Source organism: Poecile atricapillus, chromosome 23 (genome assembly GCF_030490865.1).
Source record: "Poecile atricapillus isolate bPoeAtr1 chromosome 23, bPoeAtr1.hap1, whole genome shotgun sequence".
In the NCBI taxonomy this organism is placed as follows: domain Eukaryota; kingdom Metazoa; phylum Chordata; class Aves; order Passeriformes; family Paridae; genus Poecile; species Poecile atricapillus.
Window position 1 is genome coordinate 2792059 of NC_081271.1, and position 56359 is coordinate 2848417.

The 56359-nt window shown below is 54.8% G+C and overlaps 4 protein-coding genes and 2 long non-coding RNA genes across 15 annotated transcripts; 3 read left to right on the plus strand and 3 right to left on the minus strand.

The window, feature by feature from the left end:
- Nucleotides 1-4359: 4359 nt before the first annotated feature.
- On the minus strand, nt 4360-5333 carry LOC131587834 (uncharacterized). Its single transcript, XR_009279442.1, has 3 exons — nt 5292-5333; nt 4761-5171; nt 4360-4492 (listed from the first exon to the last, which is right to left on the minus strand). It is a non-coding gene; the product is annotated as an uncharacterized LOC131587834 (long non-coding RNA).
- Nucleotides 5334-5668: 335 nt separating this feature from the next.
- Nucleotides 5669-8040, minus strand: TOMM6 (translocase of outer mitochondrial membrane 6). 4 transcript variants are annotated; one of them, XR_009279439.1, is made up of 5 exons: nt 7886-8040; nt 6884-6985; nt 6391-6463; nt 6175-6264; nt 5669-6112 (listed from the first exon to the last, which is right to left on the minus strand). XR_009279439.1 is itself a non-coding variant. In XM_058856109.1 (3 exons), the coding sequence occupies exons 1-2, from the start codon at nt 7999-8001 to the stop codon at nt 6889-6891; spliced, it is 213 nt and encodes a 70-aa protein (XP_058712092.1). In that variant the 5' UTR covers nt 8002-8040; the 3' UTR covers nt 6296-6510; nt 6884-6888. The 4 variants fall into 4 exon arrangements, 2 of the variants coding, with proteins under 2 accessions (XP_058712092.1, XP_058712090.1); XR_009279440.1 differs by lacking the exon at nt 6175-6264 and having other exon boundaries at nt 5669-6037; XM_058856109.1 differs by lacking the exons at nt 5669-6112; nt 6175-6264 and having other exon boundaries at nt 6296-6510.
- On the plus strand, nt 5954-6292 carry LOC131587833 (uncharacterized). The gene is made up of 3 exons (XR_009279441.1): nt 5954-6015; nt 6078-6118; nt 6243-6292. It is a non-coding gene; the product is annotated as an uncharacterized LOC131587833 (long non-coding RNA).
- Nucleotides 8041-20914: 12874 nt separating the features above from the next.
- On the plus strand, nt 20915-28827 carry LOC131587799 (basic salivary proline-rich protein 2-like). Of its 6 annotated transcripts, none has more exons than XM_058856053.1 (14): nt 20924-21065; nt 23837-23944; nt 24154-24249; nt 24280-24357; nt 25383-25535; nt 25669-25745; nt 25870-26000; nt 26092-26231; nt 26315-26413; nt 26652-26774; nt 26941-27147; nt 27283-27441; nt 27946-28053; nt 28325-28801. In XM_058856053.1, exons 1-14 carry the CDS (start codon nt 21054-21056, stop codon nt 28505-28507), a joined length of 1674 nt encoding a protein of 557 aa, XP_058712036.1. In that variant the 5' UTR covers nt 20924-21053; the 3' UTR covers nt 28508-28801. The 6 variants fall into 6 exon arrangements, with proteins under 6 accessions (XP_058712034.1, XP_058712036.1, XP_058712037.1 ...); XM_058856054.1 differs by having other exon boundaries at nt 24154-24248; nt 24294-24357; XM_058856052.1 differs by having other exon boundaries at nt 24154-24263; nt 24294-24357; nt 28325-28800.
- A 180-nt stretch (nt 28828-29007) lies between these two features.
- PRICKLE4 (prickle planar cell polarity protein 4) lies at nt 29008-37042 on the minus strand. Its single transcript, XM_058856057.1, has 9 exons — nt 36948-37042; nt 36536-36668; nt 32325-32477; nt 32084-32185; nt 31463-31600; nt 31171-31371; nt 30775-30961; nt 30410-30685; nt 29008-29933 (listed from the first exon to the last, which is right to left on the minus strand). The coding sequence occupies exons 3-9, from the start codon at nt 32472-32474 to the stop codon at nt 29479-29481; spliced, it is 1509 nt and encodes a 502-aa protein (XP_058712040.1). The 5' UTR covers nt 32475-32477; nt 36536-36668; nt 36948-37042; the 3' UTR covers nt 29008-29478.
- A 3216-nt stretch (nt 37043-40258) lies between these two features.
- Nucleotides 40259-50098, plus strand: FRS3 (fibroblast growth factor receptor substrate 3). Of its 2 annotated transcripts, none has more exons than XM_058856065.1 (7): nt 40259-40500; nt 43559-43685; nt 43867-43955; nt 44837-45023; nt 47597-47758; nt 48232-48383; nt 49211-50098. In XM_058856065.1, exons 3-7 carry the CDS (start codon nt 43890-43892, stop codon nt 50096-50098), a joined length of 1455 nt encoding a protein of 484 aa, XP_058712048.1. In that variant the 5' UTR covers nt 40259-40500; nt 43559-43685; nt 43867-43889. The 2 variants fall into 2 exon arrangements, with proteins under 2 accessions (XP_058712048.1, XP_058712049.1); XM_058856066.1 differs by having other exon boundaries at nt 49309-50056.
- Nucleotides 50099-56359: the final 6261 nt, after the last annotated feature.

Consider the following 56359-nt stretch of genomic DNA (forward strand, 5'->3'; position numbering starts at 1 on the left):
AGGCAGGAATGGGATCAGGGCAGGAATGGGATGGGAGCAGGATGGGATAGACCAGGAACAAGATTGGGGCAGGATGGGAGGGATCAGGGCAGTGATGGGATCAGGGCAGGGATGGGATGGAAGCAGGACTGGGATCAGAGCAGGAATGGGATCAGGGCAGGAATGGGATCAGGGCAGGAATGGGATGGGAGCCGGAATGGGATCAAGGCAGGATGTTTGGAAAACCACCTGGAGCTGGGCAGTTCTGATTTTGGGCACAATCTTGGGTTCCAAGTGTCTTTTTGGCTCCAAAAACCCAAAACAATGAAGTTTGATGCTGCTCATTCATCCCCTATCAAAGAGGAATGAGCACAAGCAGGAAACAGGAGAATCCCCATGGATCAACACCCTTCAATCCCTAAAAGTCCTGAGCCAGCTCCAAGAGGAACAGGTACAGTACCCTTGAGTGGTGAATCCCAATCCCTGGGAAGCTCCCAGAGCTGTTCCTGCTGGGAAAATGTTTCAGTTCTTCTCAATTCCTCCCTCTGCTGCCCCTGGGACACCAATTTCTGTGCCCTGGCTGAAACTGCCACTGGGGCTGCGCCACATTCCAGGATTTTCTGGGAACTGAACTCAGCTGGCAGCTAAATTCCCTCAAAAATGGGATTTTCATGGAGTTCTGCTGTGGAGAAAATTTGGTTTAACCCCCCCCAAAATTAGTTTTATCCCTCAAAAATGGGTTTTAACACCCATAAAAGTGGGTTTTAACACACAAAAATGTGTTTAACCTACATAAAGGGGTTTTAACACCCAAAAAAATGGGGTTTAACACCCAAAAAACCCCTCAGGAATGTCCCTGAGTGCTGTGGCAGCAGAAGGTGGAATTTTTGGAAAGTTTGGAATACAAAATCCCCTTTCTTTAATATTTTTTGGTACAAACGTGGCTGTTTTTCCTCAGGGGAACAGGGTTTGGGGTGAAAAATCAGTGAAAAATGTCATTTCTTGAGGCTGGCACTGGGATGGTGCCACCCTTGGATGTCTCAATTCCTGCAGGGCCACCCTGAAGGGAGGAATGTGAAATCCCAAATTCCACGTGGAGCTGGAAAAGCTACAAAAACAAAAAGTCTGTATCTGAAATCAGCCTGATTTTGTAATTTTTGGGGAAAACAGAGCCTTAGTTGGATTATTTCCAGGCACTTCTCAGCCTACAGTTGCACCTCAGGTGTGGTTTTTTGTCATTTTGGGGCTTGGCTGTTCACATTTCACCTTTTAATTTGAATATTAGATCTGCTGTTTGTTAATCTGGGTTATTTTTATTAAAATAATTGAAAATATTAGGGTTTTTTTTTTTAAAAAAAAAAGAAGTTTTCAGGCAGGGAAATTCTCCAAGTGTTTCTCCTCCTCCCTTTTTGCTCCTTTTGTCTCATCAGATAAACACAAGCTGCCAATCTTTGGGAAAAGCTCCCAAATCCCACTTTTTCCTGGGAAATTAGAACCTCCTGTCCTTGGGCAAAGTGAGCACAGCAAGCAAAAAACTTGGATTATGTCAAAGAAAAATTCCCATTTTCTGCCCAAGATGCTGCTTTTTGAGCCTAAAAGAAATGTCATTTTGAACAAATATCATTTTGGGGGTCATGTTCTGTTATTTTATATTTTTTTTTGGAGATCTGGCAGTTTGCAGCAGTGCTGATAAAAAAAAGTTTTGCTTCTCTAAACGTAGCAGGATCTGGAAGGATTCCTTAGGAATGGCTTGGGGAAGGAATATTTGAAGAAATCAAATTAATCTCAATAAAATGGGAGATCCAAGGGATAGGAAAATGAGCTCAGCCAGGGAAAAGTTGATATTCCTGAAAAAATTGGAAATATTTGTGCTTCATGGATTAATTCAGGAGCAAAACTGGCTCTGGGGAAGAGAGAAAACAAAAATGAGAATGTAAAAATTAAAATTAAAGGTGTCAGAGCCACATCTCCAAGTGACTTGAGCTGAAATTCGCCCTGATAGGGAAGGAATTTATTAAATTTACCTTTCCCAGCACCATGAGGTTCCTGGGATATTCAACTTTTCCTTGGAAGCGACAGCATTTGGCATTTTTGGTGCTGTTTGGTTTCAATTTGGCTGCTGCAGGGTTGGGATGAGCAGAGCCCGAGGTCCCCTCTGTGTTTTGGGGTGTTCTGGATTTTTCTGGATTTTCCTAGGGGTTTTTAATTGGATTTTTCAGCAGTTTTAAATCAGATTTTTCTAGTTTGTTGGTTGGTTTTTTTTCCCCCAGCAATATTCAATCAGATTTTTCTGGGTTTTTCCAGCAGTTCTAAATCAGATTTTTCTAGATTTGTGTTTTTTGTTGTTTTGGGTTTTTTTTTCCCCAGGAATATTAGATCAGATTTTTCTGGATTTTTCAGCAGTTTAAAATCAGATTTTTCTGGATTTTTCAGCAGTTTAAAATCTGATTTTTCAGGATTTTCCAGCCATTTTAAGTCAGAACAGCCTCGAGTTTCTGCTCCAAGCTCATTCCTGATGTCACTGCCAGTGCCAGGCCTGGAGCATCCTCAAGGACAGCAGCAAGTGCCAAGAGAATCCAATCAATTAATTAATTAGGGGCTGTAAATGAAGGGCCTTGAGGGGCCTGAGGCTGATCCTTATGGGTCCCTTCCAGCTCGGGATATTCCCAAATTCCTGACTGTTCCTGGCTATTCCTGACTGTTCCTGACTATTCCTGACTATTCCTGACTGTTCCTGACTGTTCCTGACTATTCCTGACTATTCCTGACTATTCCTGGCTGTTCCTGACTGTTCCTGACTATTCCTGACTATTCCTGGCTATTCCTGGCTATTCCTGGCTATTCCTGACTGTTCCTGACTGTTCCTGACTATTCCTGACTGTTCCTGGCTATTCCTGACTGTTCCTGGCTATTCCTGACTGTTCCTGGCTATTCCTGACTGTTCCTGACTATTCCTGACTGTTCCTGACTATTCCTGACTGTTCCTGACTATTCCTGACTGTTCCTGGCTATTCCTGACTGTTCCTGGCTATTCCTGACTGTTCCTGACTATTCCTGACTGTTCCTGACTATTCCTGACTATTCCTGACTATTCCTGACTGTTCCTGACTGTTCCTGGCTATTCCTGACTGTTCCTGGCTATTCCTGACCCTGACTGTTCCTGACTATTCCTGACTATTCCTGGCTATTCCTGGCTATTCCTGACTGTTCCTGGCTATTCCTGACCCTGACTATTCCTGGCTATTCCTGACTGTTCCTGGCTATTCCTGACCCTGACTATTCCTGGCTATTCCTGACTGTTCCTGACTGTTCCTGGCTATTCCTGACCCTGACTATTCCTGGCTATTCCTGACTGTTCCTGACTATTCCTGACTGTTCCTGACTATTCCTGACTATTCCTGGCTATTCCTGACTGTTCCTGGCTATTCCTGACTGTTCCTGACTATTCCTGACTGTTCCTGACTATTCCTGACTATTCCTGACTATTCCTGACTGTTCCTGACTGTTCCTGGCTATTCCTGGCTATTCCTGGCTATTCCTGACTGTTCCTGACTATTCCTGACTGTTCCTGACTATTCCTGACTATTCCTGACTATTCCTGGCTATTCCTGACTGTTCCTGACTGTTCCTGCCTGTTCCTGGCTCCTCAGCAGTTTGGTTTGTTCCGGATCACGCCCGGATCCGCGGCAGTGAGAGCGGAGCCGAGTCTGGAGTGTCGGGATCCGTTCAGGAGAGGGATGAATTCCCGTTTTCCCAGGATGATCCCGGCTCAGGGCGCGCTCACACGGCTTTGGGCAGAGCGGGCTGGGGTGGGGAGCCCAGGGAGGGGCTCCAGGGCTCCTCCAGGGCTCCTCCAGGGCTCCTCCAGAGCTCCTCCAGGGCTCCTCCAGGGCTCCTCAAGAGCTCCTCCAGAGCTCCTCCAGAGCTCCTCCAGAGCTCCTCCAGGGCTGCTCCAGAGCTCCTCCAGAGCTCCTCCAGGGCTGCTCCAGGGCTCCTCCAGGGCTCCTCAAGAGCTCCTCCAGGGCTCCTCCAGGGCTCCTCCAGGGCTCCTCCAGGGCTCCTCCAGAGCTGCTCCAGGGCTCCTCCAGAGCTCCTCCAGGGCTCCTCCAGGGCTCCTCCAGGGCTCCTCCAGGGCTCCTCCAGGGCTCCTCCAGAGCTCCTCCAGGGCTCCTCCAGAGCTCCTCCAGGGCTCCTCCAGGGCTCCTCCAGAGCTCCTCCAGGGCTCCTCCAGGGCTGCTCCAGGGCTCCTCCAGGGCTGCTCCAGGGCTGCTCCAGGGCTCCTCCAGGGCTGCTCCAGGGCTCCTCCAGGGCTCCTCCAGGGCTCCCCCAGGGCTCCTCCAGAGCTGCTCCAGAGCTCCTCCAGGGCTCCGGCCCCAGCCCCGAGCAGCCCCGCAGTGTCCCAAGCTCTGAGCCCCGGGAAACGGCCAAAGAATGTCAAACCACGGGGCGGCTGCTGCTGCTGCACCGCGGAGCTGGGGTGTAACCTGTGAGTAACTCACAGCAGCTGTGTAACCTGTGAGTAACAACCTGTAACTCACAGCCACTGTGTAACCTGTGAGTAACAGCCACTATGTAACCTGTAACAGCCGCTGTGTAACCTGTAACTCACAGCAGCCACTGTGTAACCTGTGAGTAACTCACAGCCGCTGTGTAACCTGTAACTCACAGCCACTGTGTAACCTGTGACTCAGCCGCTGTGTAACCTGTGAGTTACAGCAGCCACTGTGTAACCTGTGAGTGACTCACAGCCGCTGTGTAACCTGTAACAGCCGCTGTGTAACCTGTAACAGCCACTGTGTAACCTGTGAGTAACTCACAGCAGCCACTGCGTAACCTGTAACAGCCACTGTGTAACCTGTGAGTAACTCACAGCAGCCACTGCATAACCTGTAACAGCCACTGTGTAACCTGTGAGTAACTCACAGCAGCCACTGCGTAACCTGTAACAGCCACTGTGTAACCTGTAACTCAGCAGCCGCTGTGTAACCTGTGAGTGACTCACAGCCGCTGTGTAACCTGTAACAGCCGCTGTGTAACCTGTAACTCACAGCAGCCATTGTGTAACTTGTGAGTAACTCACAGCAGCCACTGTGCAACCTGTGAGTAACTCACAACCTGTAACTCACAGCTGCCACTGTGTAACTTGTAACAGCCACTGTGCAGCTTGCAACTCACAGCAGCCACTGTGTAACCTGTGAGTAATTCACAGCAGCCACTGTGCAGCTTGCAACTCACAGCAGCCACTGTGTACCCTGTGAGTAATTCACAGCAGCTGCTGTGCAGCTTGCAACTCACAGCAGCCACTGTGTAACTTGTGAGTAACTCACAGCCACTGTGCAACCTGTGAGTAACTCCCGAGCTGTGAGTACCCAGGGCACCCAAAGCTATGCAACACCCAAAGGCTCCTCCTCCCACCACAGCCATCATTCCTTCACCTGTCCCAGCTCTCCACAGACTTTTCCCAGGAAACTCCGAGCTTGGGGTTTCATCCCAGTCTGGATTTTCCCTGGATGATGGATCCCAGGGCCGGCTCCCTCTGGCTCTCGGGTGTGAAATAGAAATCATGTTTTTATTTTATTTTTTTTTTTTTTTTGGTAAATCTTTACTCTTTTTACACCTTGTTTTTGTAAGCTGAAGTTTCTTATTAAAAAAAAAATAAAAACAAAGAGAAAAAATAAAGAAATCCCAGTGGGTTGTTATTCCATAAATTTTAATAAACATCTGGGGGTGGGGGGTACAGCAGGAAATTCCGTGCACATCCTCGAGGAAACAATTCCTGAAGGGATGAATCAACGGGAAACCAAATCCTCCGTCAGTATTGAACCTTTTGTCCTGCTCCAGGCAGGACAGGTGGGATCAGAGCAGCTCCAGGTGGGATCAGAGCAGCTCCAGGGGGATCAGAGCAGCTCCAGGTGGGATCAGAGCAGCTCCAGGGGGATCAGAGCAGCTCCAGGTGGGATCAGAGCAGCTCCAGGTGGGATCAGAACAGCTCCAGGTGGGATCAGAGCAGCTCCAGGGGGATCAGAGCAGCTCCAGGTGGGATCAGAGCAGCTCCAGGGGGATCAGAGCAGCTCCAGATGGGATCAGAGCAGCTCCAGGGGGATCAGAGCAGCTCCGGGTGGGATCAGAGCAGCTCCGGGTGGGATCAGAGCAGCTCCGGGTGGGATCAGAGCAGCTCCAGGGGGATCAGAGCACTCTGGGTGGGATCAGAGCAGTTCTGGGTGGGATCAGAGCAGTTCTGGGTGGGATCAGAGCAGCTCCAGGTGGGATCAGAGCAGCTCCAGGGGGATCAGAGCAGTTCTGGGTGGGATCAGAGCAGCTCCAGGTGGGATCAGAGCAGTTCTGGGTGGGATCAGAGCAGCTCCAGGTGGGATCAGAGCAGCTCCAGGTGGGATCAGAGCAGCTCCAGGTGGGATCAGAGCAGCCCCACGGCTCCAGTCCTGGTGGGAGGGTGAGCTCTGCTCCCAGCAGCTCCAGCTCCTTCCTGGGATAGGGATTCAGCAGGGTCAGGGGAGCTGGTTCTGCTTTAATCTGTGTAAAGAGGGGCTTCTGTGGGGTGTGGGGCCCCTGGGGTGTGCTCAGCCCCGATTTGTGTCACCTCACGTGGTGACAGCGCTGTCCTGCGGGCTCAGGGTGAGTCTGAGGCCTCAGAGGGCAGCGACACCACCCAAGGGAGGGCTGGATTTGGGAGATTTAGGATGGATATTGGGAAAGGTTCCTCCTCCAGAGGGGTTTGGGGCACATTCCCAGAGCTGCAAGAGTGTTTGGACACCTCTCCAGGGATGCCCAGGGTGGGATTTTGGGGTCTGTGCATGGCCAGGAGCTGGATTTGATCCCTGTGGGTCTCCTCCAGCTCAGGATATTCCGTGATCCCACCCCCCCGGAGCGCTCCCCGAGGACTGACCGCTGCTACGGGACGGGCTGCGGGGCCATCAGGTCGATGTCCGTCAGGTTCCGGGCGACCCAGACCCCCGCGGCGAACAGCCCCAGGTTCACCAGCAGGTTCCTGGAACAGGAAAATCCCTCAACCACTGAGGCTGGAAATGACTTCAGCCCATCCAAGCTGTGCCCCGTGCCCACCCTGAGCCCTGAGTGCCACCTCCAGCTGCCACCTCCAGGGACGGGGACTCCAAACCTCCCTGGGCACTTCCAAGGCCTGGCCGCCCTTTCCATGAGGAAATTCCTGCTGCTGTCCAAGCTGAGCCTCCCCTGGCCCAGCCTGAGGCCGTTCCCTCTCCTCCTGTCCCTGTTCCCTGCGATAACATCCCAAATCCCCCCCGGCTGTCCCCTCCTGGCAGGGACTTGTGCAGAGCCAGGAATTCCCCCTGAGCCTCCTTTTCTCCAGCCTGAGCCTTCCCAGCTCCCTCAGGATTCTCCAAACCCTTCCCAGCTCCCTCAGGATTCTCCAAACCCTTCCCAGCTCCCTCAGGATTCTCCAAACCCTTCCTACATCACTCAGGATTCTCCAAACCCTTCCCAGCTCCCTCAGGATTCTCCAAACCCTTCCCAGCTCCCTCAGGATTCTCCAAACCCTTCCCAGCTCCCTCAGGATTCTCCAAACCCTTCCCCAGTTCCCTCAGGATTCTCCAAACCCTTCCCAGCTCCCTCAGGATTCTCCAAACCCTTCCCAGCTCCCTCAGGATTCTCCAAACCCTTCCCAGCTCCCTTCCCTTCCCTGGACACGCTCCAGACCCAAAATGTCCTCCCTAGACTGAGAAGCCAGAACTGGACACAGGGACCGAGGTCGCTCCCAGCTCTGAGGGACAATCCCTGCCCTGCCCCGGACACAGCCGGGGACAGACACCGGGCCCCGGATCCCGATCCCAGCTCCGACCGCCATTCCGGTCCCGGCCTCGATCCCGACCCTCATCCCGATCCCGATCCTAATCCCGGTGGCGGTCCGGACCTGCGGAAGTCGTTGCGGTCGGTGGCGAAGCGGAAGGCGCTCCGCAGCCAGGCGCCGATGCCCCGCGGTGGAACCGCGGCCGCTCCCGCTGCCCCCGCCGCTCCCACCGCCGCCATTGCTGCCGCCCGCCCGCGCCGCGCGATGACGTCACGCCGCAAGTGACGTCACCGCCGGCGCGCGGAGCGCCACGTGCGAGAGGGGATCGGGATCGGGATCGGGATCGGGATGGGGATCGGGATTGGGATGGGGATCGGGATCGGGATCGGGATCGGGATCGGGATCGGGATGGGGATCGGGATGGGGATGGGGATCGGGATGGGGATCGGGATTGGGATCGGGATCGGGATCGGGATGGGGATCGGGATTGGGATCGGGATCGGGATTGGGATTGGGATCGGGATCAAGACCGGGACTGGGATTGTGATTGGGATCGGGACTGGGACCGGGGTCGGGATTGGGATCGGGATCGGGATTGGGATGGGGATCGGGATAGGGATTGGGATGGGGATCGGGATGGGGATCGGGATCGGGATCGGGATCGGGATTGGGATCGGGATCGGGATTGGGATTGGGATCGGGATCAAGACCGGGACTGGGATTGTGATTGGGATCGGGACTGGGACCGGGATCGGGATTGGGATTTGTTATGAATGCACTCAAGAGAGTGATATGATTCAATCAAAGAAAATTTTATTAATTACAGCAAGCAAGCAATAAGCAAAAATAAGCAAAAAATCAGCGCTGGGCGACAGGGGAGTCCCCGCTCCGCCGCTGCCGCGCTTCCAATTTCCGTGTTCCCCCTTTTCAGTGGTTCGGCTCCCGGGTTCCGTGTCCTTCCTCGGGTGTCTCTGTGCATGTGTCTCCAGTTTTTAGGGGGTCGTGTTCTCCCTTCTGGTGGTCGCGGGATGAAGATCAAGAGTCTTCCTCAGTCCTATCCCTTTGACCTTCCTTCACTGTTTCCTTTTAAGGCTTATCTTGGTAACGTCCTGGAATGATGATAACAAGCGTCAGCAGCAGCCTTCACCCTCATCCTGATTCCACAAAGCACAGTTCTGCAAAGCATCGAATCTGCGTGTTTAGGCGAACAAAAGGGTCTCTGTTTATCACAGGATTGGGATTGGGACCGGGATCGGGATTGGGATCAGGATCGGGATTGGGGTCGGGATCGGGATCGGGATTGGGATCAGGGTCTTGATCAGGACCGGGATTGGGATCGGGACTGGGATTGGGATTAGGGTCAGGACCGGGATTGGGGCCGGGGTCCGGGTCGGGATCAGGATTGGGATAGGGAAAATACTGGGACTGGCATGGGGATCGAGACCGGGATTGGGATCGGGATTGGGATCTGGATGGGGACCGGGATCGGGGCCGGGATTTGGGGTTCCTGGGAGCAGCCGGCTCCTCGGGAATCGCCGTGGGAAGCTTTGGGATCGGGGGAGGTTCCCAGGAGCAGCCAGGGAACTGCAGCAGTTTCACTCGAGAATCAAATATCTGGATTTCGAGAAAAAGAACAGAGACACAAAGGGGAAAAGGGGGGTTATGTTAAAGGAGTTTTAGGAATTGGGGTTTGGGGAAGTTTGTACCTCTCAATACCTCAGCCCATGGGAAAAGAGAGAGGAAAATGAGGATAAAAAGGAGGCTGGATCCCCTAAAAGTTTGAGAAGCCCCAAGGGAAATGCCCCATGGCCTTTCCCTTCACTTCAATAAAGTTACAGAACTCCTCTGCCTCCTTTTTGGACATAAACCTCTGTTTGTGGTGTTGTGAATGAAATAAGACAAATAGCTCTGTTGAATTAACAGCAATTTAATTAAAAATTAATACAACTCAGTGAAAGAATACAATTTAGTGAATTGAATATCGATTTGATATAAATGAACACAAGTTAGTAAAAAAAAAAATACAATTTATATATATGTCTGTAATTTGCTAGTAATTAATTATGATTAAAACATAAGCAAAACTGACTGGGGTGTAAAGAGGGCTTCTCACCCTGCCTCACATACAAAACAAAGCAATTCAAACTGAGTTTACATACTGTATATATAAATATATATACTATATTTATATACTATATGCTTATACATATTCATTGATGTTTGCTCTAAGTTTCCTCCCACTTTCAGTTCTTAAATTCCCCGTCACTAATTCACAGTGCACGCCTCACTTGTTGCTAGGGGGTCTTCATTCTTCTTCTGGTGGTCTTTGGATGAAGGCTCACACTCATCCTCGCTGTCCTCTGGGTAACCTCACAGGTTGTGCTAAATGTTGTGTGAGTATTGTGTTCCACTAATTAGCTTTGCATTCCATAAATGAATAAATTCAAAAATAAAACCATAATTTCAGGCCCTGTGCTTGAAGTCCTTCCAACTTTGTCCATCTCAAGGTCATTTCTTATCTTAAAAGCTACATCCTGTATTTTTATCTATTTTTAACATGGAACATCTGCAAAGGGCTGCATCTGCCCTGTAACACCAATTCCCTTTATTGCTTTTTAATAATAACTTTCCAAATAGTTACAACTCGGTCATCACAAATCATCTCCATTTGTCACAGGATTGATTCTCCTGACACTTCTGGGGTTGCAGGTTTTAAACACAGCACTCCTGACATTCCTGTACTTTATACTCCACGATTTTCTCTCTCTCATTTACTCTCTGGATTATCAGAATATTTACAACGATGGGAGCAGATCCTTGTCCTGCAGCTTTTGTGTTCTCCTGTGCCTGGGAAAAGCAGCTCATGGCACAGAGCTGCTGCAGGAGGAGGCTCAGGTGGAGCCCCAAACCCGAGAGTTTCACATTTTTGGGGTGCTTGGTCCATGCCATGGGCATGGGGGGGTTGTTAAAATCAGCTGTTTAATAATTGGCTTTTGCTACAATGCATTTGTTAGTGCAAGTCATTGGAGTTGCCTGTAAATAATTTCAATTGTGGTATTTACAATAATGAATTGTAAGTGTTTTTAGATCCAGTCCAAGACTGCAGTGGGGTTTGTGGGAAGCTGGGCTGTCACAAGAGATGCATCACAGGAAAGGGCTGCTCCTGCAAAACCCAAAGCAGCAAAGGCAGAAACGATAAAAGGAGGAAACCGGGTGAGAGGGGCCTCAGAAAAGCACCCCAGAGTGCCTCCCTGACAGATCTCAGACACTGCAGCTGCGGCAAAACCGGGGCAGAGTTGTGGCAAAGAGCTCTGAAAATTGGCAGAGTCATTTGGGGAAGTAATGCAGACACAACAAAAAAAAATATTTAACATTGTCCATCAGAACCCCATTTAAACTCCTTACGTGCATCTTGAAGCCATAAAATAGATAGCCTTCGAGAAATAATGGGTTAAAACATAGAATATGAAGGGAACATCTGGAAGTAATAAACACAACGACAGGAGGGAAAGAGAAGGATAAAAAAATCACCGGACTAAGCGTAATTTAAGCCGAAGCTAAAGCATGCCTAATGTCAATATGATAAGTTGGCCCTAGGAGGTTGGGAACTCGGCCAACTACACCGGGAAAGGACCAAATTTGGAAAGAAGTTCAAAAGTTTAAGGAGGAAGACTCCTCGGAGACCCTCGCCCACGATGAAGGCCGACCGGAACGACCCCCGAAAAGATCCTCAAAACAGAAGTTTCCGCCCACGCCCCGCCTACGGCACGCCCCATATGAATATGCATGGCTATGATGTAATCCCAAACCTAAAACTGTATAAAAGGCACGCTTTTGTTGTAAGACTTTGGAAAACTCCCTTTAGAGATTTCCCCAACATGCACGTTGCTAATAAAATACCTCCTGTCTATCTGACTTAAACTGCGTCTCTTAGACAGTTATTTATCGCCTTTTGGGGCAAAATTCGGCATCAGTTCTGGCGACCCAGATGGGACGAAACAGGAGACTCAGACTTTGAGGGGTTCCCTCCGAGGAGCCGGTCCGGGGCCGGGACCCTCTGGGGCCCCTGACGGATTTTTGTCAGAAGAGACTCCCCTCCCGGACCAGCGCTCTTCGGCAGAGGAAGGATTCCCTGCATCTCCTGCTCCAATTAAGAGGTATTTTTAATTGTTTATTGGTTTTGGTTTAAAGCGCTTTATTGGGACACGGGGGTCAGACGTGACCACCGAAGGGTAAACCAGGGGACGCCCTGGTAAAAATCCCTAATTGGTACCATTTGTGTTCGATATCTCGGACATCATAGGTTTTGGTACTATTGGTGTTTGTCCCTAATTGGTACCATTTGTGTTCGATATCTCGGACATCATAGGTTTTGGTACCATTGGTGTTTGTCCCTAATTGGTACCATTTGTGTTCGATATCTCGAACATCATAGGTTTTGGTACCATTGGTGTTTGTATGTGTTTTGTGTGTTCGTTTTATGTGTTTGTTGCAAAGTTTTATAGGAGACATCTTGTCACTCTTTATGTAATAGATTGAAACGCGCATTGTGCTGTCTACGTGCCTTGAATTCGGGAAGCCGGTACCTCACAGTTTGTGGGCGACTCTTTTGTGACCAAACCTGGTAAAACAATTTTATTTTATAAGTGTGTGTTGTATGTGAGGGTGAGTGAGACGCAGCGTAGCTGCGAAGCGAGAGGGAGTCCTGCTCCGCATTTCCTGTTCTTCGCGAGAAGCCAGGTCGGAAACGGACGAAGCGATTGAGACTGTGTGCATGAAGTGTTAAAATATATCAGCATATCGTGGTTGCGAGAGAGGGACTGTTTCGGTTAACAGAAAACGCAGATACAGGGGATAGTCATGGGGGGTCAACAGAGTAAGGACGTAAATATGAAAACCCCCTTAGGGTGCATCCTAAAGCATTGGAAGGACTTGGGAGGGATTCCGGGAGGAAACATAAGTAAAAAGACACTTCTCAAATATTGTACGCAGTGGTGGCCATTGTATAAGTTAGATGATAATGAGAAATGGCCGCCCGAGGGAACAATTAAATATAATACCATTTTACAACTAATGCTTTTCCTCCGCCGGCTCAATAAGTGGGATGAGGTGATGTATGCAGACATGTTTTTCACCTTAAGGAATAAACCTGAGTGGCAAAAAGAGTGCGGAATTAATGTAGCCCCTCAGGATCCTCTAGTACTAGCCCTGGAAAAAGATAAGAAAGGTTCAAAGCCCAAAGAACGCTGCTGCGATGCATGTAGCATTGGGCAACAATGCCTTAAGTTAACGAGAAGGGACAGTGGAAAGGAGAGCGAAATAAGCCTGTGAGAATACCATCCATTTGCCCCAGGACGAGAAGGACCCCTCCCCAGGCCAAAAGAGGAACAAGGGGATCTTACCCCATTAAAGGAACTAGAACGATGGTGGAGATCTAAGTTTGGGCACAGCCCCCAGAGGATAGACAACAGTTGGGAGGAGGGCGGCCCATTAAAATCAGGGATTGACGAGAGGAAAAACAACCCTCAGGGACTAGATAGTCCACAGGGGTCAGGGAGCTACATGAATGCTGACAGCCCACCCACACTGGAGGTTGAGGGGGAGGAAGGCAGTGGGTCAGGAGCAGAGAGCCGAAGGGAGGCACGTAGCATACCCGAGCTCAGTCCATATGGAGATAGCAACACCTCCAGAAATGGAGGCGTCTGTAGAATGGAAACCAGTGCACCAAGGACTGGGGATAAAAGCAATTCACCGGGAGGCGACGTCCCTAAATTGAGATACAGCAAGAAGAATGATAATGAGACATGCGAAAGGGAGGCAGAGAGTAACTCACAGAAACTGAACATAGTAATTCAGATAGAGGATAAGAGAAGTGGAGGGGGAGCAGAGGATGAGAGGAACCGCAGCCCGGGACAGGATAAGAGCTGGCAGATACAAAAGAGGCGACAGACGCAGGATGAGAATCGGATGGATTGTGTGATAGAGATAGGAGAGGAAAATGAAGAGCAGGAAGGGGGAAAGAAGAAAGAGAAGAGAAAGAATAGGGAAGGCATTGAGGCACAGGAAGAAGATCCCGGGGAGGGGACCAGTCACTCGTATTACACCAGATCTGTGGCACGGGGGGAAGCAAAGCAAGGGGAGAAAGGGAATCACACGATAGCTCCTCTCCGACAAGTTATGCCAATAGTAGGGGAAAAGACTAGAGTAAAGGTGCCATTCTCGACGAGTGATTTGAACAATTGGAGGGATGAGGCAAGGAACTTCAGGAGAAATCCAGAGGGAGTAGCAAAGAGGTTTGAACTAATGGCAAAGAACTTAGATATTGATTGGGAGGATATAGAAGTGATGTTGTCAGAGTTGACAGATACGGAAAGGGAACTCGTATTGGAAACGGGGAGACGACATGCCCAACTATTATCGGGGAGACTAGAAGATAATTTTCCCAGCAGTAAACCAGAGTGGGACCCGGGCAACGCGGAACACTATCAACGGCTAGTGCAGTATAGAAAATTGATAGCGATGGGCTTGCGTAATGCGATCCCTAAGGCTGTCAATTGGTCGATGCTGTATGATGTCAGACAGGGAAAGGATGAGACCCCGTCAGAATTTCTGGATAGGCTTAGGGCAGCAATGAGACAATACACACCCCTGGACCCAGCAACAGAGGAAGGGAAACAGCATTTGTTAGGGTTAATGATGGGACAGAGTAACCCAGACATCAGGAAGAAATTACAAAAGCTCGAGCACCCGGCAAATAAAAACCTAGAGACACTGCTGAATGAGGCGTGGAAAGTATACAATAATAGAGAAGTTGAGGAGAAGAAAAAGGAGGACAGGAGGATAGCTCGAGTAGTGGCTGTAGCAGTGGCAGCTCAGAAGACAGGCTACTCGGAACCAGGGGAAGAGGTAGAGACAACCCAGTAGGAAGGGGAAGGAGGCTCCAGCCCCATTCAAACGGGGTAGGGCCGAATCAATGTGCGTACTGCCTGCAGACGGGACACTGGAAGCGAGAATGCCCCCAGCTAAGGGAAAGGCTAATGGCCACCACTACTACCACGCCTCAGGATAGTGAATGAAGGGGACCGGTGGGCCGTACCCTAGCAGACCCACTGGTTAAGATAGAGCTAGGGGAGGGTAAAAAGGAATTAGACTTTTTGATTGATACGGGAGCAACCTTTTCGGTTTTAAATCAAGAATTTGTACCTAAAAGTGATGAATTTGTGCAAGTTGTGGGAGCAACAGGCCAACCAGAAAAGGCTTACTTTTTGAAACCCATTAAATACAAAATTGGGAAGCAAATGGGAATTCATCAGTTCCTGTATTTACCAAATTCACCAAAACCCCTACTAGGGAGAGACTTATTGGAGAACTTGGGGGCCATAATAAAGTTTAACAAAGACCAATTGGAGTTTCAAGTGAATGAAGAACAACTGATTACAGCTCTAAGCCTAACGATCAGTTGTGTAGAGCCTAAACCTGAAAGCCACAATTTCGAGCAAATCCTGAGCAAGACGTACCCATTGGTGTGGGCTACTGATATACCTGGAAAATCAAAGCAAACAGCACCGATTGTCGTTGAACTTAAAGCTGGGACAAAACCGGTGAGAAAGAAACAGTACCCTCTGAGGATAGAAGATAGGAAAGGGATTGAGCCCACAATCAGGAGGTTTATGGAACTGGGGTTATTGGTAGAATGCGAATCAGATTTTAATACACCAATCCTGCCAGCCAAGAAACCTAATGGAACCTATAGGTTAGTCCAGGATCTGAGAGCAGTAAATGAAATAACTAAGGCATTGCATCCGGTAGTTGCTAACCCATACACGCTTTTGACCAGACTGAAGGAGAATTTGGCCTGGTTCACCGTATTAGATTTAAAAGACGCGTTCTTTTGCCTCCCCTTAGCTCTCGAGAGTCAAAAGATTTTTGCCTTTGAGTGGGAATCTGTAGATAGTGGAAGAAAGACCCAACTCACCTGGACAGTGTTGCCCCAAGGGTGGTGCAATTCCCCTACGATTTTTGGGAATCAGTTAGCCAAGGAACTAGAACAGTGGGAAAGGCCGCTGGGAGATGGCACCCTTCTGCAGTACGTAGACGACCTCCTAATAGCAACAGTGACAGAGGAAGAATGCATTGAATGGACCATTTCCTTGCTGAATTTCCTGGGTTTAAGTGGATATCGAGTCTCTCGACAGAAAGCACAGCTGGTACAGACACAAGTGGTGTACCTGGGATACGAAGTCTCCAGAGGACAGCGATCCCTGGGAGCAGCTAGGAAAGAGGCCATCTGCCAGATGCCCAAACCAGAGACGGTGAGAGATCTGCGCGCCTTTTTGGGGATGACAGGTTGGTGTCGGCTATGGATCTACCAGTACGGGATACTCGCTAAACCACTGTATGATTTGTTGAAGGAGGCTAAGAACATCCTAGTTTGGACTCCCGAGGCAGAAGAAGCCTTCAAGAAGCTGAAGATGGAACTAATGAGAGCACCAGCCTTAGGTCTCCCAGATGTATCAAAACCATTCTGGCTGTTCTCCCACGAACGACAAGGGATGGCCTTAGGAGTCCTAGCACAGCAGCTGGGACCGCACAAGAGAGCTGTGGCCTACTTCTCTAAGCGATTGGATGAAGTAAGCAAAGGATGGCCAGGCTGTCTGAGGGCAGTGGCCGCAGTGATAATTAACATAGAAGAGGCCAGGAAGCTCACGCTGGGCCAAAAGGTGACTGTACTAGTATCCCACACCGTGTCAGCTGTGCTGGAACAGAAAGGCAACCATTGGTTGTCGCCTTCCAGATTCCTAAAATACCAGGCCGTTCTGGCTGAATCAGATGACGTAACCATTCAGGTAACTAACATTGTGAACCCAGCTTCATTTCTAGAAGGAAGAGCCCCGGCAGAACCCATCGAACACAACTGCCTGGAAACAATTGAAGCTGTCTATTCCAGTCGCCCGGACCTCAAAGAAGAGCCGTTCGAAGATGCGGACAACTGGTTCTCAGATGGCAGCAGCTTCGTGAAGCAAGGAGTAAGAATGGCTGGTTATGCGGTCACTACTACAGAAAGGGTAATTGAGTCGAACCCCTTACCCACAGGAACTTCAGCCCAGAAGGCAGAACTGATAGCTCTGACTCGAGCTCTGGAATTGGCAGAGAACATGCAAATCAATATATGGACAGACTCTAAATATGCCTTTTCTGTTGTACATGCTCATGGAGCCATCTGGAAAGAAAGAGGACTGTTGACTACACAAGGAAAAACAGTCAAACATGCAGAGGAGGTTCTGCGATTGCTAGAGGCGGTCCAACTCCCAGCTCAAGTGGCCATAATGCATTGTAAGGGACATCTGAAAGGCAATACTATTCCAGAAATAGGAAATAGAAAGGCAGATACAGAGGCCAAATTGGCTGCCACAAAGTCTAGGGAAGTGGGAATAACGGCCCTAATACCAGGAGACCTGGATATCAGTATCAAGCCAGATTACCAGGAATCAGACCATAGATGGATTCAAAGAAATAAGGGCAAAATATTAGAAAATGGTTGGGGTCAATTGGAAACAGGACAGTTAGTAGTACCAGGAAATGTGATGTGGCAGTTTGTAAAAGCAGAACATGAGAAGGCCCATTGGGGTTTGGATCCGCTTTACCAATATTTGCAAACCAGGATAGCAGGACCGAAATTATTTACTACTATAAAGCACGTAACATCCCAGTGCGAACGGTGCCTGAGAAATAACCCGAATACGGGAACCAAGATACACCAAGGAGCCATAAGTCGAGGTAAATTCCCAGGTGAAGTATGGCAAATTGATTTTTCTGAGCTCCCAAGAAAAGGGGGGCTCCGATATTTGTTGGTATTAACTGATACATTTTCTGGGTGGCCTGAAGCATTCCCTTGCAGGACAAACAAGGAAAGAGAAGTGACCAAAATACTGTTGAGTGAAATCATTCCGCGGTTTGGGGTACCGAAGAGTATTTCCTCGGATAGGGGTACACACTTCTGTGCGAAAGTGGTGAGAGCAATAAGCAAAGCATTACAAATCAAATGGCAATTACATACACCTTATCATCCACAGGCCAGTGGACAAGTAGAAAAAATGAATCATCTTATTAAGCAGCAAATTGCCAAAATATGCCAAGAGACTAATTTGCAATGGTATCAAGCCTTGCCTATTGCTCTGCTGAGGCTGAGAGTCAAACCAAGGTCAAAAGAGAAGCTAAGCCCATTCGAAATCCTGTATGGTAGACCTTATGCTATGCAAGTTGTAAACGGGGATGCCATAGGCCAAATCGGTAACCAGTACATTTATGATTATGTAATTACAGTAGGGAAACAATTGGATAAGAATGCTACCGTGGTAATAGAGCACCAACCTAAACAACCTGATTGTAAATCGCATCCGTTTAACCCCGGTGATTGGGTGTATGTTAAGAATCTTTTAGGAAAACCCCTACAAGAGAAGTGGGAAGGACCTTTCCAAGTGCTGCTGACTATATTTTTATGTGGTGGAAGCTAAGGATCATAATGAAAAGGACCCAAATGGTTTGGGCTATGGTACGAGCGCATCAGCGCTCTTAGGATCAGACATCAGCACTCTTAGGATCAGACCTTGACGAAAGAATTTGTAAGTCATAAGAAAAGGGGGGAATGAAGCCATAAAATAGATAGCCTTCGAGAAATAATGGGTTAAAACATAGAATATGAAGGGAACACCTGGAAGCAATAAACACAACGACAGGAGGGAAAGAGAAGGATGAAAAATCACCGGACAAAGCGTAATTCAAGCTGAAGCTAAAGCATGCCTAATGTCAATATGACAAGTTGGCCCTAGGAGCTTAGGAACTCGGCCAACTACACCGGGAAAGGACCAAATTTGGAAAGAAGTTCAAAAGTTTAAGGAGGAAGACTCCTCGGAGACCCTCGCCCACGATGAAGGCCGACCGGAACGACCCCCGAAAAGATCCTCAAAATAGAAGTTTCCGCCCACGCCCCGCCTACGGCACGCCCCATATGAATATGCATGGTATGATGTAATCCCAAACCTAAAACTGTATAAAAGGCACGCTTTTGCTGTAAGACTTTGGAAAACTCCCTTTAGAGATTTCCCCAACGTGCACGTTGCTAATAAAATACCTCCTGTCTATCTGACTTAAACTGAGTCTCTTAGACAGTTATTCATCGCCCTTTTGGGGCAAAATTCGGCATCATCTGAATTTTCCTAGCTAATACCTCCTCTTTAGCAAGTGTCTTACGGGTTTCTTACTGCTTCTTTATATTCTTTTTCATTTGTTTTCATGATTCATTCTCTGAAAGTGGAATAAAACCCCTCCACATCTTTAATTTATTTTAAAGGACTGCCTGATAAAGAAGTGGCTCTTCCTTTTGCTTTATTGATTTGTCCCTGATCATCCCTTTTACCAATTTTCAGGAGTGGGTTTGGTTCCTCACAGAGTCTTTAAGGATCCTTTGTGGCATGAGGACTGTGGTTATAATGAGGTTTATTACTATTATTACATAAATTTTACCAATAAAAATATAAATACAATTTTTAGATATGTATTATATATAATATATAAAATATAATATATTATTTATATATTTTATCTATATATAATATATTATTTAGAATATAATATACATTATTTTTATTATATTTATATATTATATTATATTATATTATATTATATTATATTATATTATATTATATTATATTATATTATATTATATTATATTATATTATATTATATTATATTATATTAATTATATATTATATAGAATTTATTATATATATTATTTATATTATCTATATAATATATTATATATGGTATATTATATATTATTTATATTATATATTTTATACATATAATATACTATCTATATTATATTATATATAATTTAGTTATAATATAATTTAATTAATATTCATATTATATATTAATTAGATATATTTAGTTATATATAATTAATACAATGTAATTTATATTATATATAATATAGATTGATGCCGAATTTTGCCCCAAAAGGCGATAAAATAACTGTCTAAGAGACTCAGTTTAAGTCAGATAGACAGGAGGTATTTTATTAGCAACGTGCACGTTGGGGAAATCCCTAAAGGGATTTTTCCAAAGTCTTACAGCAAAAGCGTGCTTTTTATACAGTTTTAGGTTTGGGATTACATCATACCATGCATATTCATATGGGGCGTGCCGTAGGCGGAGCGTGGGCGGAAACTTCTGTTTTGAGGATCTTTTCGGGGGTCGTTCCGGTCGGCCTTCATCGTGGGCGAGGGTCTCTGAGGAGTCTTCCTCTTTAAACTTTTGAACTTCTCTCCAAATTTGGTCCATTCCCGGTGTAGTTGGCCGAGTTCCTAAGCTTTGGCCAGGCTCCTAGGGTCAACTTGACATATTGGCATTAGACATGCTTTAGCTTTGGCTCGAAGTATGCTTTGTCCGGTGGTTTTCATCCTTATCTTCCTCTCCTGTCATTGTGTTCCTAGTCCTAGCCAATTTATTGCTCCGGATGTTTCCTATATGCTTCACATTCTATGTTTTAACCCATTATTTCTCGAAGGCTATCTATTTTATGGCTTCAAGATAATATAATATTATATATAATATATATCTTTTTAATATATAATTTATATTTCACATAAATTTTAACTATAAAAGTAACTCATTCTTGCACAGAATTTCTGGAATGCTGCTGGACCCTGTTCCCAAATCCCATCCAGCTAATTGATTTACGGCAATTAGGGGCTCTCATTAAGGGACCATCTGGAGATGCGGGGAGCATCCCTGGGGTCTGTCCGGAGTTTCCCGAGGGTTTTTCTCCTCTTGTCTGTGTTTTCCCGTTCTCTCCATGCCCTGGTGACATTTGGGATGACTTTTGTGCACATTTGGGATGAGCGGTGCCTCCCTCCCTCCCTCCTCCCCCGCTCCGGGAGGGACTCCCGGGCTGTTCTCACCTCCTTGCGATGCAGGAATTGGCACGGCCGGACCAGTTCAGACCAGTTTGTTATCGGAGCGTGGCAGCCGCCCCCAGCGCAGCCGGGGATGTTCCCGGCCCGGGGAATGGGAAAGGCGCAGGGGGCAGGGCGAGCCGGCCGTGCCTTGAGCCGAGCCCGGAGCGCCGCTCCCAGCGGGGGGAACGGGGGGAGGAGAGCCTGGAGGCGCCGGGCCGGCCCGGGAGGGGATGAACTGGGGGGGGCAGCGGCTTTGGGAGACCCTCAGAGCAGGAGGTGACAGACGCCTTGGGAGGTGACAGCCACCCGCCCGGCCCCGCCGCTCCCCCGGCATGGCAGAAAAGGTGGGTGCGACGGAGCCCTGTCCCGCCGGGGCCCTCCAAACCCTCCCGCTCTTCCCTGTCCCTTCCTCGATCCTGCTCCAGCCCCGGGAATGGGGGCCCTGCTCCCCAAAATATCCCGGGACAAGTTTGGGAGCGCCCCGGGCAGCGAGCGGCTGATGCTGGAGCTGGGGGGCGGCAGCGGGCCTGGTGCCCTGGGGGCGGGGGACCCCCACTTTGGACAGATATTCCATTCCCTGGGGCTGCAGGATCCCCAGGATCCCCTTTTCCATGGATATTCCATTCCCTGGGGCTGCAGGATCCCCTTTTCCACGGGTATTCCATTCCCTGGGGCTGCAGGATCCCCTCTCCCATGGATATTCCATTCCCTGGGGCTGCAGGATCCCCAGGATCCCCTCTCCCATGGATATTTCATGCCCGGGAAGTGCAGGATCCCCAGGATCCCCTCTCCCATGGATATTCCATTCCCTGGGGCTGCAGGATCCCCAGGATCCCCTCTCCCATGGATATTCCATGCCCGGGAAGTGCAGGATCCCCAGGATCCCCTCTCCCATGGGTATTCCATTCCCTGAGGGTGTAGGATCCCCAGGATCCCCTTTTCCACGGGTATTCCATTCCCTGGGGGTGCAGGATTCCCAGGATCCCCTCTCCCACGGGTGTTCCATGCCCGGGAAGTGCAGGATTCCCAGGATCCTCTCTCCCATGGATATTCCATGCCCGGGAAGTGCAAGATTCCCAGGATCCCCTCTCCCATGGATATTCCATGCCCTGGGCATGCCAGGACCCCCTTTTCAGGGAGTCTCCGGCTGCTGTCGGGGTTCAGGTTGCGGCTCTTTGTTCCCAGATTCCCGGAGGAATTTGGCTGTCCCGGGGGGAGCGGCGCTTTCCGGGGTGTGCGCGCTCCTCTCGGGGCCGGAATGTGCCAGGAGCGGGGTGGGAAGAGGAAGGGAAACCCCCGGGGGAGGGACAGGAGAGCTCGGGGTGAGCTCCTCAGGAGGGATCGGCTCCCCCCGGACACTGGTGTGGAATGGGAGGGGACAGGATTGGGGTGCAGGATAGGGGGTGCAGGATTGGGGTGCAGGATTGGGGTGCAGGATTTGGGGTGCAGGATTTGGGGTGCAGGATTCGGGGTGCAGGATTGAGGGTGCAGGATTGAGGGTGCAGGATTGGGGTGCAGGATTTGGGGTGCAGGATTTGGGGTGCAGGATTCGGGGTGCGGGATTGGGGTGCAGGATTTGGGGTGCAGGATTCGGGGTGCAGGATTGGGGTGCAGGATTTGGAGTGCAGGATTGAGGGTGCAGGATTTGGGGTGCAGGATTGAGGGTGCAGGATTGGGGTGCAGGATTCGGGGTGCAGGATTCGGGGTGCAGGATTGAGGGTGCAGGATTGAGGGTGCAGGATTGGGGTGCAGGATTCGGGGTGCAGGATTTGGGGTGCAGGATTGAGGGTGCAGGATTGGGGTGCAGGATTTGGGGTGCAGGATTCGGGGTGCAGGATTGAGGGTGCAGGGTTGGGGTGCAGGATTGGGGTGAAGGATTGGGGGTGCAGGATTGGGGTGCAGGATTGGGGTGCAGGATTGGGGTGCAGGATTTGGGATGCAGGATTGAGGGTGCAGGATTGGGGTGCAGGATTTGGGGTGCAGGATTTGGGATGCAGGATTGAGGGTGCAGGATTGGGGTGCAGGATTGGGGTGCAGGATTTGGCGTGCAGGATTGGGGTGCAGGATTGGGGTGCAGGATTTGGGATGCAGGATTTGGGGTGCAGGATTGAGGTGCAGGATTTGGGGTGCAGGATTGGGCTGTAGTTGTGAAGTTACAGGTTTGGGGTGCCGGGCCTGGGTAAAGGGGCGCAGGATTGGGGTGCAGAGGTGCAGGGTTGGGGTGCAGAGAAGGGTTGGGATTCAGGACTGGGATTCAGAACTGGGATTCAGGATTGGGATTCAGGATTTGGGTGCAGGGCCCTCCCCCCCCACCCCCCTCCATGCTCCAGTGCTGCTTTGCAGGACCTGAGGCTGACACCCCGCAATTTAGGGACAAAAGTGGGGTTTCAGGCTGGCGGGGGGCTCATCCAAACTCCCATGTCCCAACACCGGGATCCCTTGGGGACATCAGGGGGTGACCCACGGTGACACGTGGCAGGCACAAGCAGAGCCTCGGGCAGGCACAGGGGGTGCCAAGGCATTGCCAGTCCCGTGTCACCCCCGGGGGACAGTTTGGGGGGCTTTGTGTCCCCAGATCCACTGTGTCCTCGCTGGTGGCCACACCGGGGTCTCTGGAGGTGTCCCAGGGTCTCTGGAGGTGTCCCAGGGTCTCTGGAGGTGTCCCAGTGGCTCTGGAGGTGTCCCAGGGGCTCTGGGGGTGTCCTGCTGGCTCTGGGGGTGTCCTGCTGGCTCTGGAGGTGTCCCGGGGTCTCTGGGGGTGTCCTGCTGGCTCTGGGGGTGTCCCAGGGGCTCTGGAGGTGTCTTAGGGTCTTTGGGGGTGTCCTGCTGGCTCTGGATGTGTCCTGCTGGCTCTGGAGGTGTCCCAGGGTCTCTGGAGGTGTCTCAGGGTCTCTGGGGGTGTCCCGGGGTCTCTGGAGGTGTCTCAGGGTCTCTGGAGGTGTCCTGCTGGCTCTGGGGGTGTCCCGGGGTCTCTGGGGGTGTCCCAGGGTCTCTGGGGGTGTCCTGGTGCTCCGGGTGCAGGGCTGGCAGCACCATGGGTGGCACCTGCCTGGCAGCGTCCCCAAGCCGGCAGTGACGTGCTGGGGGCCGTGCTGACCCAGCCTCTCCCTTCCAGCAGATCCCGCAGCTCCTGGAGTCCCAGTCGGGCCCGGGCCGGGGGCCAGGGCGGCCCTGGGGCAGGATGTTCCCCCCCCGGGGCTGCAGGAACGGCTTCCCCAGGGAGGTACGTGGGGCTGGGGCTCTGCTGGGGCTGCACAGCGGGCTGGGAGCGCCCCTGGAGCTCCCACCGTGGAGCTGCTCCATCCCTGGGGATGCTGAGGGTCTGGGGAGGAATTGGGGACAGTCTGGGTGTTCACAGGGTGGGCTCCTGCCTCCCCCAGCCCTGCTGGGGCGAGCCTGCCCAGGGGTCTCAGGGCTCTGATCTCTCCACAGCCCGGCCCGTGGTGGGATGGGCCACAGCCAGGTCCCCGTCCCGGTCCTGAGGACACCTGGGATGGGCCACCCTGGGATGGGCCACCCTGGGATGGGCCACCCTGGGATGGGCCACCCTGGGATGAACCACCCTGGGATGAGCCACCCTGGGATGAGCCACCCTGGGAGCACCAGCACAGGAGATGCCGGCACAGGAGGCACCCGGTAAGGGACAGGGCTGGGGGGAGATGTCCCAGGGATGTGTCCCAGGCACGGTGGGAGCGTAGGAGTTTGTCAGGGAGACCCTCCCAGGCACAGAAAGAGCCTCTGGCTCCTTAAACTCCTTCCCCAGAATGAGTCTGGACATGTCTGGATCCAGTCGTGGACTCCCCCAGGCACAGAAAGGAACCCCTGGCTTTCTGAATTCCCAAAAGGAGCCTGGAAACGTCTGGATCCAGCTGTGGAGCTGCCTGGCCAGCAGTTTGTGTCTAAAGGGCTCCACAGCTTCATCCCCCAGGGCTGAGAATGGCCAAACAAATATATTCACATAGGTTAAATGGGTAATATATATATCTATGATATATTATTATATATCAGTGGATGGTAAGGGTTGCACTAAAGGATCCCAACCAGTTATCTGCAGTGCACTGTGGATGGTTATAACCAGGGCACTGTTTATTAAATCAATAGTTTCAAAGTTAATTAGCAATTATGAAGTTTAGATTGATGTTGCTCACCCAGACCCACAGAAATCTCTTTGGCTCAGCCTCCAGGAGGGAAGGGCTTCAGAATGGAATCCACACTCAATCCTGGGAGGGCCAAGCTGGGAATTCTGCTGTTCTAAAGTGGGGTTGAGCTTTTACAGGATGGGGTGATGGGGGTTTTGTCTGTTCTTCAATAAGGATTGCTGCCCTCTGGCTCCTCCCAGGAAACGTTTCCTGCCAGTGCCAGTTGCTCTTGGGGTTTCATATCCTCTTGAGGTTTCATTTCGGGGTGTTTGAGTCAGGCTGCTCTCAGTGTTCCCCCACCACTGGCAGCCTGCTAATTTTCTCAGGTGAAATCTGAGCTAATTTTCTCAGTTAGGTGAAATCCGAGCTGTTTCACCCTAATTGCATCCTGCAGCAAGGAGGGATTCACGGACACATCCAAAGCAGGGCAGAAAGGAGAGGCAGAAAGAGCCGAGGGTCACAGTGGGGAGGGGGAACAGCAAGAGAAGCAGAAAATCCCAGCAGTGGCCGTTCCTATTTCAGCCCAGGGGCTCCAGACCCTTCCCTGGCTCCGGTGATGCCCCGTGGAAGGAGGAGGAGAGATGGGCACCCCACTACTGCCCCCCACCACCCCCCTGGGGTGACAGAGAAGAATTCCAAGGGCCTGAGGATGGCTTTGGGGACAGCTGGCACCTGGTGAGGGGGACATGGGCTGGGGGTGGCAGCCACAGCAGCGAGCGGCTAAAATGGGGCACCCTCGCTGCCCGGGTGACAAGGACAGTGTGGGGACCCTGTGCAGTCACAGCATGCCCTGCCCCATTCCCTGCAGGATGTTCTCCCTGATTCCTGGCCTGGATTCCCTGAGGAGGAGCAGCCCCCACCCTGGCCCCCCGCCGGCCCTCCACGGTGGGTGCCGTGCTCGGGGGGCCCGTGTGGCTCTGGGGTGACAATGAGGGACACCAGGAGCGCTGGAAGCTGCACAGAGACCCCTCCCAACCTAAACCCCCACCCTGGGGCTGTGCTCCTGCAGGAATCCAGGAGCTTTCCCGGAACACCGCCCGCCCTGGAGCCATCACCCGGCTGGGGGACGCCGCCTCCGCAGGAGCCACCACCGGCAGCTGACCGTGGTCCCCCGGGCCTGGTGTCCCCCAGCCCCCCGAGGTCTGTGCTGACCCCGTGCCGGATCCTCGGCGCTCTCCAGCCTCTCCCAGGGCAGGGTGAGGAGTCTCTCCCGCTGTTTCCCACCCTGCAGGGCACAAGCAGCACTCCAAGCCCCCTCCTGCCCTCTCCAACACGAGCCAGGCAGCGGCCAGGAAGGAGCCGCAGCCCCCGGATCCTGCCCAGCCCCCTGCTCCCCTCCAAGGCGCTGCGGAGACGCCGGAACAGCCGCAGGTTGTGGGGTTTGACCTGTCCCCTCTATCCCACACCAGGAGTGTGCTCACCCTGAGCCTTGCACGTGTCCTGGTTTCCTGCAGGATGTGCCAGTGGGGACTGGGAATGTCCTGGAGCCCCCCAGTCCGGCTGGGAGCCCTCTGGAGAGCCCGGCTGCCGATGCTGGTGCTGCGGAGCCGCCGGTAGGAGATTCCCCCGCTGCCAGGGGTGCTCCCACCTCAGGAGCTGCCTGGATCACGGGTCTCATTGAACATCTCTCTCCTCTCTCCTCCAGCTCTTCCCCTCTCCACCTCGCTGTCTCTTTGCCAGGCATGGAATTTTTCCAGGCTCTTCTTTCTCTGGGATTTCCTTTGGGTTTTAGCGCCCTGTCCATCCCATCCCGGGACAGTCGCGTGTCCTCACGCCTCTGCCTCTCCCCAGGTTGAGCTGGAGGCTGGGCAGACCCCTGTGGGCAGCCAGGATCAGGATCCCTGTGCTTTGGGGACAGATCCAACCCCTCCAGAGGAGACCTCCAGCTATCCCGAGATCCAGGAGCACCTTGAGGTATGGGACTGCTGGGAAGTGGTGCTGGACCAGCTCCAGGCTCCCCAAATCCTCCCCACCAGCAGCAGCTTCCTCTAGGGATGTGTTTTATTCCCACCCTAAAGCAGAGTCTGGAGGAGGCACAGCCCCTTTCCCAAGCCTTTGTCCCCCTGTAACATTTGCACAGGTAGAGCCGTGCAGTCCAGGTGTCCCCAAGGCTGGCACCGCTCATGGGTCACATCCCCAGAGCCCAGCAGCCCCTCCACACCCTGCCAGGAGGGAACTCCTGGAATCCAGCTCCTCTGGAGAGGCAGGGGCTGAGCTCAGCCCACAGTCCTGGGAGCAGCCTCCGTGTGGAGCTGGAGAAGCCGAGGCAGAAGCTGCCCAGGATGGGGTGAGTTTGGGATGTGGGGCAGCTCCGTGGTGCGTCCCCACCCCACGTTAGAGCCCCCTGAGGCCACTGCTGTCAGTGGGGCTGTGCTGGCAGCACTGTCCCCCTGTCCCTGCACAGCCACTCTCTGTCCCTCAGCCTCTGCAGAGCCTTCAGCCGCCCAAAAACCCTCAGCTCCCTCCAGCATCTGCAGCAGAACCCGAGGCCCAGCCCAGCCAGGCTTCTCCTGGTGCCTGCACCACACCAGAGACCTCTGCAGGGCCCCAGCACCTGCCTGGGTCCGGTGAGACAAACCCGGTACGGGCTCCGGGTGCCCGCCAGGCACCCCCAGGTGCCCCCAGGGGCCGGTGCCCTGGGCTTGGGGACATTGCCACACCCAGAGGGGGATCCCTGTGGCCTGCAGGATCCCGGGCTGGGGTTAAAGGGCAGCTTTGTTTGGAGGCAGAGCCCGTATCGGCCCCGCTGCCGGCTGTGCCGGAGATGCCGATAAACGGGAGACGGCTGGGAAATAAGCCAGGGAGGTAACCGGAGGCTTGGAGTGCTGGAGTGTGAACAGCCCCAGGACTGGAGCTCTGAGGAAGCCGAGGAGAGCTCTCCAGAGCAGCTTAATTACTGCCTAACGAGGGAGAGAAATTGGGGCAGAGGGGGAGCGGGGGCCGCTCTGGCACCGGAGGGGAGGGTGGCAAACCAGGGGCTCCTTCCACAGGGTGACCAGTCCTGGGCTAGTGACCAGCACTGGCAGCCCCAGTTTGGCTCAGTCCCTTTCCCCTCTGACCCTTCCTTGCCTTTTCCACCTCCCAGGCTGTGTCTGGCCAGCAGCAGCTCTGCTCCACGCTCCCCACACCATTCCCGGCCGGCGTCGACTTACGCTCTGCCACCGTCCTCGCCAAGAAGGCAGAGATTGAGCAGGTGAGTCCTGGCAGCCCCTGGATGAGCACCTGGAGGTCTGGGAGAGGCTGCAGGATGCGGGATCTCACCTGAGGATCTTCAGGAGCGATGCTGGGTGGTGGGGGGTGTGAATTTGTGCATTTTTGGGGGGCACTGGTGCTTGCAGAGGGAGGTGCTGTGGGCAGTAAGGAGCTTGCAGGGGCTCTGATGATGTTTGAGGGTTTTAGGACTAAAAGTAGGGGTTTGTTTGGTGCTGGTTGTGGGGTGCTGACCTCGTGGCCCTCCCCTGCAGTCATACCAGCAGTTCAGCCTGACCATCGCCGTGGTGGCCACGATGCTGCTGCAGAAGGAGCCCTCGATGGAGGCGGCGCTGGGGCTGGCGCTCAGGGCCAACCTCCGCCAGTGCCGCCTCTACCACCTGCAGCAGCTGGAGGAGTTCATCGACATCATCGACTCGGCCACCGCCAGCCTCTGATGGCAGCCAGCCCCTCCTGCCAGCTGGGTGAGGGTGATGGGGGCTGTGACAGGGCTGTGACAGCGCTTTGGGGTGCTCAGGAGGGTGCTGAGCCTGCGGGGCAAGCTGGAGAGGTTGGCAGCCCCACTCGACCTCTTGGAAGAGGGAGGGCGAGCAGGATATGTTTGGTTTTAGCCCTGCCCAGACTTCTGAGGGCAGCAAAAGTTTTACTGGGGGGTGATGGGAGGGAGGGTAGCAGTGCCTCTCCTCCATTCCTGCTTGCCAGGGATGTGTCCCCAAACCCCAGTGAGTGTTTTTGGGTTTAAATCTAAAATTAAACCGTGTTTTCTTTGCAGCCCTTGCTCTGCCGTTGTTCTGTTCTCACTCTCCTGGGGCTGTAGGGGAGAGGTCCCACAGTGAACCCCGGCTGTGGCAGAGGGCAGAGGCCACCCCTGGGGACCTCCCTGCCCCGGTGACATTGTCAGTGTCACAATGGGCTGGGAAGGAACAGGACAGACCCTGCGTTCAGATTTCAGCCAAACTTTATTGGAGCTTCATCATCGGCAGCAGCAGAGCTGCGCCCCAGGTCCCCTCCCCGCGGTGGCAGCGGTGCCACAAGGGACGGAGAGCAGGTGGCAGTGGGGCACAGAGGAGTCCAGGGAAGGATCCCACCCAGCAGTGGGGTGATGCAGGCAGCTGCCCTTGTCTGGAGTTCTGGCCGCTCTCCCTGGAGCTGCCGCCTTGTCGGAGGCGCTGGAGGCCCGGCCCGGCCGCCGGCCCCGCTCCCTTCCTGCTTTACCTGTTCCTAATTGCGGGAGAGGCTGGCAGGAATTGCAGGCTCTGCTCTGCCAACAGCCGCCGGGGGGGAAAAGATCCCAGCAGCTTCTCCCACCAGCCTTGGGCCGCGTCCAGGACACACTTGGAACGTGTTGAGGCTGTGGCAGGACCTGGCAGGACCTGGCAGTGCCACTCGGGGAGCCCGGACCCCGCTGTTAGGACACACTGCAGTGCTTGGCCGTCCTGCCCCTGCCCCTCCCCGGGGGCTCCCTGCCCAGGGAATTCATCCCAGGCTTGGGGATGGGCTTCCCAAAAAAGAAACCCTCCTCCTCTGAGTCCGAGTCCGAAGATGAGGAGCAGGTGGGACACCAGGAGTCCTCCTCCTCCTCCATGCCATCCTCTGCCCGGGGGCTGTGTCGGGGAGGGGAGTGTGGGTTTCCATTGCCTGTGGCTGTTCGGGTGTCAGGGCCCCCCAAAAGCGGCTGGCCCAAGGCTCCAGGCTCGTTGGGCTGCTCTGGGCTGGGCTGGGGGGCCGAGGGGTGGCCGGCTGGGGGTCCCAGCATCCCTGGGTGCTCCTTGGCAGCATCGCTGCTCCGCTCCCGTGCGGCTGCTCCGAGATCCTCGGGGCTCCTGAACGCAGGGTGCACTGGGGCCTGATCTGAAAACGCCTCTGGAAGAGGGGAAATGGGTGTAAGGGAGGAAGGAATAGCTGAGCCTGCCCTCCCACAGCCCTCCCACAGCAAGGGTTGTCTCGGGACACAACAGGGTGGCACTGAGCCACCCCCAGCTCCCACCGTGGGAGGTGGGCTGGGGGTTTATCCCCACTCCCCCCCGTGTGACATTCCCAATGAAGTCCCCAGGGGCTGGGGGTTTATCCCCACTCCCCCCTGTGTGACATTCCCAATGAAGTCCCCAGGGGCTGGGGGTTTATCCCCACTCCCCCCTGTGTGACATTCCCAATGAAGTCCCCAGGGGCTGGGGGTTTATCCCCACTCCCCCCTGTGTGACATTCCCAATGAAGTCCCCAGGGGCTGGGGGTTTATCCCCGCTTCCCACCATGTGATATTCCCAATGAAGTCCCCAGGGGCTGGGCAGAGCCTGCATTTGCTCCCATTCCCGTCCCAGCCCATGGCAGTGGGACCCTACCAGCCCCTTCCCCCTGCTGCCTGCAGCCCCCCGCAGCCGAGCGGGACAGGGGCGTGGAGTCGGGGGATGGAGCGGAGGCGAAAGCGGAGTCGGAGGAGTCGGAGGCGGTGGAAGAGGCGTCCTGGCCGCGGCTGCAGGTGTCGGAGCAGAAGAGGCGGCCGCGGCGGCAGGTCAGCGGCTGTCCCCGCAGCGGCTTGCGGCACAGGCTGCAGCAGAAGCAGGCGGCTCGGGCGTGCCAGTGCAGCCCCTGGTGCGTGACCTCCTCGCTGTCAGCACCTGCGGGGCAACCACAGGTGAGGGCAGTGCCAAAATCCATCCTCGGAAGGCTCGGCGGCCAGGGGAGCCCCCGGGGGTCGCGGCCGTACCGATGGGGTCCCCGCAGGCCTGGCACGGCTCGGCAAAGAGGCTCTCGAAGCAGCCCCGGCAGCAGGGCCGGCCGCTCCTCATCACGTAGCGCTGCCCACGCAGGGGCTCGTCGCACTCCAGGCAGCAGAAATGCTCCAGGTGCCAGCGCCGGCCCTCGGCCTCGATGCACTCCTCCATGAAGATCAGCTGGAATGGGAAAACAGCCTTAGAACCCGCGGTGCTTCGCTGTGCTGAGGAGTGAGGAGGAGCTGCCAGCCCGTGGGGCTCCCTGCAAGGCTCAGGAAGGAATATTCCTCCAGCCCATCGGTGGTTCTCATGGATTTGGAGCCCCCAGCTGAGCTCAGGGTGTTTAACATCCTCAGGGAGGTCAAAGCCTGCCCCTGGCCAGCACCCACCTGGTCACAGGAGGCACAGCGGGGTCGGAAGAGCTCGGCGTGGTGCCGGCCGCAGTAGATCCTCCCATCCTGCTGGAAGTAGATGAGATCCACCAGCTGCTGGTGGCAGAAGTGGCAGGAGAAGCAGGACGGGTGCCAGAATTGGTCCCCCAGGCGCGACGCTGAAATCCCCGGGTCCCCTTTGTTCAGCCTCCGGCCGCACTGCAAGGCAGAGGGATGGCGGGTTTGGGGCCGGGCTGGCTTTTGGGGCCGGGTCCCTGGCAGGGAATGGGCGCTGGAGGGGACAGCTCACCTTCCTGCAGGGACAGCCGTGGCACGGAGCTGGCACGGGACACGCCAGGCCCTGGCCCAGAGCCTCCTGCCTGCGGCGGGCGCTGAAGGCTCGGAGCTGCCGCCGCTCCTCCTCGGCGAGGTCGGGGCAGTACCGCTCCTGTGGGGCACCGGGGACAGGGGATTTTAGCTTTTCTATTTTAGAAAATGTAATAGTCCTGCAGTTGTTCAGTGGATAACTCTAAACTCCACACACAGGGTCAGCTTTTTGCATTTTGCTCAGACACAACAATTCCTCTCCAGGCCTGGAGTCGCTGTCTCAGGCCCCCAGAGATGGAAACAAAAGTGGGGAGCAAACTTGGGATAAATGACTTCATTACCTGAAGCTGGAATCAAAAAATCAACCACCAATGTGCCAATAGACCAAACTTAGAAAAGTGTGAAAACCTGTGACCCCGTGGTCCATTTTTGTGTGCAGCCCCTGGGAGAGGCTTTGTCTGCCCAAAATGTACCTGGAGGCCCTCCAATAAATAGAACTGCTTTTCATTCCCTTCATTTTGTCTGACCTCTGCTTTTAAGTAGTCCCAAAAAGCATCAGGTGAGCCTGGGGAGGGGAGCAGCACCCAAGAAAAGGGGTTCTTACATCGCAGTCCTGAGGAGGCAGCTGCTGCAGGAGGGCTCTGCTGCGGGTCCTGTCAGAGGGAGAGCCAGGCTGCGGCGAGCGGGGCCCGAAGCACGGCAGCACCTTGGGAGAAACACAATTTCACAGGGAGATTCAACTGTGTTTAGCTCAAAGCTGCTAAAAATGTGTGTTTAACCCCAAGAAACGGGGTGTTCTGGTGTGGGAGCCACCCAGGGCTGGGGGAGAGGTGGGTGCTGCCCACCTCGGGGGGCGCGGGCTCCGCGGAAGGTTCCAGATACTCTTCCAGGGCACAGCCGGAGTCGCTGTCGGACGAGGCCGGGGGGAGACCGGTGGTGGTGCCGCAGGGGGAGGGCTCGTCCTGCTGGGGCCATGCAGGGCTCGGCAGGGACATGAGCTGGGGACAGAGAGGCAGAGGAGGTCAGACACGAGGCAGGGAGCAGGGCTCGGTCCCTGGGTACGTGTCCCGTGCCCACGTGGCAGCAGAACAAGCAGCTCCTCATCCCCTGGAGAGACCTTGGGGCATGTCCAGCTGGGATGATGCTCCAAAACACCAGGACCTCCAGAGCTTCGGCTGAAACACTGCAGGAATACAGGGGATTGTGGGGGGGCTCCTTTCTCTTTGGGGGTTACAGCAAACCCACAATGAGGGGATGGGGATGGGATGGGAGGGGATGGGGATGGGATGGGGATGGGATGGGGATGGGATGGGATGGGATGGGATGGGGATGGGATGGGGATGGGGATGGGATGGGATGGGATGGGGATGGGATGGGGATGGGGATGGGATGAGGGTGGGATGGGATGGGGATGGGATGGGATGGGGATGGGGATGGGATGGGATGGGGATGGGATGGGGATGGGATGGGGATGGGATGGGGGTGGGATGGGGATGGGATGGGGATGGGGATGGGATGGGATGGGGATGGGGATGGGATGGGATGGGGATGGGATGGGGATGGGATGGGGATGGGATGGGATGGGGATGGGATGGGGGTGGGATGGGGATGGGATGGGGATGGGATGGGGGTGGGATGGGGGTGGGATGGGGGTGGGATGGGGGTGGGATGGGGATGGGATGGGATGGGATGGGGATGGGATGGGATGGGGGTGGGATGGGGGTGGGATGGGGATGGGATGGGGATGGGATGGGGGTGGGATGGGGGTGGGATGGGGGTGGGATGGGGGTGGGATGGGGGTGGGATGGGGGTGAATCCAGGTAGAGAAGACCCCAAGTGCCCAAGCTCAAGCTGGAACGGTTTTTGGAAAACAGCAACACCCACAGCAGAAGCTTTCCCCCAGCTGGCACACCTAATCCCAGTGCTAGCTGCCCATCCCTGAGTGGGAACAGACTGAGGTTGAGCCCAATTCAGTGGGAAATAATTCCTTCCCCTCGGGCTGCCATTGTTCTGCCCAGGGCTGTTCCTGCCCGGCTGTCCCAGCCCACACCGCACGCCTGGCTCGGGGTTACGCAGTGGAAACCCATCCGGTGCCGTCCCCTCCTTTCCACCGCGCTTCCTTCCTGCCCTGGCTTCCCAAAACAAAGGCGAGATGCTGATGTGGTGGCTCCTGGGGTTCCCTGGATGCCAGCCCAGAGCCTGACGCCCTCAGCCCACGTTTCCTGCCCTGGCATGGGCAGCCAGGGTGGGCTGGGACTGAGCTGCTGCTCCCCGTGGAGGGAAATCACGGGGCTGTGACCAGGGATTCACCCCTGCAACGCCCACCATGGACAGGTCAACCCCTGTGGAAAATGTTCCCTGCATCAAATGATCTCAGGGATGAGGGGTGAGAACCCCCAGGCCATGAAATGTTGGTCCTCCTGCACCTCTGCCACCACAAGGACCCATTCCCTGCTCCACACTGGGACGGTGCTGCTGTGTCCCCCCTGTCAGGGACATCCCAGTGTCCCCACTGCTGCCACCAAACACCCCAGTGCCCTTCCTGGGCAGCACCTCGGGGTGCTGGCATGTGGCACCCGAAGGGGGCACCTCTGGAGCCGGGAGCAGATGGGATCAGCAGGGACAGCTCAGGTTTCCCTGCCCTGCTGCCGGGTCAATGATTAACGCTGCAGATCGGCTAATCAGAGAGATAAAACAAAAGGCCTGCTGGCTTTTTCCTGGCATTTGGGGTCTGGAAGCCTGGGGCGGCCCGGGGGATGCAGGGCTGGTTGTAGGGTGTTGTTCAAAGCTGTGCTTTGGGATAGGGATGAAATAATCTGGTTTAACTGTGTATTTGCTGCCCAAAAAGAGCCCTGGCCTTGCTGGCTTGGGTGAGGGACCGGGAAACAGCTTTGGCTCTCCAGGAGGAGCAGGGTTGTGAGAGATGCTGAGGGGGGACCCTCGTGTCTCTGCTGCTGCCCGCTTTGGGACAGGTGTCCCCGTGGGAGGTGGGTGCCATTCCTGTGCTTGGCTCATTAAGCCTCCAAGCTGCATTTGTGTAATCTCTTGGAACTTTGCTGCTAATTAGACCCCTCCGAGGCTCTGGGGGCTCAGCGGGGCTGGCAGTGCCGGCCTGGCCCCAGCCCAGTGAGGCACAGGGACCCCCCTATCCCTGAGGTGGGGTGACACTGGGGGACAGCGGCTCGGGCAGGGCTCCCGGCCGCTGTGAACGCACGGGGATGTGCTGGAGAGCCCAGCCCAGCCCAGTTTGATGTGATTACGCTGGCTGGCAGCCGTCTGGGCTGTAAACAAGTCCCTGTAATTAGCCCCAGACGGTGACAGAGGTACGCACCTCCCATGCTAAAGAGCCAGGCAGCCCCAACAGGTCTGGCTCCTCTGCTCCCCGGCCCTGTCCCCTCTTCCTTCCTGCCCTCCCTGGCTGCCCCCGGGCACTCCCTGGCTGCCCTGCCCCGCTGGGATGCCAAGGGATACAGGGATGCTCCCAGCCTGCCCCAAACCGGGCGCCAGGGGAGCTGGCACCGTGCTGGCACTTTGGGGGAGCAGCCAGCAAGTCCCCGAGAAGGGACGTGTGACAGACCGGTCGGGCAGGCTGGGTGGCACTGGCTGTCATTTGCCTTGGCTGGAAATCCTCTTGTCCTGCCTGTGGGAGCTCCTCCGGATGCGTTTGGCCAAGCTCCTCTTGCCCTCCAAAGGATCGGAAGCTGTCGCAGCTCCCCGAGCACAAGAGGCTGAAATTCCTGGGAATACTAATCTGCTTTGGCTCCCCGGGAGCAGCCCCTGTCTCCAGCTGGCTGTGGGAGTCTGTGTGGGCTCCCAGCCCTCTGCTGCCAAGGTCACACATTAACTTGGAGCCCAGCCACCCCAGCCCGCTCGGAATTCAGCACAGGCTCCCTGTTCCCAGCACGGCCAGGGAGCCTCATCCCTGCCTCAACTTGGCTTTCACAGAGTCCCCAGGAAACACAACATCTCCAAAAAGCCCCTCAAAGCACCCGGCAGCGCCGGCAGCTCCCAGAGGCGCAGCTCCATGCTGGCCTCACCCACGGGATAACCTGTTTTTGCTTCAGCTCCCGTCAACACAGCTGCGCTGGAGGAGAGTGGAATAAAGATGCAGAGCAATAAAGATGCAGAGCAGTAAAGATGCATCTTTTGGGGCGAGATAAGCTGAGGTCTGGCAAGGAGAGCCGGAGCAGCAAGTCCTGCCCGACCTGGAGCCGGTCTCACCCAGGAGCCCACGGTGCCTTTTGGACCTGGGGTGGCACCAGGTGGAGCAGCCCTTGGTGCCACTACTGGGCACAGCAGCGTCGTGGCTCTGGCTTTAAAAAAGGCTTTTGCTGCCCCCCAAATGATGGGGGAGGGTCTCAGCATCCTGCTCTGCCGCGCAGCACCAGAGGGGAGCGTTCTGTTGGCTCACCAGGGGATGTGCCAGTGCTGCAAATGGCTTTTCCTGCTGTGTTTTCCCTCCATCCCGCAGGCACGGCAGGGAGCAGTAACCCATTAACCCAGCCTGGCTCACCCATTCGTACATCCGCAGCTACGGACCGAGACCCCCGCCCCTCCTCTCGCTGCAGCCACCGGGATAAAGATCCGCGACCCCTCCTCTCCCCGTGGGGTGAAAACCCCTCACCCCACCCCTCCCTGTGGCCACCAGATTTCAGCCCGGCGAGTTTGGAGGGGCCCAGCTCCATCCCCAATCCCGAAACATCCCATTCCCGGCCGATGCCAGGGGAGCAGGGATGGGGGAAGCAGCCCCGGCCCCGGAGCACCTGCCCGCTGCGGGCTGGCAGAGCCTGGCACGATGGAACAGGCGGAACCTCCTGCTCTCGGGGGACATTTACCCGACAACAAAGACCGCGGGGGCAGCGATATTATCCAATATCCCAATATCCACCCCCCCAAAAAATCTCCAAACAGCCAAAATCCCCCTGCTCCGCCTCGCTCCCGTCCCCTTCCCCTCGCAGCAGCTCGCTGCCCCCTCCTCTCAATCTCAATCTCCCTCTCCCCCACCTCCATCTCCCCACGGAGAGCCGAGCCCGGAGTCCCTTCCAGCCGCATGTACCTGCCCTTTCCCGGTGCTCCGGGCCCCGCGTTCCGCCGCTCCGGGCTCGGCCGCCCGCTCCAGCCCCGCGCCGGCCGCCGCTGTCCCGCCCTGCTCCGGAGGACGCGAGGGAATGGAGCCTGGGCTGGGAAAACTTCGCAAAGCGAAAGGAAAACATCCAAGCTCAGTCAGGGAAACGTTGATATTTTTTTGTTGTTGTTGGTTTTTTTTTCTTTTTTTTTCCTCTCTTTTTTCCCCCTGCCTGCCCAGGCACTGGCTCCGCGGCAGCCGGGGTCCTAATTAGAGGCTTTTTAGCCTAAACCTCGGGAGCCAGCCAATGGCTGGAATTCCAGGGCAGGCAGGGAGGGGAAGGGGGGGGGGACATTAACCCTACAGGGGAAAGAGCTGCCGATGACATCTGGCTCGCTCCTACCTCTCATTTTCCGAGCGCCCGCGCCCTTCCCTCCATCTGCGGCTCGGTTCACCCCAGGTTGCCGTTTGATGACTTTTATGATCCCGCGCGATGATTTATTTCCCTGCCGAGATCAGAAAGAGTTGAAGCTTCATGAAAGAGGGGGAAGTGTCATTACACCCCAATTTAGAGGTGGAGAAACTTAGGCTGGGCTCTCACAAAGGAGTTAGCCAGCGGCAAGTCAGGATGTCCTAGTTTCCACAAGCCCTGAACACCTGACGAGGCTCCTCCAAGCCATTCCAGACCGGCTCTGGCTGCAGCAATTCCACCCGGGCAGGAGTCAGGAGAAAATTTATCAGAGCCTGACGCGAGGCACAGCGTCATGGCTGTGTTTCTGTGCACTTCTCACCGCGCTGTAAAATTTTCCTGCCCGCTGATGTGACTTTGGGGATGAGAAGGGACACAGCATCCCCAAAAACCCCTAAATCTGCCAGGATCCGGCTGGATCTCTGCCACCTGCGTGGTCCCGGGAGCTGTGGCGGCTTTTGGGAGCCCCGAGGGGTGCAGATGGCTCGTGTAGGTTCTGGGATCAGGGTCGGGACTGCAGCCAAAACGCACAGGGATGGTGATTTGGCAGAGAAGGTGCCAGGCTCCGTGACAAGCCCGTGGCACCGCTGGGCGAGGCCGTGCAGGGCGGTGTTGGGGCACAGGTTATTGTGCTGCTTTATGGAACTGGTTGCCCCATCCCTGGAAATGTCCAAGGCCGGGTTGGACAGGGCTTGTGAAGCCTTAGGATTTTAGATTTTCTATTTTTCATACATTTATAGTCCTGCAGTTCTTCAGTGTAGAACTCTAAACTCCACACACAGTGTCAGCTGCTGCTTTCCCATTTTGGCCAGACACAACAATTCCTCTCCAGGCCTGGGGATCAAGGACACCTCCCTGCCTCAGGCCCTGAGAGATGGAAACAAAAGTGAGTTGGGGGGAGCAAACTTGGGGTAAATGACTTCATTACCTGAAGCTGGGATTGGAAGATGAACCCTCAATATGCAAATGGACCAAACTTTTAAAAGTGTGAAAACCTGTGAGCTGTGGTCCATTTTTGAATGTCACCCCTGGGAGAGGCTTTGTCTGCCCAAAATGTACCTGGAGGCCCTTCAATCAATACAACTGCCATTTATTCCCTTCATTTTGTCTGGCCTCTGTTTTTAGGTAGCCTGGGTGCTTGGAGCAACCTGGGATAGTGGAAATTTTCCCTGTCCATGGCAGGAATGGGATTTTCAAAGTCCCTTCCGAGCCAAACCATTTGAGGATCCTCTGCAAAATCCCCTGAGCAGGCGGAAAAGCAGGAGGAAGAGGAGGAGGGATGGGCACCTCCACACTTTGCTGTTGTCCCTCCCTGCTCGGGGGTCCCACCAGGGCTGTCCCACCGGGGCTGTCACTGCCCAGGGTCCCTTTGGTGTCACGGATGTCCCCACGCTGTTATTCCACTGCCAGGAGCTTGGTCCCTGCAGCTTTATCTCGGCCCGGTTGCTGCTTTGGACTTTGTCCCCGCGGGTGGTGACAGGACCCCCCCTCGTCCCCTGCTCCCCCCACGCTCCTCCATCCCTCCCCAGAAGGATTCCTGGGCAAAGTCCTGCTCGGGGACAGACGGGTCACTCGCAGCTTTCCCGAGGTGACATCAGCCACTGCTCCATGGCAACAGCCCGGAGCAGCGCGGTGTCCCCGCGGTGTCCCCGCGGAGGGCAGGACACGGCTCGCTGGCTCCGTGCTCGGACCCGCAGCTCCTGTCCCTCCGAACGCAGGGCTGATGTCCGGCAGCTCCACCTCGGAGCCCTGGGTGAGGGTGGAACTGGAAAATCGTGGAATGGAAATTGTAAATTGTAAAATCTGCGGCTCGGGTAAACTCTCCCCGAGCTGTGCCCCATGCCGGGTCAAATGCGGCGTTCTGGGCTCAGCCGGGATCCGGCACAGCCTGAGCACAGGCAGCCAGGAGGCCCCCGAGATGTTCTGGGGGTGCAGCGGGACCCCGGCACTGCTTTAGTGCTCTGCTCTGCTGGCACCGGGCCGTGCATGGGGACGCTGTGACAGCTTCAGCCCCCGAACCCCCTCCTTCCCCAGAGCTCCCGATGCGCCTCTAAAGTCTCCCTCTATTCCAGACCCCGCTCAAATCCCCCTCCACTCACCCCCGAGGGCATCCCTCCAACCCGGACCCTGCAAAATCCCCCTCCACTGACCCTTCCTTGAGCGACCCTCTAGCCCAGATCCCTCAATTCCCCTGCACCGACCCCCAGACCCTCTCCTTCCCCAGATCCCTCCCCAGTTCCCCACCACTGATCCCCCACGACCATCCCTCAACCCCAAATCCCCTTCCACCGACCCCCAGCTCCCCTCCTTCCCCAGACCCCTCCCCAGTTCCCCACCACTGATCTCCCTCGAGCATCCCCCGAACCCCAAATCCCCTTCCACCGACCCCCAGCCCCTCTCCTTCCCCAGACCCCTCCTCAGTTCCCCTCCACTGATCCCCACGACCATCCCCCGAACCCAGACCCCCAAACCCCCCGAAGCGCCCTCTCCTCCCTCAGACCCCCAAACCCCCCGAAGTGCCCTCTCCTGCCCCAGACCCCCAAACCCCCCGAAGCGCCCCCTCCTGCCTCAGACCCCCAAACACCCCGAGGTGCCCTCTCCTCCCTCAGACCCCCAAACCCCCCGAAGTGCCCCCTCCTGCCCCAGACCCCCAAACACCCCGAGGTGCCCTCTCCTGCCCCAGACCCCCAAACCCCCCGAGGTGCCCTCTCCTGCCCCAGACCCCCAAACCCCCCGAGGTGCCCTCTCCTCCCTCAGACCCCCAAACCCCCCGAAGTGCCCTCTCCTGCCCCAGACCCCCAAACCCCCCGAAGCGCCCCCTCCTGCCTCAGACCCCCAAACACCCCGAGGTGCCCTCTCCTGCCCCAGACCCCCAAACCCCCCGAGGTGCCCTCTCCTGCCCCAGACCCCCAAACCCCCCGAGGTGCCCTCTCCTCCCTCAGACCCCCAAACCCCCCGAAGTGCCCTCTCCTGCCCCAGACCCCCAAACCCCCCGAGGTGCCCTCTCCTGCCCCAGACCCCCAAACCCCCCGAAGTGCCCTCTCCTGCCCCAGACCCCCAAACCCCCCGAAGTGCCCTCTCCTGCCCCAGACCCCCAAACCCTCTCAGTGACCCCCCCCAAACCCCTCCCGTCCATCCTCCTCAGCCAGACCACGCCCACCCAAGCCCCGCCCACCGTGAGGCCCCGCCCACCCTGCCCCGCCCCCCGGCGGTGCCGCGCCCCCCTGGCGCCCCCTGGCGGCCCCGCGGCGCTCGCGCGGTGTCGCTGCTCCGGCGGGCCCGGCCCGGCCCCGATCGCTCCGGGCCCGACCGGGGACCCCCGGACCCGCCGGGCCGGGCAGGGGCAGGGCCGGGCCGGGGGCCCCGACACGCTCCGGTCCCCGGGAAGGGCCGGGCCGGGGGCTCCGACACGCTTCGGGCTCCGGGAAGGGCCGGGCCGGGGGCCCCGGGCCGCAGCTCCCGGACGGCGGAGCCGGGAGCGCCTCAGGTACCGAGCCGCGCCTGGAGCGGGGCCGCGGCATCGCCCCCTGTCCCCTCCCCTCGTGCCCTCCCCGGGCTCCCCCGGCCGCCCTCGCAGCCAATTCCCCGGTACCCCCCGGGACTCGCCCCTTCCTCAGGCCCCTCGTTCCCACGGGCTTTGCAGGCCCGTCCTCATCCCTCCATCCCCTTCCTCATCCCTTCATCCCCTTCCTCATCCCTTCATCCCCTTCCTCATCCCTCCATCCCCTTCCTCATCCCTCCATCCCCTTCCTCATCCCTCCATCCCCTTCCTCATCCCTTCATCCCCTTCCTCATCCCTCCATCCCCTTCCTCATCCCTCCATCCTCTTCCTCATCCCTCCATCCCCTTCCTCATCCCTTCATCCCCTTCCTCATCCCTTCATCCCCTTCCTCATCCCTCCATCCCCTTCCTCATCCCTCCATCCTCTTCCTCATCCCTCCATCCCCTTCCTCATCCCTTCATCCCCTTCCTCATCCCTTCATCCTCTTCCTCGTCCCTCCATCCCCTTCCATGTCGCTGCAGCCCCATCCTCCTCATCCTTGCAGCCCCATCCTTTCCCCATCCCTGCATCCCCTTCCCCATCCCTGCATCCTGCTCTCCATCCCTGCATCCCCTTCTTCATCCCTCCATCCCTTTCCTCCTCTGTCCATCCCCTTCTTCCTCCCTGCAGCCCCCTCCTGAATCCCCCATCCCTCTTCTCGTTCCTCCAGCCCCTTCTCCTTGCCCCTCCTGCCCCCCTGCTCCCTCCTTTTCCTGGGAGGATGTGTTGGGTCTGTCCCTGCGTGTCCTGGAGGGCTGGATGTGGGACCAGGTGTTTTTCCACGCCAGGTGTCCGTGTGTCCCTGTGTGGGGGGTTTTGGGGTGCCCTGATCCTTTGGGGTTGGGGGGGATCCTCTTCTCCAGCTCTGAGTTTAAGAGAAGGGCTGGCAGGAGGGTGAAGGCACGAGGGGCTTCTGCAGGCTGGGAATTCGGGAGAGCCTGGTCCAAGCAGGGCTGAGGAGGGTTTAGGTTGGGATCCTGGGAGTCTGGGATAGTGGAAATTTTCCCTGTCCATGGCAGGAATGGGATTAGGAGGTGGCCTTAGGAGGGACCCAGTCCTGCTGTGGGGACCGTGCTGGGCTGTTGGGGTGGTTTTAGTGACTGGCTGAGCTCTGAACTGGCAAACAGGTGTGAGAAGGTGAGCTGGAAGTGCAGAGCAGGAGCCTGGAGACTCGGGAATCTCAGTGTCTGTGTGAAAGGGATGCTGATGAAACATTCACCAGCGAGGAGCAGTGGGAAGCGCTGAGGGAGCGTTCAGGTGGTGGTTTTTTGGTTCATTTGCTCAGTTCTCACTGTAAAAGCTGTCCTTGATAAGCCACAGCACTTCAGGCTGACCCCTCGTAGATGGGGGTGGAGGGAGAGAGGAATAAAGAGGAGGCAAAGGCAGAATGTTTTCTCCCAGCTGTTATTCCCGAGGGAATCACTGCGGTGGGAGAGCACAGCCACAGAGGACACAGATCACATGGAGCAGGATCTGTGCTGAATTATTGACCAAAGCCTGGGAGGAGAATAAATCCATGCTGGCCTAGGGAAAGAAGCAGGCTGGCAGGGGCAGGGTGTGGGGTGGCCCAGGGAAGGGCTGGTGGTGCTGCAGGGCTGGCAGGTGTGTGCAGGAGGGCAGCTGGCACCGGCTTTGTTTGTTCTCAGCTTGCACAGAAGGAAACTTTCCTCTCCCGGGCTCTTGGCAGGGTTGGGGCGTGGTGGGGAATTCTCCAAGGGCCAAAGTGACGGCACAGAGTGCGGTGGGAGGTGATTTATGAGCTGTTTTGATGTAAAAATGGAGTGGGACCCTTTGGCAGCTCAAGTGGGGCTCTTCCTCCTCCCTCCACACTGGAAGGGGCCCAGGGCAGCTCTGCCACTCCACAATCCCTGGTTTAACTTGGAGGAGGGGGAAGGTGGATTCTGGCATGGCAAAAGGAGAGGCTCCCAATGGAAAAAGGGTCCAATGGAAGGAGAATCCCAATGGAAAGAGATTCCCAGTGGAAAAGGGTTTCCAGTGGAAAGAGGCCTCCTATGGAAAGAAATTCCCAATGAGAAGAGGCTCCCAATGGAAAAAGGTTCCCAATGGGAAGAGATTCCCTATGGAAAGAGGCTCCCAATGGAAAGTGGCTTCCAATGGAAGAAGATTCCCAATGGAAAGAGGCTCTCAATGAAAAAAGATTCCCAATGAAAAGAGGCTCCCAATGGAAAGAGGTTCCAAATGGAAAGAGGTTTCCAGTGGAAAGAGGTTCCCAATGTAAAGAGGTTCCCAAATTGCCATTTATTTCCCTGCTGCCAGGCTCTGGGTCCTGCTGGATCAGGTGGAGACACTGAGCTGCTCTCAGGCCACACCTGGCATCATCCCCTGTCACCTGCCCAGGTTCCCATCTGGGATAGCAGAATTTCACATTTCTCACTATTATTATTAATTTAAAAAACCCAGGAGTATTTCTCACTCCCACTGCGTGCAACTCCTGCCTGTCTGATCCTCGCGCTGACTGGGTCAGATATCAGAATTGTTGTGTTTTTTGGGTCAGATATCAGAATTGTTGTGTTTTTTGGGTCAGATATCAGAGTTTTTGTGTTTTCTGGATCAGATATCAGAGTTTTTGTGTTTTCTGGCATTTTTTTTTTTGCTTCTACTCCAAAGCAGAGCAGCTGCTGGTTCTCTGACCCCGAAGGACCTTCCCTGCACTGAAGGCACCTTCACATTCCTCAGCAGCAGCTGCCTCACCACCCCTGGCTGCTCAGTTTTATTTTCTTCACCCTGGCAGGGCCCACTCCTCTGTAGGATCCCAAAGCCAGGAAATAAAATGTCTCTTATTTATTTTTATTTTTTTTTTTTTTCAGCTGTGTATTTTTCGTTGTTGTGCAGAGTTTTCTGCATTGATATAAATGTAATTAATTAAACACAAAATGCACCCGTTTTCCTTGGGATGTCTGAAGGGATGTTCAGTCACTCTCCCACCCCCTGCTTTCTAATTTTCTCTGCTTTTATAATTTTTTAATTGTGTTCTCCTTGGCAGGTGGAAGATGGGAGTGTTCCCCTCGTGTTTTAGGTGAAGCCTGCTTGCCATGAAGTCCCGAGGGAGCTAGAAGGACTGCAGTGGGAATCCCTTCTCACTCCTCCACAAATCCAACAACTGCCTAATGGTAAGAAACCTGTTGGTTTTAATTAGTGTTGCACTTAGAGCTCTCGTTAATCAAGGAACAGAGCAAAGAGTTGGAGCTCCAAACCCACTGGGATGGGGGAGGGCAGAGCTGGAGATGCTGGGAGAGGGTGGCAGAGTTGCCTGGAAATCTGATTGTGCCCCAATTTGTGTCCTGTCCCCAGGGATTGCCTCTCTGCCTGGCGTCATGGGGAGCTGCTGCAGCTGTCTGTGCACAGACAGCATCCCAGACAACCATCCCACCAAATTCAAGGTAAATTGTTGCCCTTCCAACCCCATCAGAGGGCCTGGGACAGCTCTGAGTGCACAAGGCGAGAGCAAACTTCTGTCCCTGCACACAAACATCCCTCCAGAGCATTTGCAAATTCATCACTTCTGGTTTGGCGGGGTTTTATTCCCCCTTTCCTTAAGAAACTCCTGCTGTGAATGTGTTTGTATTTGCTGCTAAATTGCCTCTGCTTGGGAAATGCAAGGAAATGGGGGACTGGAGAGAAAAACCTTTTATTGCTCAGGGCAGTGTTCCAGAGCCGGGGCTCAGCCACAGCAGCTGAGCTGCCAAGCCCGTGGGCTCCAGGGCTGACAGCTCCTGCCAGCCATGAATCCCTGCTCCCAGCTGGGAAAAGGCAGCAGGAAATGGAGGGGAATCCATTGGAATCCATGGAATTGCCCAGCTTGGTGGCTGGGCTGGGCTGGACACTGCTCAGGGGCACCTGGAGGGCCCAGTCCAGCTCTGGGCAAGTGAGACATTTTGGGGCTGGAGCATATCCAGGGAAGGGAATGGAGCTGAGGAAGGGACTGGAGAGTCCTGAGGGAGCTGGGGAAGGAGCCTCAGGAGGGATCTTCTGATTCCACAACTCCCTGACAGGAGGGGACAACCAGGGGATGATTTGGGATCTTACCCCAGGGAACAGGGACAGGATGAGAGAGAACAGCTGCACCAGAGGAGATTTAGGCTGGAAATCAGGAGGAATTTCCTCATGGAAAACACATTCAGGCCTTGCAATTGCCCAGGGATTTCCCCAGCCCTCAGTGTCCACCTGGCAGTGAAAGCAGAGATTTGAACTGGCTGCTCCCAGAGCCCTTTCCCAGCTGAGCTGATCCGTGGCTCTGATTTCCCCGCTGTGTCCCCTGCAGGTGACCAACGTGGACGATGAGGGGCACGAGCTGGGCTCGGGGGTGATGGAGCTGACGCAGAGGGAGCTCATCCTGCACACGCACAAGCGCGACGCCGTCAGGTGGCCCTACCTGAGCCTGCGCCGCTACGGCTTCGACTCCAACCTCTTCTCCTTCGAGAGCGGCCGCCGCTGCCACACCGGCCAGGGTCAGTGATTCAGGGGATCCCTGGGGATCTCGGGGGATCTCTGGGGATCTCTGGGGCAGGGTCAGTGATTCAGGGGATCCCTGGGGATCTCGGGGGATCTCTGGGGATCTCTGGGGCAGGGTCAGTGATTCAGGGGATCCCTGGGGATCTCTGGGGATCTCTGGGGATCCCTGGGGCAGGGTCAGTGTTCCAGGGGATCCCTGGGGATCTCGGGGGATCTCTGGGGATCCCTGGGGCAGGGTCAGTGTTCCAGGGGATCCCTGGGGATCTCGGGGGATCTCTGGGGATCCCTGGGGCAGGGTCAGTGATTCAGGGGATCCCTGGGGCAGGGTCAGTGCCTGGGGGTCCCTGGGCACCTCTGGGGATCTCTGGGGCTCCCTGGGGATCCCTGGGGCAGGGTCAGTGTTTTAGGGGATCTCTGGGGCAGGGTCAGTGTTTCAGGGGATCCCTGAGGATCTCTGGGGCAGGGTCAGTGTTTCAGGGGATCCCTGGGGATCTCTGGGGCAGGGTCAGTGTTTCAGGGGATCCCTGGGGATCTCTGGGGCAGGGTCAGTGCCTGGGGGATCCCTGGGGCAGGGTCAGTGTTTTAGGGGATCTCTGGGGCAGGGTCAGTGTTTCAGGGGATCTCTGGGGCAGGGTCAGTGTTTCAGGGGATCCCTGGGGATCTCTGGGGCAGGGTCAGTGTTTCAGGGGATCCCTGGGGGCAGCAATGCTGAGTTTTCTCTCCCCATGACATCTTGGGAGGCTCCCTAGAACAGAGGCTGGACAGAGTTAAAGGAATCAAGTCAGGGTTTATTAAAAGAATGAAAAGTTAATGATAATATTAATAAAATAATAGTTTAAAACTTAAAATTTAAAAATAAATAAAATAATATTATTATATTAAAAATAAATAAAATAATACTAAATAGTATTAAAATTAAAAGCCTTTCCAAGGATACACCTGTGTTAAAAGTGTTAAGTTTGGCAGAAATCTGATGGCCTTGCCCTGCTGGTGCTCCTGGGGATACTGGTGAAGCATTTTTGGGGTTGTTACTCCGTGCTTTGGTGCCCCAGTTGGGGCAGGAGGGTTTGCTGGGCCTTCCTCAGGAGCTTAAAAGCATTTGCAGGACTTTGTTAAGCATCTTTCAACTCAGGATAAAGCAGCACCTGCACCTTTCCCCATAATTTAGGGTTATTTATTCCACAGAGCAGCTTTTGTTTGAGTTTTGAGTTTTGTTTTCCTCAGTGCTTTTCCCCCACCTTGGTTCTACCCAGAGCTCCAGTTTTGGGTCTGGCAGCACTTTGTGACAGAGGAAAAGGAATCCCACATTTCCCTGATGTTGTGAGCATGGAGAGGGAAGTGACTCACCCAGGAGCTGATGCCAAGTCACCAGCAGCACTGGGAATAGTCTGGGAACAGAGGAATGAGTTTTACAATGGTGCCTCTTGGTTCCTCCACCAGTCTGTTGCTTTCAAAAAGAGCTGAACATTTCCTTGGCATCTGCATCTCCTGGGAGAGAAAAAAAAAGAAGTTGTTTCCTCATTCTGTTAATGTGTTTGTAAACTCCAAAAGGACTCCCCTGAGTGCTCAGGGTCTGTGTGAATCTGCTCTGGCATCTGCTGCTCTTTAATATTTATTTTAATGGGGTTTTCCACTCCTATCAGGGAATTTGTCCTTGGGTTTCTGCTTTGCCTTTTGCAGGGTGAGGATCAGTGGTGACAATTTAATCCAGAGATAAAAATTCTGCCCTCTGCGTGGTTTGGTTCTGTTCAGGTCCAGGCAGAGGGGATGAAGCAGAGCTCTCACACCCTGCAGAATTTTTATCAGGCACTCTTTAAGCAGAAATGAGAGGGATGATGTGTTTTGTTTCCTCCCTTCCTTGCAGGATTTTATCCTGCTTATTAATTTCACCTGGAGCCCTCCTTGCTGATGCTGCTCCCCACCTGATGCAAGGCAGATCCAGCTGGATTCTTTTTTTTTTTTGCCAGAAGGTGGAAAACGTGGATCTTTGGGAGCAGCCCTTGTTGCCAGGCTGTTCCTGTTGCCATGGTTTGGTGTGTGCGTGTGCCAGCCTGGGATTGGCTCCTGGGCTGGGCTGCTCCTTTGGGGAGAGACTCCTCAATCCCAGAGATTTTTAAAAACGTGACGTTCCCGTCCCTCCCTCCCATGCACAGGGCCCGGTCCAGCTTTAAGGAGTCACTGCCTGGATTTTCCCCTGGGAAAGGATGGAGTGGGTGCCAGGGGAGTTCAGACAGGAGAGGTGAGCAGTTCCCCTGGCCCTCCACACCCGTGTGCTGTGAGATTCCAGCACTGAGGGGGTTTAAAGCCAGGCTGTGTGGAGCTCTGGGCTCGTGGCAGGCTGGGAGTGGAACTGGCTGATCTTTGAGGTCTCTTCCTACCCAAACCATTCTGTATTCTGTGATTTCTGGTGTTATTTCCCAAATAATCCACAGGGTTGTTGCTTGTTTTCCTGTGGCCTGATGGTGTTAAACAACAGCAGATCAGAATTCACTTAGAAGTGGGAATAACACATATTTTTAAAGCAGGATCATTTCCTCTCTGTTCTGACCCTCCTCTCTGTCCCTGGCAGGAATTTTTGCCTTCAAGTGCTCCCGAGCAGAGGAGATCTTCAACCTGCTGCAGGACCTGATGCAGTGCAACAGCATCAACGTGGTGGAGGAGCCGGTGGTGCTGACCAGGAACAGCCACCCCTCGGATCGGGAGCGGGCCCGCAGCCCCCAGCGCCCCTCCAGTACGAGCCCATCAGTGTGTGGGGACAGGACAGGGGACACGGGGCTGGGGGTGACAGGGGGGGTCCCATCAAACTGCCCCTGGATCTCTCCCAGGGTTGCTCCTGTGTTAAGGCCCCAGTGTGGGATTTGGTTTCTGAGGAAATCGTGAAAAGCCCTTCAAGCAGTCAGGGCTGTCACCCCTCAGCTGCATTTGTCCAGGCCACCACTGCCAAGTGGCCTCTCCTGAGCAGAACTAAGGGTCAGGTGGTTTCTGCAGGAAACCACATCTGGAATGGCTCAATTCCTGTCTCCATGAGGAATTCCTTCGATTTAAAGGAGGGCCTGGTCCTTGTGTGTGTGCTCCAGCCCTGGGATGGCCCTGGACAGGCTGGTTTTACCTTCCAGGGTGTCCAGAAGAGCCCAGCTCACTCTCAAAGTGTAATAATTCTATTTTGTACCAATTTAATGCTTCTCTGCCTTGATTCCCTCACAGGTCTGGGCTACACTGGACTTCCCAATGGATTTCACAACTTCCCTGGAGAATCCCTGTCCTTCTCTGCAGCCCGGCACCCCTCAGTGAGCAGCCTGAGGCATTCCTCTGTGGGGGAAGACTCTACCCACCCCCTCCTGGGGCCTGAGGAGCAGGTAAACCCATCCTAAACTCCCCTGGGTGCAATTCTGGGTTTCCCTCACTCAAAGCTCAGGGGATCCTCACACCTTGTCACTCTTTTTATTCTCTTTCATTTTGCTTCTGGAGGCTCCTGCTCTTTGACACTTTACTAGAACTGGTGTTCTGTCCAAAAAATCTGGGTCCTATGCTCAACCCACTGGTGTTTGGGTGGGAATTATCTGTCAGCTGTCACACAACCCCTAAATTCAGACCCTTTTTTGTTTTTGAGGTTCAGCTCTTTGCTCGCAGTTTTGTAGAATTTTTAGATTTTTTTCCTACAAAACCCAGCTGGTCTGAGCCACCCCCAGGGCAGGCTGGGCAGGTGTGAGGGTTGTGGGATCAGCTGTGAGCCACTCGAGGAGAGAGTTTGTGAGATGTGACACAGAACCCCAGAATCAGTGGGGCTGGAAAAGACCTGGGAAAAGATTAAACCCAAGCTGTTCCCAATCCCCATCCTGAGCCCTGAGTGCCACCTCCAGGTGCCACCTCCAGGGATGGGGACTCCAAACCTCCCTGGGCAGCCCCTTCCAAAGCCTGACCGCCCTTTCCATGAGGAAATTCCTGCTGCTGTCCATCCATGTGGACACACGGTGTGTATCTGCAGCAGGACTCTGCCTCTCTCCCAGCCCACAAAACCCAAACCAACTTCTACATTTTGCATCCCAAAACCTTCCCAACTTCCAAAATCCTCTTTTTCTTGTCAGCCACTGATAAATTCCTTTCTCCTAGTGGTTTCTCAGCTGCTTTGCTCTGGTCTCTGCTGTCTCCTCCTTTCACTGTCCCTCTGCTTCTCTCCTTGCAGTCCCACACCTACGTCAACACGGCCACCGGGGAGCCGGAGCCGAGGGGCCGGCACTGTATGCACTCCTTGCCTGAAGCCCACCCTCCTTTCCCCCCTAGGAACCACAGCTGCTCCCTGGAAGACCGCAACCCCCAGGTCTTCCTGCAGCCAGGGGAGGTGAAATTCGTGCTGGCTCCCAGCTCCGGCTACCGCCGGCTGTGCCGGCACCCCCGGGAATGCCGGGCGCACCTCTGTCCCCCCAACAACAACAACAACGAGTGTCAGGAGGGGTGTCCGTCCCCACAGTGCGTCTACGAGAACCTCAACGGGCTGGTGGCCCCCGGCACCTCGTCCCTGTGCCGGGCTGGCCGCTCCAAGGCGGCCCGGGAGGACGGGAGCCGCAGCCAGCGCCGCTCGGCCCTGCTGCACTACGAGAACCTGCCGGCGCTGCCGCCGGTGTGGGAGCTGCAGCCGGGCCGGCACAGGGACGAGGATGGCGGCACGGCACCCACACCGTCCCCCAATGGCTTCTCCGAGGCCGGCGAGGAGGAGCCGCTGCAGAATTCCATGGGCTCGGAGAGCGCGGCCCTGCAGCCGCGCCGCTCCTTCCTGCCCCGAGCCCGGCGCAGCCGCCTGCCCAACGTCTTCAGCTTCGACTTCCCCCGGCCCTGCCCGGAGCCTCCACGGCAGCTCAACTACATCCAGGTGGAGCTGGAGCCTGAGCCCTGCAAGGGCCACCAGGAGCCCCGGCTGGCACCTCCCGCCAGCCCCGCTGCCCGCCGCACCGACTCGTACGCCGTCATCGACCTCAAAAAGACGGCGGCCATGTCCAGCCTGCAGCGGGCCCTGCCCAGGGACGATGGCACCTCGAGGAAAACGCGGCACAACAGCACTGACCTGCCCCTGTGAGGGGCCCGAGTGCCAGCCCTGGGTCACGCTTTGGTCCCTGTCCCTCGCTGTGTCCTGCCCGCTGTGGCTCCTGCAGCTGCTGCTGTTGAGGCTCGTCTGTCCGTCCGTCCGTCCGTCCGTCCTCCCCTCTCTGTGTTGCTCGTTTTTCAAGCCTTGTGGGATGTTTGGTGACTCTGAGGGTTGAGTTCCAGGCCGGGAGGTGGCACAGCCTGGGGTGGGACAGGGCAGAGCCAGAGCTGGGCAGTGCCACAGGGGGGAAAAAAAACAAACATTAAAGCTCCCAAAACTGAGCTGCTTCAGGAGCTCGGTGCAAATGGAGCCCATTCCCCGTGGATTTCACATCTCCAGGAGAGCTCTGCAGTGAGGCCACTCCAGAGCTGGGGTTTGCCTTGTGGTTCCAGTGGTGCCTGGGGATGAGGGAGCTCACGCCGTGGCCTTTCCCCCCTCAGCTCACTGTTTGTTCCTGAAGCTTTTTATCCTTCTGTCCCTGTCTCAGATTCAATTTCAATTGGGCAGCTGCAATTAAACAAAGAGGACACAGAGCCATGGGCACACACTGTGATCACAGAAACCTGATTGCCTAAATCCTTAAATTCCCTTCCCTGCTTTAGAAGAGGAAGGAAAGGCCACAGCCATGAGGGAGATTGTAAATTTGGCCTAGAGAACTTCACTTGTGCCATAACCTGCTTTGTTTTTTTTCACAAGGGTTCTTTTTGGCAGCTGCTGAGAAATGCTGTGGGTTTATTTATTTGTTTACTTATTTATTTATGAACTGCTCCTTTGCATCCCCGTTCGTTGCCAAGTTGGTGCCAGTCTGCAGCGTGCCCTCGCTGGGGCTCGCTCCTGCCTGGGGGGACAGGTCCCAAAAAACCTTGGTGGCTTTGCTGAGCCACCAACTGGGGGAAAAACACTGTGGAAAGGAGCAGCTGGGAATGAAGAATTTCTGAACTCGGGGCCGACTGTCACGGGGTGGGTGGGAAATGGAATGGGAGACGTGGGAGTGGGAGCGGAGCCGCCGGGCAGCCGAGCTTGGAGTGGCATCAAAGTCGTTGCCTACACCCACGTGCCTGGCTGGGGTCGGGAGCAGCCTGTGCTCGGTGTCAGGAGAGAATGTGCAGTTTGTTCCCTCAGCTACACACCTGGAAGGGCTCAAATTCCGGGTAACTTTGTGGCCTTTTGCTGTGGATTTTTGTCTCCATGCCGGGGTTGCGCTGAGCTGCCCCGGGATGTCCCCTCGCCCCTCCCCGTGGGATTTCCCTGGATTTCTCTGTGCCTGTTCCGATGGAGAGCAGTGCTCTGGGATGCTCTGGGGTGCTCTGGGATGCTCTGGGATGCTCTGGGATGCTCTGGGATGCTCTGGGACACTCTGGAGCTGGATCCCTGCTGGCTGTGTCCGTGTTCCTCCTGGGACAGGAGCTGGACCCAGTGCCCAGCCAGAGACGCTGCCAAGCCTCGTGTCCCCGTTGTCCTTGGATGTTTCCCGCTGTTGACGTCTGTGGAAGAGGAAAGAGCCCCATCCCCCAGCTCCAAGGGCCTGGAGCTCGAGTTCCAGGTTTTGGAAGTTCAGCCTTTTTTTGGTTTTTGGTGCTGTCATGTCCTGTTGAGCCGTGACCCTGTTGGGAGCAAGGCCACGTGTCCCAAGTCCGAGTGGTGCCATGTTTGTGTCGCAGAACGTGGAGTTCTTGGCTTGCTGTTGCACTATAAATTCCAAGTGTGCCACACGCTTCAATCCACTGGTTTTTCTTTTCCTTTTGGAAGTCCTTGTGCTCATCTTCCATTTTTTCGTCCGCCCCGTCCCTTGTGTCACCTGTAACTGAAAGGAAACCCAAGTAATATATTTTTATATGTATAACAAATGACTTTATTTGAAGGAAAAAAAACCAACTCCCACCCCAAGTAATGTATCCCCCTAAATCCAGCTTTCATTTAGGGAAGTGAGAGAAGAAATTGTTTATATCTATCTATACATATATATATATATATATATATAAAAAAAAAGTTAACTGCGTTAAGCTTTAAATAAAATATTTAAATAAAGAGTTTCTAAGCTGTCAGTGTCACCCTCACCACAACTCCCTCTGGAGCCTCTGTAGGAACGTGCTGGAGCTGAGAAATACAAAATCCCTTTTTTACCTTTTTTCCCCAGAAAGGGAAAAGAGAGGAAATGTTTTCCATTTCCACGGAGGAGGAGGAGGTGAGGGCCCTTTCCAGGTGGGTTAAATTCCAAGGAAGGTGCTGGGGAGGGCTCTTTGTGCCTTGGGTGGCAGCAGCTCAGGGCTGGGGCTGTCCTTGGGTGCTGCCCAGGGCCACCAGCATGGCCACGTGTCCCTGAGGATGGGGTGGGAAGCTCTGGGAGCTCCTGGGATCAGGGAATTCCCCCTGGAGTTCCTTAAAAAATCTGGCAATCCCATTTCTGTGCCTCCACAAGAGCTTTGTGTTGGGAAACCTGACTCAGATCTCTCAAACTGCTGCTTTTCACCTCCTCCAGGTGTCTGGGCTGTCCCTCCCGGGCCTCCCTTCCCTCCTTGGCAAACCCAGGGCTCCCACAGGATGCTGGAAATGCGGTGACATTTCTGTGCTCACCCAGCAGATCCACGATTGCCGCTCTCCGGTGTTCCTGGAGGATTCTGCTCCTCTTCTGGGAACAAGGAGAATTCCAGGGGCCTTGAAGACAAGAAAGGATCGAGCTGATGGCAGCTGCGCATTCCAGCATGGAGCATCCTGTGCTCCGTGTCCCCTGGTGTCCCCTGGTGTCCCCTGGTGTCCCCTGGTGTCCCCTGGTGTCCCCTCTCACCGGTGGCCGTGGTGGCCCTGCTGGCTCAGCAGGCTGAGCTCCAGCGCGATCCCAAACTCCCCGGGGAAGCTTTGGGAATGAAAAGCCGCTCTCAGCCCATTGTTTGTTGTGGGTTGTTCCATGTTTGAGCCATTAAATGGGAATTATCGTGCCGGCAGCCAGGATGGAACTCACGGGTTTCAGGGTGCGCGTCCTGTTCGCATCCCAGTGATTTTCACTCTTTTTTGGAAAACTTCCAGGACCCTTTGAGAAATCCGTAATATTCATTTTTCCAGGTGCAGTGGGAGCGCAGGGAAGGGCTGGAGCCGTGTTTGGGGCTGACCTCGCCCGTCCCGGAGCTCCGGGATTTTCTTCTGAGATTCTTTTGGAATTTCTTTTGGGATTCTCCCGGCGCAGTGGAGCAGCTTCCTCTAGTGGCCGTGGGAGAAAAGTTCCAGAGGAGGATCCGGGTTTGGATTGGGAAGTGAGGAGGGAATTCCAGTCCCTGCTCTCATCCTTTCAATTTCGTGATTTGGGGTCTTTTTGGGGTTCTTCCCTGTGGCTGTTTTATTTGGCTTGGGAATGTTTCCCCCATTCTGTTGTATCCTTATGGAACCTCATAAAGGTGGATTTTATGGATTTTCCTTTGGGTCTGACGCTTTCTGCTGGGCTTTCCCCATGGATGCACAACAGCAGGTGCTGCTGGCTTGGATGGGAAACCGGGATTGGGATACCCAGTGACCCGTCCCTCTTCACAGCAGGATCCTCAGCCTTGGTGGATGCTTCCATAAATCTGCCTTTGGTTTTCAGGGATCCATCCCAGGCTCTGGTACAGCTGGGTAGGGAAAACCATCCCAAACCTGCTCTGGAGTTTGTCCCTGAAGCTGAGGGGATGCTCTGACCTCTCCTCCTCTCTGTCCCAAGCTCAGATGTTCAGCTTGGTGTTTTGGGAACTGGAAAATCGAGGAAGGAGCTGCTTCAGTGAAATGTTTGCTGAGAACCAGGGTTTAGAAAGGGTTTAGGCAGCAAAGTGAGGTGGATTTGGGTGGTGGCTGAGCCCTGGGGGTGGGAGCTGGGCTGGAGGTTCCTTGGCTGGGGACTGGCTCTGTGTGGCCCCACTGGGGCCTGACCTGTCCTTGCTGGGCTCCTTCCTCCACCTGCAATTGTAATTTTGGGATGTTTTGTGAGCAGCCATGGGCTGAGCAGAGGGAATATCACTGCCTTGACCTTTTAAAGTGGTTCTTGTTTGAGTCTGAGTTAATCCATTCGATTTCTTCCCCCGGTATTTCCTCCCTGGTGAATGCACAAATAAATCTTCCCCCCTTCCCCTTCCCCAGAACCCACTGATAGGAACAGAGCTTCTCCCAGAGCTCCACTGTCTTATGTGGGAGGGGTTTTTTTACCTCTTTTAACCCATTTCATGTGCCTGTTTCCCCTCAGGGAAGGAAGTTGGAACCCCTGTGAGCTGTGCCTGCCTTACAGGGAGGGTGGTGAAGGTTAAAGGATCAATAATTCTGCAGAGACACTCAAAGGTGTTTGTTATTTCTGAGGAATTCTTATTTTTATTACCTCAGCCGTGCTGTTTACTGGGAGAAAAACCAAACCAGGGGTGGCACTTCCAGCTCCCCATTCTCTCACTGTCTCTCTGTGTGATGCTGTTCAGCCCTCTCAGGTGGAGGATCATTAACAAATGGTCGTTAATGAACCCATTTCCTAATTCCAGCCTCTGGGAGGGCTGCCCTCAGTCTTTCTGGGAATTTTGTCTTTTCCCCAACCTCGGCTGACAGGCAGCAGAACAGGTTTGGGTTCCTGCTGCTGGAGATGAATTCATTAGTAAGAACCCTGGCAGCTTTGAAGTTGGCAATTACAGGCCAGGGGATGGAAAAGGCTCATTGTAAAGATGGGAACTAATTTGTTTTCCTTCCCTGAGTGAATGGGATCTTTCCAGAAGCTTCAGTGTCACCTCAGGCTCCTTCTGTGCGACTCCTGTCATTGTCACCTGTGTCTTGGACACTGAACATTTCTGGTGTGGCAGAGAAGCAAAGGTGCTCTGAGCCAGGGGCTGCTGTGTGATTGTTCCTTGGGGTTATTCCCACGGAAATCCGGGCAGTGCCTCTCTGAAAACAGCTCTGTGACCTGAGGATGGCTCCTGGCTTGCCTTCAAGTGTGGAACTCTACAGAATAAATGGAATGGGATGGTTGTCCTGGCTGGTGACCCATGGGGAGCCCTTGACAAGACAATTCCTGGTGCTGCTTTCCCTCTGTCAGTTTGAAGCCATTTCCTTTGTCCTGTCTCTCCATCCCCTTGTCCAAAATCCCTCTCCAGCTGCCTGAGGGCCCCTTTAGGTTTGGATCATCAAGAAGTGGCTGATCCTCACCTGGTTTGGGAATTTAAATGCCTGACCTGGAGCCCAACCATGTATTTACAGTTTATTTACCCATCTTTTGCTCACAGGAAAAAGAGGAATCTTTATTTTGATGTGATGGAAGCTGTTCCTGTGTACTGTGACCTCTGTTTTGGAAATAAAACACTAAAAGCAGCTCGTGAAGGATCTGACTGCTTGTGTGGGTTCATAAACACAGCTGCTCCGGGGGCATGGAATCCCAGACTGGTTTGGGTAGGAAGGAACTTAAAAATCATCTCACTCCACCCCTGCCATAGGCAGGGACACCTCCTGCTATCCCAGATTGCTCCAAGCCCTGTCCAACCTGACCTGGGACACTTCCAGGGGCAGGACAGCCACAGCTTCTCTGGGAATTCCATCCCAGCCCCACCCCACCCTCATAGGGAAGAATTCCTTCCTAATATCAAACCTAAATTTCCTCTCTTTCAGCCTGAACCCATTCCCCCTTGTCCCTCGCTGCAGTTCCTGATGAACAGCTCCTCTCCAGCTCCTTGTAGCCCCTCCAGGTCCTGGAAGAAGCCGTGAGGTCACCACAGAACCTTCCCTGCTCCAGGTTCCACAAACTCCTCTTGAGTGCTGGGCACTCAGAATCCTGGGAAAGGCGGTGGAGAGATGGAATTCCCTGAGCTGGAGCTGGGCCACCAAACCAACACTGAAGAGAAACTGAAAGGGAAGGAGAGGGAATGCCCAGAGCCTGGTTCCGAGGGAAATCCTGGGTGCTCTGCGCGGGATCAGCACCTGCCTTTGGATATGGGATGGGGAGGGAATTGTGTGCTCCACAAAATAAATGAATGAATGAATGGAAAAATGGGTGATTTCTATCCAAATAGTGAAAGCAGGAGCAGGTAGGACATGGAAATGAGCTCATGGCCTGGAGTGAAGGTCTGGGATGCTGATGAAGGTGAGAAGGGAGGACAGCACTGGCAACCACCTCGGAGCAAACCAGAGGAGGAAACTGGGGACCACCCTGGAGAAAAAGAGAGAAGGAACCTGGGAATCACCTTGGGGGAAATGAGAGAAGGAAGGTGGGGATCATCTTGGAAAAACCGAGAGAAAGAACATGGGAATCACCTTGAGAGAAAT

Excerpts from the sequence above, each read along its gene's own strand:
- PRICKLE4 (XM_058856057.1), bottom strand. The coding sequence starts at position 32,474 with ATGTCCCTGCCGAGCCCTGCATGGCCCCAGCAGGACGAGCCCTCCCCC. Across the intron at positions 30,962-31,170 it reads GCTGTGCCTCCTGTGACCAG|CTGATCTTCATGGAGGAGTG; the intron begins GTGGGTGCTGGC and ends TTCCCATTCCAG. Across the intron at positions 29,934-30,409 it reads GCAGCAGGGGGAAGGGGCTG|AGGCGTTTTCAGATCAGGCC; the intron begins GTAGGGTCCCAC and ends CCCCTCTTCCAG.
- FRS3 (XM_058856065.1), top strand. The coding sequence starts at position 43,890 with ATGGGGAGCTGCTGCAGCTGTCTGTGCACAGACAGCATCCCAGACAAC. Across the intron at positions 45,024-47,596 it reads CCGCTGCCACACCGGCCAGG|GAATTTTTGCCTTCAAGTGC; the intron begins GTCAGTGATTCA and ends TGTCCCTGGCAG. Across the intron at positions 48,384-49,210 it reads TCCTGGGGCCTGAGGAGCAG|TCCCACACCTACGTCAACAC; the intron begins GTAAACCCATCC and ends CTCTCCTTGCAG.
- TOMM6 (XM_058856109.1), bottom strand. The coding sequence starts at position 8,001 with ATGGCGGCGGTGGGAGCGGCGGGGGCAGCGGGAGCGGCCGCGGTTCCA. Across the intron at positions 6,986-7,885 it reads GACCGCAACGACTTCCGCAG|GAACCTGCTGGTGAACCTGG; the intron begins GTCCGGACCGCC and ends TTCCTGTTCCAG.
- LOC131587799 (XM_058856050.1), top strand. Across the intron at positions 26,414-26,651 it reads CTGGTGCTGCGGAGCCGCCG|GTTGAGCTGGAGGCTGGGCA; the intron begins GTAGGAGATTCC and ends GCCTCTCCCCAG. Across the intron at positions 27,442-27,945 it reads GGTCCGGTGAGACAAACCCG|GCTGTGTCTGGCCAGCAGCA; the intron begins GTACGGGCTCCG and ends TCCACCTCCCAG.